The sequence below is a fragment of the Bombus terrestris genome, chromosome 11, assembly GCF_910591885.1.
Source record: "Bombus terrestris chromosome 11, iyBomTerr1.2, whole genome shotgun sequence".
NCBI classification, from domain to species: Eukaryota; Metazoa; Arthropoda; class Insecta; order Hymenoptera; family Apidae; genus Bombus; species Bombus terrestris.
Genome location: NC_063279.1, coordinates 11,183,466 through 11,244,413, shown reverse-complemented (window position 1 = coordinate 11,244,413; position 60,948 = coordinate 11,183,466). Strand labels below are relative to the sequence as shown.

Below are 60,948 nucleotides of genomic sequence, written 5' to 3'. Positions count from 1 at the left end.
TTTTCATGATTCACTGTTTTGCAAGACTTGATGGGTTGTTTAAAGAACACTTTTGTCTTTAGCTGAATGCTGACCACTCGTGAAAAGCGTCTCGTTAGTTGGTTCTAATTTAACAGACACGATTCTTCTGTAATTAAAGCTTAGAATTGATCGTTACAATACAGATTCGTTTTACTACTTAAATAGCATATTGACATATCTATCATAGTAAGCAATCCTATAAATTCTTATATATTTTAATTTCTCATTAGCACCGTTACATCTTTATTCATAAGTAATGATAGAAATCGGAAGCAGTTAAATCTAACGAATAAGATAGATGTGGCAATAAATTATATTTTAATTCGTTGATTTTTGCTATGAAAAGAATATTTTTATAAAGGAGTGTTTTATTTTGGTGAAAGATTAATCTTAGTCCTCTGTGTCGTAGTTGTTCATATGAATTACGAAAATCGTTTATAAAGTGCCACTGGATTAAGTTATAAATTGATCGTTTCGATTATGTTGATAGTTCTAGTGTTAAATGAATGATCCTAATAGCACGGTCATTCTCACACAATTATGGAACAGTCAGACGACATGCCGGACGAGCGGACCATCGGCGACGTATTCGCGAATTCCATCACTCGACGACGTTATCTGCGGCAACAGCAGCGGTTTCCGTCTACGTTGCAGACGAAACCGGTTCCTTTTTATGACGGAATATCGGACGGACGGTCGTCGTTCGGTTTCAGCTGGTCGCTCGTCCTGTCTCTTCTCTCTTTCTCTCTCTTTCTTTTCTCCTATCTGGCCACGTCTGTGTTAGCCTGTTCCATCGCTGAAACCTGTCGTTTTTTCAGAGACGCAACACCGCGAACAGGAGGAAGGAGGCGTTGAGCTCGAGCCGAAGGAAATACTATGAAAACCAAACGGTTTTTCTTGTATTTTTCGTTTGAGGTTGATCCTCTCCGAAGAATCCGGGTTAAGAGACTTGTAACATGAATCGATAATGTTGCGTCGAATGAAGGATGCGATGGAAATTAGGCGAAATATATTACTAGAAGGTTTAAGTTTCATATTAATGAAGGAAACTTCAAATAGTTTCATATTTGGCTACATATATATACCAAGTTGGTAGTTCTCGTATTTTAAGGAGACAACAATAAAAATGTTTCTTCTGTAATTATACTGTCACGTAGATACACGTACTTCCGGTTCGTGGTCAAAGGTGAGGTCTGTAACACTCGTATAGTCACAAAACTTTCACACTTCTAGTTTTTTCCCGCTTTCTATTAAGACATTATGCTTAATCTATGTAAAAGATCACGAAGAATACTACTAAATTCACTTTTTTTTTAAACACCAAATATGAGTCATACATAGCTTAAAAAAGATGATACTCTCACTATGAGAAATTTTATTTGAAGTAACAATATTTATTTGAATGCACTTGCTGTTTTGTTTCTTTCCTTAAAGGTTTCTGTTAAAAGATACAAACTTAAAAATACGATAGTTGCTTACGATAACGTCATTTAAGATCTAAACAAAATAATTGAATCGATGAGTCATATATGCCAGTGAAAGTGTTAGACACTAAAAGGGTTGACGTATCAAATGAGAAAACAAAGGATACAATGTATCTATCGTGGACACCAGTTCGACACAAGACGATTGTGCGTTGCGACAGGAAAATCCCGACCAAAAAGTTCCAGGTGGCGAATATAATGACGAACAATGCTGTGTAGAAAAGGCATCGACGTGGGGCAAAAAGACGAAGGCCGCCAGTGTCCCGTCGAATCGACTTTCCAAAGAGCGAAATAAAAAAAGAGAACCGAGACCTTCTGAAGATTGCGGAAAGCCGGATGCAACCGGTCGCTCGATTTGACTTGTGAATTCCTCTCGAATTTTTCGATGGAATCGCGCTGTACGTTTTTCAAAACAAGCCCTTTTGTGGCGACGCATTCGTGATGGAAAAATTGTAGTTAAACGACAATCGCGGTTAAAGGCGTCGCGTGACGAGAGGTAACGTGTAAATTGGTTGTTCATGCAAATGCCAGATGGTTGAGCGGATCGTTGGGCGAACAATTACGACATCTTTTTTCGTCTCGAAATATACTGAAAACGGGGGTAATGGCCCAGTGTGGACAGCCAACTTTCAATTTTGACATGAAAACGAGGTGTCTAAGGTTTTCAGGTGTTTAAGGTACTTCTAACGCTTTGATCTTGGCCACTTCCTCTCGGATAATGGACTCCTTGATAGCAGAAACTTGTTTTTTACATCTTACTTTGATTCAATACAATCGCGGAATAAGTTATTAGAGACTAGTAAATTAGCGAAATATTTACACGAAGTTATCATTCTTCACGATCCAACATTATTATCTCTTTCACGGGAACAATCATTCGATCGACAACGAACGTTCAGCATTTCCATTCCTACATCCCTGATACATTCATTTCCGTGGTGACATAACAAAACGGCAAAGAACCCAGCCGTCCGAGGCACCAATTTAAAGCGTCTGTTCTACGAAACCACATATACGTAGAAGGCTACGCCACTGTGTACCGCAGCGGAGCCGCTGTTCTCTCGTGCAGACGGTTCTCTGGAGCAGGAGCGCGGCGTGGAGCAAAGTAGTCGTGGTGCTCGAGACAAGGTCTGACCAGACAGAATTGCGGAACAGACAAGGAAAGACAGTATCGGGTTTCGTGTAGGGGTGTGGCCTGTTGTTCCACTGCCGACCTGGGAGGGGGTGCCAGTGGGCGGTTCTTCGTAGAACCGTGTCCGCCCCACCTTGTGACGTGGTGGTTTTCACGGTTCCACCGCAATGCGGCGCTGCCTCTGGCTGGAACCAGTTGCAGCTGTGCCGGTTCCCTCACTCCGCATCGCGGCTTCGGCTCGGTAGACGGGTCTGTATTTACCGTGGCGCAGCGTGCTCGCGCGAATCTCGTTTTCTGGCGTCGTTCCTCTCGACGTGTCGTCGCCGTGGCCGTGGTCGTGGTCGTTGGATCTCGTCGTTCCTTTGTACCACACGGGGCACATGCGCCATGAAACGTGTCTGACGCGTGTCCGGTCGTCCACTCGAAGGAGCACGAACTGAGATCGATCACCGAGCTGTCGATGCTCCAAGGACACCAGGACGGTGGTAGTATTCGAGTGCAGGTGCGCGGACTAACCGGGTGTTATTTCGTCGCGCGTTTCTCCGACTACCCTAGTGCTTGTGAACCATTTGGTTCGATATGGAACCAGGAATTCCGCGACAAGGTTCTAGGACTGCGCCCCGTCGCCCCAACTCGTCGCGTCGATGAACGACTGTCCGTTGCGTCTATAGTGATTGTGTATCAGTGAGGGGTGTACTTTCTTCTCCGGGGTAACGTGACTGTCTGCTCGGTGTTTCCGTACTGTTACACCGTGTCTTTGCTTTTAACAGAGCAGAATTAGCTGCTGGATTCTCGGAGTGATTCTTTTTCAGCGAAATGTGCCCGCGAGGGCGCGCGTTACCCACTCACCAGACAACGATTATCAGTTCTCTCGTGGACTTTCCTTTCATATTCAATATATATAGATATTGATACAAGTCCGGGGAAAAAAGCAACGCGGAGGTGCCAGTGACGTTTTTGAGTGCGGAAAAAATTGCCAAACCAGGGAAAGTAGAGGGTGAAGCGAGCTTGACGGTGGTGGAGAAAGAAGAAGAGGAGGCAAAAGAAGGGAAACTGCGCAGCGGACGCCATCTCCGCGTTATCGGCAAGCGGATCCCCCGGGACTCCCCCCCAAGCAGCTTCGGCGTCGCGCACCCTCGGCGGGAACTACCCCGCGACAGCAGCCACCCTGATGGGAGTGTATGAGGAGCGCGCCCCTCCTACCACCGGCATGCACTGGGTGAGTGTCATCCCTCTATTCCCTCGGTTCTTTGCTTATTGGCCGTGTACGCACCACGAAACCGTCGAGAGGGGCTCCCGGTCCTTTGTCACGCAGGCCTCGATGATCTGTGGATGATGATCCTTACCTCGACCCTTTGATCTCCACCGAGTTTGCAACTCCTGCAACTTGACACTTGCACCTGGAGCAGAGCTTTTTTTAGAATGTTACAAGAGGGGAGGGGGGTCGCAATTTGGTTCTTTGGTTGCATTCGAGCGACCTACATTCCGAAATTATTACATTTTCGGGAGTTGTAACAGACATTTTTCAATAATTCTTATTAGGTTTATCAGGTTTCTATTAAGTAGGTTTCTTTCGACTGGCTGAAATTCTGGAATTACAGTCGTATTTTCTACGAGTTGTAATGGGTGCTTTTAAATAGTTGTATCCCACAAACTTGAGAATTCTAGATTTCTATCAACGTGCCCCGATACAACGATCTTTTTCTTCAAAATATCATAGTCTACTTCCTAAGTATTTGTTAACTCCCGTATGACAATTTTTTCACGAAAAACAGATTAATCCATGTCTTAGGATCGCTCGAAACGTCCAATCTCCAAGATTCTAAATTCTCAGGCTCGACAAACTAATTAAAACCTCTCGTTGCGAGGGATAAGGGAGCCGCTCGATAGCGGCTGTCGGTGTCCAGTTGTAGCTGTTAATGGAAACAAATCCTAGCTGGATAATTCGATCCAACGATTTTATTGCCGGCGATTCCGTAATTGGAATATTGCTGGGCGAACGAGTCGCCGACGAGCTCCGACGCTTATCGGCGACGCAACGGTTGATATATTCGCCGGCCGTGGAGCGGAACGGGTTTCAGGGATTCGCGACGACGTTGTAGATCGCCGCCGACAGAAAAAACCTCGTCTCGACGACAGACCTGCGTGCGTACACGAACCACGGGTTTGACGGATCGCCACGAAGCTTGTGAATTTTTCGGGTGTCACCGGTGTAATGGATCGCGACACGCGAACCCGAGTCGCGCCCCCGATTTGTTAATTGATTCCCCTGGCTGAAAGGGGTTGCAGATTTCGATCGGTTAAAAGGTATACATTTTTCTTTCTCCTTGTCATTGTTCGAGAAGGGTTGATATTGCGTGAACTCTTTAGACAGAGATTTTTCTTTGGTCCATTGCTGAAAGCGATTACCATTTTTAGTAGATCGAAGCGAAATGTTAAACACTGATCTCGTTTCATTATACTTTTTATACGATATTATTTAATCCTGTTGTGTTCTTCGGGTTATTCTCGTTTTATTAATTTTTCATATTTTCCGTGGATTTTCATTGAATTTCTTCATAAAAGCAGATTCTTACGTTCGTATACGTTCATTTCGATTCGTTCGACGTAGTTATTTCTTGGTTGGCCATACTTTTCGAGAAAATCCTGTACGTATACTCGTGTTTTAGCAACGCAAGTTAATTTTCGAAAGAGAAATCGAAATTCCTCTGTTTCGTGATATTTACTACGAACATTTCACGAAACCGTTTTGGTCATGAAGGAAATCATGTCGGATTAAACGGCGGAACGTGGATGCTCGTGATTTTTAGCGGCGACGTTCGTTTTCCATTGCACGATGGTTCGAACAGTGTCGAGCAATGTACGATCAGCGAAACCGGCGTTCATCTTCAAGGAATGTTAATTCCGTTTTAAACGACTGTTGAATGGCTGTGCCGTTAACGGGTACACCTTGTAAACAAACGTAATTGATTGTTCGGTGTCACCACGATGGCCGCTAATTGAACCGATGCATTAACTCGTGGCTACGCCGACGAAACGAGCTGGATGTAAAACGCATGCCATCGCTTACCAATCCTTCTCTTTTCCCTTTATTTTCGCTGATTCCACCGAAATTGAGTGTTAATCGATATAAACCGTTTCAAACGAGAGTTCGAACGACTTTCATTATTTTCGTTCTCTTTCGTTCGATTAACTTGTGTTCGCGGAAACTTTTCTCGGAATTAATTTCTGATCTTTTTAAGTTACTTTGTTGTGTCGTTTCAATGTGTATACATATTTGGATATATTTTAGTAATACAAGTAAGAAAGTAATACATATAAAATAATACATTAATGTAGATCGATAATGTACAGTCGAAGAAAAAGATTGACTTCCATTTTTTATCAAATTATATCAACGCTGTAATATACGTTATATTAAGATTTATTCGCTTTTTTTGTTTGTTTCGTGATAAACATTATGTTAATTCTATATGTTAATTTTATATTCTTACTTTGTTCACAGTCCGTATAAATACTCGGAAATTCTTATTACATCAGAATGTGAATTTTTTAAATTATACGTGTCATTCCTTCTTTTCACGCCCCTATATCTACCTACAAAAAGCTACTATAAAAATCCACCAAAAATTCCACGAGAATTTTCTCAAACAAAACTATCTCTCCATTATTCACGGAATTATTCACGACGAAGTATATTTCATTATCTTGCTGATCATTCCTGTAAAACATATTTCATGGCGTCGTGTGTTGTCTTTTTTTTATTCTAAAGAACATACAAGTTTTCAAATCGTGAGATACATCATTCACAATTATTCTGTAATTTTCATTCATTTAATTTGACGGCTATTCTTCGAAATTTTTACAACGAAAACCATTGAAAGAAACACGACGTAAATAATTTGTTTACCAAAGAATCAGCGGTTGATTAAAGCGTATCATATAAGAGGCGCCGTGCGTTAAATGTCCCAGTCTCCTTATAGCGACGCGATTATTTTATCGCATGAAACGCAAAACGGGGCGCGGGAATGGCGCGCCGTTTTCGTGGCGGCGACGAGTGGCCAGCGCAATTGAATCACACAACAGTCAAACTGATCGTCTCAACCGAGGTTAATCGTTTAGCTTTTGCTGAGTTGACGCGTTTATCGTACATCGATTACACGTTTTTGCGTATTTATGAAAAATTTAATCGTATATTCCATTACCTGTCAAAATAAAAGATTGTTAAGGAAAACAGAGACGATCAGTTTGGCTTTCAACCGGCTTAATTTTCTCTGTTTCTTCGTTGCGCAACCCGAGATTTTCCTACGCTCCTTTGTGGCCGCGTGCACCATCGAATAATTCATCTCGCGACAGGGGCCGCGACTGCGGTGAAAATAAATAACAATTTCCCCGACAACTGCGTGAATTACGAGTTCGAGTCTGCGACGGATTTTTCAGACATTTCATATGCTTGACGGGAGTTATTCGTCGGGTTGAGCAGACATTCTTGATACTGCAACAATGTTGACTTCGTGGTTAGAGGTGGTTTTAAGACAGAGTTGCGTTATAACGTGATTGAATGATAGTTGAGCCGAAACTTGCAAGTTACAGAACGTTTCTTTCATACCACGATTAATGTTACTCTCTTTGGTAATCTTCGACACAAATTTTCCTACTATTAAAATATTTCTTAAATTTAAGGAGAACACGATACAATCGTTAATATGTCAAAGTTTTTTTTTTTCAAACATTTAAAAATCCTTGTATGCTGTTGAAATGGAAGTGGTGATATAAGAATCTAAAATCTGAAGCAATGTTAAGATAATTAAGATCGGAGGAATTAAAGGGGAAGCTTAATACTTTCGAATATTTCGAAGATTGCAGATTTCAAGAGTGAAATTTACATCTTCTTCCCCATCGAACTCAGTTTCTCGATGTTACCCTTCCACCTATATATTTCCTCCTACTGGCGTAATTCGACAGGAATCTTCTTCCAAAAGTTCAGAAGATATTGACGTTAATTCATTTTACATCTGCTCTGAAATTTCCTGAAAGTAACCTGCGCTTAAACTGTTCCACATTCTCTTTCTCGGCTTCGATTCCTTTCAAACCCACTCAGACTTTCTTAAATTATTCCAAACCTTCGTTCAAATCATCGAGACAACTATGTACATATATAATCCTTAAACCATTGTTCGAAGACTGATGTTCAAAGCAAAATAATCATTATGATATGACACATTGTGATATGACATAAATAGTCATTATGATAATATGATTAGTATTGTTATCAAAATATGAATATACATAAACACCCGTCGCGTACAAGTGGTGATTCAACAAACAATCTTTCATCGATTCTGACCTGTAGTCGGCCGATTGAAATCCAATCGTTGAAACTGATATTGGTGGAACGCATCTAATCAGAGTCACACGGATTTGGCGTCGTTTAGTCTCTCGACGCTTTCGATCTTTTTCTATGCACGCAGCCGGACGCGTGCGTCAGCATGGAGCCGGCCGAAGAGAGTGTGATTATTGTAACTTCGATGAGATAAGCGCGACGTGGCACGAACGTGTCTGTCCGTGATAGTGGTCCGTTTGTGTCGAGCGTAATTTATTGGCCGGGCCTGTTGAGATATATCCGCCACGAAGCGGCGGCGGTCATCGCGGGACGAACGTTTAATAAATCCGCGCCGCGCTCCATCTTTTGTCGTTTATTTAGGTATGGACTGAAGGCGATATGCTTTTGCCTATCGTGGCTCGCGAAATTGTCCTCCAGAGTGACACGTTCGTCTCTTGGCAAAAATTTGCCAGTTTTCCCGAGTTTCTTTAACTTTTCGGCGAAATTTGAGGAAACGGAGTTGCTCGTAATTCTGTTTCGTGATTGTGCTTTAAACACGAACATTTAATATTTTCGAAATAGTTTGTTTAGAATTGATTATATAGAAAAACGTTATAAAGGAATATGATTTTTTTAGTGAAATTTAGTGGAACGGAATTCCTCTTCTTCTTTTTGATTTTTATTTATACGTAAGAAATGTAACGAAATGAATTTCCTATCACGCGTTAGAAGATAAAGATTTTTATTCGTCATGCGTTTGAATTTCGGTGAATCATCGAATAAGGGATCACCAAGTAAAAGAACGAATAAGTAAACATTTATGAAGTAGAGCCTGGTTCTAGGTGGCTAATTTATTGCACAGGAACTTGTTAATATCCTAACTGCCTGTTCACTGGCGGTTCTCGGAATAAAAAACACGTTGGGTAGAATAGATCTTTTAATCGCGATTCCTAAATTAATTCGTTCCACTATGCTCTTTCCGTCGTAAGAACGTATGATTTATATTCGACGAACAGGAAATTCGTTTCCCACTGGCAGTTTTACAGCTTCTAGGAAAATTTCTCTTTGTTTTCACTTTTTGTCTATCGTCAAACGTTCCGATTTTCACTCTTGCTGACAACTCGAAAACATAGTTGTCTCATCGATCGTTCCATTTTCTTTAAATACTCGACGAAACCCTTTCAAAATTCCCGAATACATCAAAGTCACGAATAGTCGCAAGAAGATTGAATCTGTCCGTTTGTGTTTCTTCGAATGCATCATCTGTCGGTCGGACATTTCGCAAAATTTTCAAACGGTCCTCGTTGCGGTACGTCGAAACGTTTACTCATGCTTTCAGCGGGCCGATCACGGTTTTGCACGTGATTAATAGCGGTCGAATCGGGCGTCGCGTCGTTGGCAGACGAAGACGCGATCTGAATTTTCCCGGAACGCGAAGTGGCCACAGAGGGAGGGAAAGCGGTATCTCGGGGTCGGGTCGCGATTCTTGGCCTGCTCGGCGTGCCGCCGTTCTGTGTCCCCGGTATCTCGTCTCGTTTTAGTATTTAAATAACTGTTTTCTCATCTCTTACTTCAAGTACTCTTACACCTCTTTGCTTTGTCAGGCAGTTGCGAGATTCCTTCTCTTTCATATCCCTTTTTTTCCTTAGAATAATATAAAAAGAAAAATTGTCTATATGAATAAAGCTTTGTTTGGTTAATCGTAAATAATATTGAAAATATACAGAGATTATACGATTGACGAAGAATTTTAGCATACTTTTATTTATACAGTAACGTTCTCTTTTTTATTTTGTCTCGGTGGAAACGATACAAAAAAAAAAAAACAATTTTCATCTGGTCAACTTTGCGTAGTAGCACCAATGAAATATAAAAGATTAAGATTTTCTAAAAGATAAGAGTTAATTGTCTTTATTTTCTACCCATGTGTAAATGATGTGAAAAAAGAAACTTCTTTGATCGTTAGTAGTTATTAATCACGTTCATTTGGATTGACATCGGGCAAGGAAGAAATCTAGCGGAACTTTTGTTCTAAATACACACGTCGCAGGAAACATAAGATCATTGTAGACGTAACATTGAAACGAGCGATGAAATTATCCGAGCGTCGTTAAATCAAAATCTTCTCCGTAAACATCGTACCAGAAGAAGAAAACAAAACAGAACACGTAGTATGATAATACGATATTTCTACGCAGTTGAGATCACCGATTTCCTGGAACAATCGTCAAAATTCATAATTTCTCAATTATGGTTACGTATTCTTTGCCTCACTGCAAACGAGTCGCTTCCCTCGGATCTCGATAGTCCTGGCGATTGTGCAATGACGCACCGGATGTGACGCAAGGACGACAATATTCGTCTCGATATTTTTTCATTTTTTCAATCTCTTTTTTTATTTCCACAGAATATCGTAGTATCGTTCGATCAAGTAGATTTCTCGCTCTCGATCTTTTATCACTCTGATTCGGTTTTGATTCTTCGTCATTTTTGTCATTAAGAAATCGTTTAATCGCGTGGAAAGCGTCGATAGCGAGAATTGATCGGAAAAATTCGAGGTCGACGATATGCGATTTCGTTCGGTGTCGTGATTCATAAAATTTGCAAAACGCAGGTTTCGCAATCACACGCAAAAGCGCGATACGTTTAATATTCATGGCGATCAAGCTGTGCTAGAAATTCGTGAAAATTCGAGTAGATTGATAGTCGAAATTGTTTCATAATATGTACAGATTAAAAATAATTAGAAATGATAATTTTTTCTTGTTGAATGAAAACAGTGTTTCTGTACGATAACGTGGGAGGTCGAAGATTGAAGTTGGGTTGATTAAATTTCTCGAGCGGAAGAATTTACATGACATTTTATCGAACTTGAAATTAGAGTTTTTTATATTTGCATATACATGACACGCGACGTAATTGAAAGAAGCGGAACAATAATTTCAACATCGAGTCGCGAATAACTATCTCGATTTCACAAAAAAGTACGTATTTTATATCGAGTAAAAAACACTAATCTTTTTGCGTCATTTTTAATATAATTAATCCTTACATTTGCAAGTAATCTGTCATCCATTACCAACAGTTTAATGATACAATTACAAATTTCACGTGAAATTAAAAGTTAAAAGCAAAATAAGAATAAGAAAATGGAAAATAAACACTGAATAGTGGCAAAAGTACCATCGACGATTATGTACCATTTTCGATCATTCACCTTCAAAATCCTGCTCTCATCAAATCCTCGTAAAATACACCAATACTCTTTGAGACCAGTCTCTGATCCAAAGGGGTTGAATCTATATTTAGAGCTCGACTGGTGGCTTCTTCCTTCGTAAACACCTTCCTTCTTTATTCCTTTTTCTCGTTTTTTGTTTCTCTCAGTTGGCTGTCGTCGTAGCAGCCGAATAACCGAGGTGGCACAGTAGCACACGAACAGCCACGATCCAATATTTTTGTCCGGTCGCGAGTAGCTCGAGGTCCGGCCGGTTGGTAGCCGGTCGCCGCGGAGAAGTGCAGATAGCGAGCAGTTTATCGGTTCTCTGCGGTGTTAAGCGTCGCCCACGCGTTTTAAGAGAAACCACAGGCTGCAGCCCGTCCGCCGAGTGGACGAGGCTGTTTATTGTTATCACTATCATGGCTGGCCAAGGGAAGCTGATACGCGGCCAACACGGGACGCGCGTGTTTATAGAATCGACAGAGCGAGAGAGAAATGGGACAAAGAGAGATGCCAGATTCGGACTGCGAGCGAATTTCCTGGTTTGATTTTTTTGTGGTCTCGCTTTTAGTATCGATGATAGGACATGCTGAGAATTGTTGGCATTGGAGCTCGAGGATTTCGGAAATTTGGAAGTTGAAAAAATTGAGAGGATATGTTATAAAATTTATAGTTGCGATATTGGTGACAGTTTTCTGAAGATGTTCGTAATCAGTAATTTATTGCTTTTAATACTATTTCTAGTAAGTAATAATTTATTATACTTTTTAATGTAATGTAAATATGGATAACGGGAGATGCTGGGAAAGATAGAATCTGAAAAATTTGAATCATGGGTTGGAAGTATATACATTCCAGATTCGTCATTGAGTATCTCTTTTAGCATATTCGTGGCTGATAAATTTGTAGAAATAAAACTATTGTCCTTTCCACAGAGTCTAACATTGATACGTTAACTGTTCTATTTGATCATACCTTATGTATACGCTAATGTATTGATAAAAGTAAATTGGTCTATTTATAATATTTATAACATTTCAAAATCAACAAGATCAAGGATCGTGCTCTTTCTTCTACACGTCTTTACTCAGTTTTTACTCTACCTACAGTCAAAGATGAAATACACAAGTCCAGAAGCAGATATAACACAAGAGTCAACAACCACCACAACCCATTAGTCGCCCAACTACTGGACACGACGGACCAGATCCGCAGACTAAAAAGAAAATACCCTCTAGATTAAATCCTTAGTTTCTACTAGAACCAACAATATAAAACTATTATAATCCATGTCATTGTATCACGCCAAATTAAGTTACTGAAAATTCTCAACGAGAATTGATTGTAAATATTCTAATAAATAATAAAAAAAAAAGTTTTTACTCAAGTCAAACGCATTGTATATGTTTGTCGTTCAAATTGTTTTTCCTTTCAAAACAGCGATTCTATTCGTTGCTCCTAAGATTTTCTTAACGATTCGCAAGAGTGATAAAGAAATGGTGAATTTTGCGTTTCTTTTTGTCCCCAAAAATGGATGGTTAATCATCGGAGCCGTCATGGAGGCGACGCGGCGAGAGATCGTCCTCAATAAATTTTACCAGCACTCCTATTCCGACCGTATTCGGACCGTGTGGTCCTTGGAACTTTTCCCGCGCGAAACTGACTCGTTTCTCATCCTCCTTACAGAACGACTGCAGACTCCATTCGATTTGAGATCCATTTTCCCATGGTTAAGTCTCCAGTCTCCAGTTAACTTCACCGTCTGGAAACAGGCGGCTCGGCGTTTTCCAAACGAGGGGAACGATCGTAGAAAAATTCTCGGCTCGAGTCGTGTCTGATTCATACTGATGACTTCTCGTAAATCATACGAGATCGTGTCGCGCTACAAAAAGAATCACGCTCCAATTACCCCATTCCTCGTTCGCGAACAGACGGAGGAAACAGCCTCTGAGAAGAAAGTGTTTGGGAAGAAAGATTTTATAGGTTCCACGAGAACGTGGTTGTTCAATAAAAATTTCCAACTCGACCTCGTATTTTCTATCTAATGGACCAGCGTATCTCTACTTTGATAACTCGTTAACGGCTCGGCGCAAGTTACCCCGACGCGAAACAGATGAATCATCGATTACTTATCAATCTGAAAGTCACGGCGCGAACTTAATACATCGTGTTATCTTGGTGTGCACGCGGTCCACGCGTCTGTTTGCCCTAGAAAAATTAATGAAACAAAAGGGAAAAGAAAAAAGATACGAAAAGAGGAAAAGTAAAGTAACAGACGAAAGAAATAATACAAAAGTAGACGTACACAGCGACCAATGTAATCGACAGTCGATATCTTGGCAGTAGTTCGGAGAGGCTGTCGCACAATCGAACGACCGTCGAGCGGCATTTCTGGCGGCATTCTACTGGCTTTTCGTGCCGGCATCCCGACGGATTCCGCGCTCGTTATTTACTTCACGTTTCGTGAAAATGAAAAAGGCGGAGTCTTGTGCAAGTTAGAGCCACGGTGAAAGTCTGTTTTACAGTCCGAGCACCCGGCCGCCTGTGGCAGGTCCACTCTCGAGATGGATAAGGATCTCGCGAAGCCGAGTGAAGATCGATCGACCGGTCGTGCCGTTTCGTGGGAAATTTATAGGATGCCCGTATCGATCTCTCGTCTGTTCGCGCGAGCTACTCGCCGGTTGTCGCGTTCGCTCTTACGAAATCGACCATCGGGCAAATTCTGGAAATGGAACTCGTTCAGCTTCTATAACCAACCGGAATGCATTTGGCGTCGTTGAAATTTTCCAATACGAAATTTTTCAGTGAAGCATCGCTGATTGATCTCACGGCGAAAGGAGGAAAATGAAGTTACTGATCTGATATTTAGGATAACCGTGGAATTTCATGAAAGCAGAGTTCTGGGATTAGAATTGAAAAATCTCTGGTACGTGGTTTGTAGTGATAACCGATAATAATGGAATTCATTGGTTGATAGAAATTTTCCAATATGGATGGTTGACCTTTTCCATGGCGAAGGCAACGAAACGAGGATGCTCCTTTTGCATTTAGGATAATCAATGGAGTTTCTGAGAACAGAGTCATAGGATTGGGATTAGTAGACTGGCAAAGGACTAAATCTACGATACATCACAATCTGCAGTGTTAATTCTCAATTAACTCTTATGAATGGTTGCTATTAGTGTTAATCATATACTATATATCCATTCTTTGTTCCTATTCTTCATATCACACTGTGTCGAGTTCACACAATCGTTAACATACTTCATAAATCTTGCGATTGTACACTGCTTTGAAGAATGAGAACGTTGTTCTTCCTGTTCACCTATTCTTCCTATAATCCTCAATATATAATCAATCCTTTCCTATTGTCGAAACTGACGAAAGATCCGTATATTATTTATAATTCTAACTGTTGCAACGGTGGAAACGGTTCGAAATTTAGGTTAGGTTACGATCCAAGAAGATATTCCATTACGATCGCATACCAAAACGGGATTCGGCGAAAATGTTCGTGAGAAACGCGTGATGGAAAAACAGAGATTTCCAGCCGCATTCTCCCGAGGAAATATCTCTATTTGCATTCGTTGTTGGCGCTTGTTTCGCCGCGATGCCCGATACGAGGGGAAGGTTGGGAAATCTCATTGAGGCACGTCAAAAGAAAAGCGGCGACCTATGTTGGTACCAAAGAACATCTTCGCTCGCGGCTCGAGGAGTGCGACCTGGCACAATGGAGTGTTAAGAAATGCGCCTACACTGTTAAAAAAGCTGTGCATTGTTCGAGTAGAGGTTAATAATGACATTAAACGAGGAACAGTGTATGAAAACCTGGTTGATTTCTTGCATGATGCGCTGGTGTTATCGGCGAACGTAACAAACGTTGTTGAACCAATAAAGGCAAGACTGAAGGTCTTGATGATCCGTTGTTATGGATGTAACATTTAAAAGAACGTTTCATTGTGATTGCCTGATATACATATACATATAACAGATGTACAGGATGTCTTTATATGTGTATCTATGAATATGGTAGAAATATTTGAATCCATTAAATTTCAACGTGTTAGTTTTTAGTAGAATATTAAATAAGCGGAAAAAGAATAATTCTTTGTGAAAAAATATATTGAAAGTAGAGGTTTCTTTTCCGAGAAACGTAGTTTTGTATTTGTATATCGATCAGAATACAAATCGATATTTCAGTGTATGTACATATGTGTTTTGATTAAATACTGGATGAAAGAAACTGCGTTTACAAACTGACATTGAGTAGGTACAATACTATCAATGACAGGAAGTAGATGACGACATTGTCCACGTTTATAAATAAAAAACAGGAATAGGAGCGGAAGCCCGTTAAATCGAAACTTACAATTATTGAGAAATTCTTAGTAATCTTTTTCTAAAAACAAATCTTTATAAATAAGTAAAATTAAGATCTTTGTCAAATCAGTAACTTTGTGTAAGAAATAATAGAGAAAATAGAGGAAGAAAGAAATATATTACTTAAATCTATCAAGGGAATTAATAAAAAAGAGCAAAATTATAATTAACTTCATCTTCTTCCACGATATTCGGATAACGTTTGCGGTGAGCGACTCGAATCGTTTTGCTAGAAACCAGCGTATTCCCTCGGAGAATCGAGTTCACCACCGCGGGGTGTCGTTGTTACTGTTAGCGGCAAGAAAGTCGCCCAATCAAAGTTCCAATCGAAGCTTAATCAATGATCTTCGAAGGAAACGAGCCACGACTCGCGATAGGTTGCACGCCAGAAGCACCAGAGAGACACGTCGAAACGCGCGTTCCATGGATTCTTTCCGCGACCCGGTTTATTACATAAGAAACAACGGCCGCCGCGTAATCGTTACGTTGCACAGTGAAAATCCGCCGTAACAAACGAACCTGGTAATTTCTATTAGTTTTCCCTCGTCGTGAAACACGCGGCGCCGCGCATGCGCTCTTTATCCGATCGATCTCTTTTGTGCCATTTCTAGGACCATTATCGTTCGATGAATCAGTTAATGGAAAAAAGAAATAGAACAGAAAAAGATAGAAGTCGCTAGCCAACTTAGAGAATCAGAATCTATGTCGCAACTGGAACGCGAATTTAATAAGAAGATCGTCGTAGAGATATCTTTTTTCCTTCAGTATTATCCACAGATTGCTAAATCATGTTTATTTAATGAAAAAGAATAAATATACTTGTTTATTGAAGATTTTGCTTTCGTTGAAATTCACTTCGTTTACTTTTATCTAGGTAAATTAAAAAGTCGATTAACCCATTAGGGACAAGTGTTACGTTACATTTGCAATTGTTTTTCAATTAAGTTACGAAAGAGAATTTCAAGGATTCGTCTGATATATTTTTCAACTTTAAGTTCCAACAGAAACTTTCATAATTTAACTGAGAGAAAATTTAACGCAACGTTGTCTCTTAATAACTTAATGCTTAGAGTAAAGAGTTTCGACAAAAGAAAAATTCCCTCGACGCATGATTACTATTCACCGAAGGTACTAACTGTAAGTGCCATCAACTTTAGCATAGATCGTTGGAATACGAGCTTAAATTCGTCACCGTGGGGCATCACCGCTCAGAGTAGCGATCTTTACGACGTTCTATGCGCACAAGTTAACCGCCCTTCGGGCTCGATCGCAAACGCGCCGCTTCAACGGAGATGCAGTAAATACCGGTATCTGGTGTCGTAAAGTGCGGCATTGGTTTTCCACCGGAGAGAGAGCCTAAGGAAGCGTAGGGGCTCTATGACCTGAGTGAGAAGGAAATGGGGAAGAAAGGGTTCCCGGGTAAAGAAGAAGGGAAGGAGAAGTTGAAAAGTATTAGAAAGAGCGAGAAAGAGGGGTAGAGGAAAAAAGGGAGGCGGAAAGAGAGAGGGACAAGAAGGAGAGGACCAGGGCAGCTCGCCACGTAATTTATGTCTGGAGCGCACCGCGGTACGCCGCAACCGCGTTGACAGTTGAAACACGGCGGCGACTCGGATTGGTCGGCTCCGGGCGCCTTATAGGGTCGCGCGCATGCGCACACCGCCTTACGACATCCATCAGAGGCGACCGGCTACTGCCGTCAGCATGCCACTCTTTATCTTTCTCCTTTTCTCTAGACCCCTTGCCCTTTGCCGATGTCAACCGAGCCGTAATCCGCTGTCACTTTGGATACTGTCCCCGTCGCCGTCTTGCTCTTCGTGCCTGTTAGGTTGTTGTCCTATTTCGCCTATTCCAGTTGTCGGTCCGACAACGACGACCAGGAGTACCTATCCTACGCGGTTGCGACGTCTTCCGACCATGTCCTTTACGGTGCCTCCTCTTTGACTTCGGTGGAAAGTGTCTTCTCCATCTTCGGCTCTGCCTCAGATCGGTTACTTTTACCGGCGAGCTTTTTTCCTCCCTTCGTCGTTGGGAATTATATAGGTTTTTGAGCTGGGACTGGTCTATGGCGCGTCCACGTTGACGCGGCGTTTTTCGACGTGTCTTGTCCCTTCGACTTAGAATCGATTCGATCCTATCCGAACTATTAATGAAAGGAAGCCTCCTTTGATTACTTTCACCCTGTCTCTATCCTTCCTCTGTTTTTCTCTGATTGGTGATTTCTCGCGATTGACTTCTTGTTTATGGTGACACTGTTTGTGACGATTTTTGTGAACATTGCACAATGTAGGTGTGAGAATTTCGCTCGAGCAAATCGACTATGCTTTGTTTCGACGCAATTGCGGTTAGATCGGAAGGATTAGGTTCTTTCCACTCGGTTTTTCGATGCGACTACTGAACCGTGAACGGTGAAATACCGTCGATGCTCGTTCGGGTGTCGCGTGAGACCGCGTTGCAAAATACACGCGCGTAAAACAATCGTTTAACACCGCCACATTACAGTTCAATTAACGTATTAGGCTCCATTCGCGCGGAGAACTTTGCATTCCCTTTGTCATCGAGCCTTTCAGCCATTCCTATCGTACAATAAAATTAACGCCATCGAACTAATGTTATTTCCCTGCCTTATGATCTTTTTAATTGCTACTTAAGCTAGCGTTAGTTAATCGCTGTTTTTACACCGTGTCAGCCGTGAAACATGGAGATATTATTCTTAATTTGTAACTATATAATTCTCTAGCAGTAAACTAAAGTTATACTCTGTTACAATCTGCTTTTGTTAAAAATATCGGATCGTAAAGAAATAAATACAAAATACATTTTTCGCTCTTTGGCCGTGAGCTCTCCATTTCCAGTACATAAAACAAATTTATGTTTAGCTCCTATATCTTTAATCGCGATCACAGGTATATAAATTTTGTATAAATATTCTTAATTCAGACATACATAAATGTTATAAGATATTGGTTGTAAATTTTGAAAATTTCTGAAGTGTATGATTGGATGTTTGTTTCAGCAGCCGGCCAGCTCGCAGGAGCGTGGCAGCGGCTTGGCTGTGGGGCGTCAAGGGGGGCCCGGCAGTGCGGGGGGGCCCGGAGCAGTGGACCAGGCGAGGGACCTAAGTCCCTGCCTCCCTGCGTCTATGGGCGACGCTGCACGACCTACCACCTTACCGTGCAGTCCTCCTGCCGCCCACCATCACGGGCCCCATCATACACCCCTGCATCAGACCCACTGTGGAACAAACAACAACTGCTACGACGGACCTACCACCCCCTACGACTCTAGGGATTATGATTCTCCTGGAGGTACGTGTTTGTATTATCTTTAACAATATTGAATTCTTTATCACACCGAAATGTTTCAAGTATTTCCAACTTTCTTTCATATCGTACAATTTTAAAGTATTTAATGCGAAAATTAATTCGATGCATTTAGATTTACTTGTTTCTAACAAGAATCTTAAACTGAAATATTTTAATGTTTCACGTCAATTTAAAAACAACCTGACGTGTGTTCGTATTGGCAACTTCACGTGAATTGATCGAATAAGGAAAATTATTTTATTTGGTACTCGAATTTACATTCCACATACCACGAACAAATTGGTAATTTTGTTTAAAGACACATCGGATTAATTTGCACCCGTAATAACATTTAACGATTCAAGTAAAAATTGTTTTCGATGATCCTTAATTTTCTTTCATTTTTAAATCAACAATCTAATTTGTAAATTAAACGTCATAATCCATTGAAACGCTTGTCAGGTGGCCAAGAATACAGGAATAGCAACAGTAATTTCGAGAACCCCAGCGACTTGACCATGCCTCCGCATACGACGCATCATCATCACCATCATCACCATTCGCATCTGCACCCGCAGACTCATTCACAGGAGCAACAGACCACGGACCACTTGCACGCTATCCCAAAGCTGGAGCCACCACCCACTCCTCCCGCACAGTCTGAGGATGTTCCGGGGGTGGTTTGCGCCGGATGCGGTCTACGGATATCCGACAGGTTTTACTTGCAGGCGGTGGACAGGCGGTGGCACGCGGCCTGTCTTCAATGCTCCCACTGCCGTCAAGGACTCGATGGCGAAGTCACCTGCTTCAGCAGAGACGGAAACATTTACTGCAAGAAGGATTACTATCGGTGAGTCGATGCAGACATTTGTTACGGTGATTAACCCTCGACTGGTGGCCCGACGAAGAACGTTACGTAAGCGGTCGAGGTCGATTTGACAGAGTTTTCTTATAAGAGATTGTAATAGGCAGATTGTAGATATTTATGCAAATTCATATTTTTGTGAATAGCTCTTATCTTTTCATTGATCATGTGTGATCATGTTGATTATACTTACCAGTCTTGGCTTGGGATTTACCAATCTTTAATATTTATCAATCAAATATTAATACGAGCCATGCGCTGTTCGTTGTCAGTCATTAAAAGCTTTAAATTGCTGACAATAACCGATTATAAAATAATATACAAAGAATTTTATATTATAAAGGCGAGTTTTAGAAATTGCTCGTTTAAAACTTTATGCTCGTAGATGGAAAACAAGTTTTAGAAAAAAACGCAATTAAAATAGGGATCTATATTAGTAAGCAGTTGGCTTTTTATCATGAAGATAAAGTCACTACCTCTCATTAAAGATTCGTAACGATCGCCAATGAGTATCGTCGAGGCGAGTCATAAAAGCGAAGTTTCGAACGTTTGTCGACCTTACCGTTAACGAGTCTTCTAATGATTTTGTCTAGTGAAACATCTTGGGATTGTACGCATTAAATAAATTAGGTACATGTCCTATATCGATCCATTCCTCTCATCCACCCATTCTAATAGCTTCGGCCATGGTTTACAACTATATTTATATCTACACGAATCTTCATGTGGTCGACTGATAATCTTCCCCGCTAAGCAATTAAAATGAAACCACAAAGTATAGTGTCTTTGGTTTTTATCGACAATGTTGCCCGAGGAAATCCGTAGTGGTCGACTTCCTATCGTTACAGTGAAACAACGATATTTGCGTAGCTATGACCAAATTTTATGCTTCACAGATCTCAGTCATTTGTTATTATTCGGTACAAGTAATATCAATCAAAGATTAGTAATGTATCGATATCTTAAATTCTACTCTTTATTCCCTCAAATTTAAAATCAATTTAATAAACATAATTAAGAAGCTTAAAGGCAATTTTTATCGAAGAAAATATAAAATGTAATGTATCACAGAAAATACACTTGTATCATTATTCCACTGACATTTAATTAATCAATTACACTCAATCACATAATTTCAACGAATACTTAAAATTTTTCTAACATATTAAATTTTCGATGTTGTCAAAAATTAAGTTCGTCCGATTCCCCTATATTTTTCTTAAATTACGTTATATTTTCGTTTTGAATTTTTCTTCACGTCAATAGGGCATGTTATACGGTGCAAAGAAAATGCTGGGTCGCTCGTCACAGGAGTAAGTCAACCGCGAAGCGGCAATTTCTGTAATTCCACAGATCATTCGAGGAGACCATCCGCGATTTCAGAGAGCGCGCGTGATTTCAAAGTGGGCGAACGCGTTTGCGCAACGAAGGTCTTGAATCTCCTCGGCCACGATGATAAGGGCTCGTTCTATCGACGTGCACGCGATTGACAGTGAATTACCATTGCACCGAGTAGCTGGCCATCGAGGCGAATCACGCATGGAATAACAAAAAATTATCGTTACAGAGAGCGACTCGCGGAAAACAATAAGATACCACGCGTTTATATAAGTCGGCTTGCTTTTCCTCTGAAATGCACGTTATTCCGAGAACGTGCATTCTCTTTCAAGAAAAACTTTGTATTTCGTGTTGAAATTTTACAAAAAACATGATCAGGCATCATCGATGTACAGTGGTTACGAAAAGTATCTGCATATCGTTGTACCTGTGGTAGCATTTGCATACTAATTAATTAGATTCAAGTATATTAAATTTCATATCATATAATAGTACTTTCATACGACTATAAAAATTTCGTACTATGGAAATTAAATCTAAAATCTCATAAGAAAACGTTTCATTGGAAAATGAAGGTGTGTGGAAATTATTCCTAGCCTCTTGTTAATGTAGCTTTCTAATTTTTATATTCTGAATTTTTCTATTCTTATATTTTATATTCCGATACGATAAAATCATATTAACCCAACATATAAGAATTGCAAGGTTTTTGATAGTTTTACGATTATTTGACATTATGCGTTGACTACGTATTATTTACCGACTTGACATTACATTCATCCATTAATTTTTGCTTATGTAAAGTGAAGTAATTTGAAAGAAGATCGATTCCGTATAAAGCGATTTAGAATTTTATTAGAAACTATTAGAAGATGAAAGGATAAAATTTATTACTTTGGAAGTAAAAATGATAATTTCTATTCACGACAACGTTCGCTATTCATAGAAAATTGACCCATTAAGCAATATACGAGCGTAAGAGCTTCACGTAGTATAAGGATAATAAAGCGCACAAGCGTATTCGTCTTACCTAATCTACCTAATACTCCGAAACAACGTTAGAACTAGGAAAAAAAACTTATCGATGCGATCGTCCTCTTTTGCAGATGCGCGAGACCTTTCCCCAGATTTCTACTCAAGCGGTTCCTCAATTAGTCAACTTTCCCTATCGGGATTATAAACGATAAACGCAAATCCGTAATAAGTTACATAATCCGTGGTGATTTCCGTATTGTTAGGGATACGGCGACAAGCGTATCACCTTAAAAATTGCGTGATTTTTATGAGAAACACAATGAAATTCTCATAATCATATAGTCATAATAAGAGAGACGAATCTGATGGGTAATTTCCAGAAACTTAAAATTTCTCCCTATTTATATTTTATTTAACTATTTTGAAAGTTAATACTTTAATACTTAAGACTCTGATTAATGAACTATTTTTTCTTCAATCTGTAATTTCCTAAATCTATGAGAAGCATAAAAAATATTTCCATAGATAGCTATGAAAATAAGTAGAAGAAAATTGTAAGTTTTAATTTATGCTATCACTGTTATTACTGATAAAATGGATTATTTTAACAAAAATTACATTGTTTTATTAAATCGTTTCATTAAACTTGTTGAAAGATTTCTATTATAGTTGGCAAATTATAGCGTAGAAAATTATTCTTTCAGTTTTTATCAGTAGTATTTCCGACGAAATTTTATAGAAACGAATTTAAAGATGCAGCGGCACTGATGCGCCGTGTACTTGTCAAATAAATTTGCGCAATACTTGGTCCATCTCTACCTAAAGTATCCTAAACCGTTACTCGTGCGCCAGAAGCGAACTTGGCATAGCTCCGTAAGAATTCCCTCACGTTTAGCCGGCACTGGTGATTCCCATTCCGAGAAACAATTGCGCCCTCGACGTTCGCGCTCCAGTACGCGGAAATCACCTGTCTTGCCATATTTCGTGCCACGGTTTCAGACACTAATCCTTGTCTAGCAGGGAGTCAGAAGTCAATCGTTCCTCCTGGTGAACGATCTTTTAGAATAAAAATGCTTTAAAAGTGCTTTCGGATGAAACTTTCGCGCCGTATTTGCGATTCGTTTGGAAAAATGTCGATTTCCCGATGTCAAGACTTTGTAGGGAGATAGAAGAGTAAAAAATGCTTTGCTTCGATCAAAAACTTCACATATTGTCAGATTCTTTACCGGGAAAGTTATGATTCGAAGTAATATTGACCAATTCCGTCAAGGAATAACGTCAAATTGTATTTCTGTTGGTCTTTCATCAATTTCATTCAATTTCATCCAATTTCAAAGAAAACTGGAACGTATGATTTCCGGCTATTTAAATTTACCTAACTCGCTAAAGTTATTCTGAAGTATACATTACAACTATTCAAATCAACAACCACTAAACTTCCAAAATGCTCAAAGTACTTCGATTATCTTCTCCAGCTCCATACAACCACCAATTCAACCACGTATCAACAAATTCATAAATCTTCCTTTACAACCCACATCAGAAATGAAAATATCAAAGTTGCCCACTCGTATCACGATGCCTCATTCCACATGCTTCGATCGTTCTTGTTCGATCGACGAGCGAAATAATTTAAAGGTTCATGAGAGAATATCGTTGCGGGCACCATGGTCGAGAGGGACAGGGAACATCGTGTTGGGCCGTGGAGTAGGCCTCACACGGCGCGGATATTAGCGTACTCCCTCGCTCTGCTCGATTCGCACACACGGCTGTTCGCCGTACGTACGGACTGGCCAGTCCATCGACTAATGGTCACGACTCGACCATTTACCTCCGGCGAAGCGTCGATTCTTGATAAGTAAATCACCGTCGATCTACATTTCACGAGCGACGGACGATATACACGTGCACCGAGCTGCACGTCATCGCGGATGGTGCACCAGCGCCGTCAACCCCCGGATGTCCCTTCGATGCACTTGCCTTTCTCTATTTTTTCCTTTCATTCTCAGTCTCCTTGACTCTTGAATCGACCTTCGACCTTTCGTACTTTGTTTCCCACTCGAATTTTAATATTTTTTTTCTCTGTTATCGTTCGCTTTCTTAATTGAATGACGGATGAGAGTTGTTGGAGGAAGTTTAAGTAGGCTGCTTGGTATTCACGAATTTTTAAAGAGGCTTTTATTAGCGGTTGGATTGTATTCTAGGCTCTCCTATACAGTGACTTACTAATTAATAAAATTAGCGGATAGATAAATAAGTTGCGGTTTACAGATTCCTGTTGCTTAATTTTATTATTTCACATCAAAGAGGACAATTGATGGCTTATTTGTTTTATTATCAAATTTGTTACTGGTATGTAAGAAAACTTCGTAGCGTTGTTTTTCGAGTTTTAATTTAAAGTCAAATTTCGGCCACTGTCGGAGAAAAGTGGAATCGCGCTTGGTCGGATTGGTTAAATATTCTAAAACGCTCAAGCGTTCCATGAATATAGTAATTTTACAGTTATTCGTGATTCAACATATGGTCACGGAGATCGTAGATAGCCGTGATTCATTATTACATAAATCATTAAACGCGTGACAGAAGCTGAAGTCGCTCGACTCGAAGCCGCGTTGCAATTTCGGTAGCCAGACACCCAACAGAGGTTCCTTTTGCTCGTCTTCCGTCCTCCGCTTCGTCTGCACGCTTTCTGCTCGCTCGTGGACGCGGTGGTATGCCTCGAAAATCACTCCAGCCGATCTCAGAGGCCACGGTCGAGATCCCCCTGGATAAGGAGCTGGTTTTATCGCGCAAAGCAGGACGCGCGAGTGAAGACACCCTGTGACAGCGACGAGATTAGAACTCGCGAAGGGAGAACGTCGTTTAGACGTTCTTGCACACGCGTTTCGGTGATCCGTGTGCCGTGTGAGATTTTACAGATTAAAATTAACGGAATATTACATTGGTCTAGTCGATTAATTTTTAGATTAAATTTGAAATTTAGTGGAATCAATCAAAATTTGGAATTTCCACAATTGAGCAATTATGATGATCGTCGTGGATTGGTTAACGTTTGTCTTTTTATCATTGTTGATTTACACAAATATTTCTTTCGCTGAATCAAATGGGAAGCACCCAAGATGATTTTTTTTAAATGAATAATTTATAAAAATATAAGGAGCAACTCTGCTGGATAATCGGGATAATTGAGATATAAAGATGAAATTAATAAAACTGAAAATCATCCTAATAAATTTATAACATCGTCCTATTCTCACCAGCGTGATACCGCGACTGTCTGACTTCGGTATTCCTCCGGCTCATACTACTGTGCTCGCTTTAAACAGGTATATGTGCATAAAACTAAACAAAATAGAGTTGAAAATGCCTCGAAAGATTCAGTAAGGCTAATAGTAATATGGCACCTTTAATACGTATATAAAATTCATGTATTTTTTTTAATCAATTATATCAAAGAATCTAAATAAAAGTAAAAATATCTCGATGAAAATATCACGGACGAAAATTCATCTTGTGCAATGATACTTTGATCGAAGTACAAAATGGCATAGTGTCTAGTCAGGTTTTCGGGATTTCCGGCAGGAAAGTTGGACGCGTTTCCTATTGTCGCCCAGGTAGAGGAACTTCATTCGTGGCCGGATAGTGTGTCGGCGTTACGCGATATCTACTAGGAAAAGGAATAAATTTGTCGCTGCTGCGATGCGCGCTGCGATTCCTCGTGATTTACTCGTGCGGCACTCGTAAATTAAGCCTTGAAATTTGAGAACGTAGATTTCCCGTTGATGCGATTGTGTAAGACGAGCCCCCCCGGTTTTTTGCACGCGCACGGATCACGTGGATTCGTCGTTTCGTGCCTGAGATGCAAATGCCGTGGTCGCCGATTACGCGAGTACTCGCGACTTGTTCTTTCTGTCTCTTTGTTTGAACCAGCGCGGGAGGATCGACGAACCTTCTGATAACGTTCGTTTACCAGATAGCGGGCTTTTTTTCAGTCGACGGGACCTTTGAGATCAGCGACTCTTCCTCAGAACGAGTAAAGAAAACACGATGATAAAATACAAGGAAGACATGGAAATTTTTGGAGCGATATATATTTTACATTTGGGAATCGTAAGAATTTAGAAAAGAAGAATTACGATACTTCGTTACAAACGACAATGTGTTCCTTTAAATAATCTTCCATGTAACGTACCTATTCGATGTATCGAAACTGGTGTTCCAGATTACATACTTCGATACTACTGCACGCAACTTCTATTCTTTAATTCACAATTCAGTAATTTGAAATTCACATCAAAGCTAAAATTCTGATACAATCGCCATCTGCCTTTAATCCATAACACATGCAGCGAATTTGACTCGATATGACAATCCAAAGTCCACATCACACCCTCTAACGAAGCAACATACACCGAAACCGTCCAACAACTCGACTCGTTCTCAGTTAACCGTTTAAAATTCAGAGAGCAAGTCGTCGAAACCAGTGACAACGGAGACCAAGAGTGTCGAAGCAGAAGGTGTGGCGGGGCCGTGTTCTCTCTGCAAGCGGCACTTGCACGCGAGCGGACAACTTTGGACGCGTTTCCTCGTGGTGTGTCCTCGCGAACCGGTACACTGTACACGCGTGTACACGGTTGCATACACAGTTGCTTACCGCGTCATACAAGAGTGACAGCCAAGATGGAATAGCACAGACATCCCGTCACGACACGGCTTTGGGCCCGAAACTCTTATCTCGGTGGCTCGCATGTGCGATCTGTGCCGTCGTTGCCGCATAGCCGGCGTGTCGTTGGCTGCTGGCTGTCGCCGCGACCGGTGTTATTAGGCGACGCGCGTTCGCGTGTCCGTCCAGTGAACTCGGTTTTACGCGCGTGACACCCTTTCGTAACTCCCGCGTCGCGGCTCTAGATCGGAAGGAATTATTTCCAGCAGCGGGCCCGAACTCGTTCGTCTAGCTCGCGGACCCAACGATCGATTGATCTAACGCGACCAACCGTTCACGTGGCTATGAGGTTTGTAGGATCGAGTTACGTGGATGGACTCTTGGATGGATGGTCGATTTCTGGGTTTGAGGCGTTGACGTTAAACGAAGATGATGGCGAGAAGCGGAAGAATTACTTTAGGGAATTTAGGACAGTTTCGTGTATATTATAATATTGGGTAGCGTTTGAGTAGTGGCTATGTACTATTTGCTTGTTAGGATAGGTTAGGTATCTTTGGTAAGTTAAAGTGGATGTTAGGTTTTTTGGGAGTTTTAACATGTTAGATGTTTACGACATATGTGTTGCATCGATTAAATAATGCTGCTAACGTAACTGTTGCATTTTAGATATCGCGCCTGTTGGAGAAGTTTGATGGAATGTTGAATAGTGTTCGGATAGTGGATATTTGGATGTTAGAACAGCTTAGGATTTTCTAATAGTTTGATGTATATTAGATGATACTGAAAACGTAGATTCGAGGCAAACGAACTATGTAGCGAACAGTGTGTTGGAATATGATATTTCAGAGATGAATAGCCATATTTTTAATAGCAAGAAATACACAAATTCAATTTGCTTCTTGTGTAATATTTTTCCAGGCCAAATAACCGTATTTCGAATCGATGTAATCATTGGTACACAGTGTCGCTTTCTCAGTAATCTCTTCTTATCACACGCCTTCAGAAAGAACTCGGCCGAGCACGAGGAGTTACAAAGAGCGCCCCTTATCCGGTGGCTAACCAGATCTTGATATTTTGACATCGAACAGGATGCAATTAGCGAAAAAGAAAGACGAAGCGAAAGAGTAGCTACAATTTAGCGATGGATCGCCACAGGTGCTTTTCAAGTTATCCGGCTCATCCATTTCGTTTTCGGACGAGAATGTCAAGCAGCTTTGAATGTTTTAACGAGCCACTTTCCAAGCGAAATATGAACGTCTGGCTGGCAGACGGTAGAACGTCGAAAGTGGCTGGTCACCTCGCGTGTTAGCTCGGCCCGGCCCGGTGGCTTCGTCGTAAAAATTGCTTGCGCGTAAAGAGATCGTTGCTCGCCGTGCTCTAAGAGCTTCCTGGATCGTTCAAGTTTTTTTCTCCTCTTCTTTCCTCCTCTTTTCCTCCGGAATCGCCTCTGTGTGTTCCACGGGCTGAAATTACTTCGCGGTGCTAGCCCGTTGGTCTTCGGCCTCCGTCTTTGTCAGACGCGTTTGTTCGAGCTTTAGTATCGCCGTTAATATGAGCAGCGTCGGCAATCGAAGCGTGTCCAGCCCCCTGATCGCTGATAAATTGCTCTAATGCGACTAATGAACTACCCGCTACAAGAGTTAGCCGTGCGCACGTTCGCGGATGTTTTCGAGGCGAGCATGCTCGATGATGCCTCCTTCGCGCGCGCAAGTATTCAGTATTCACACACGGCCAAGTTCAATGCCGGCTGGTAATTAATTCGGGGCTCCGTCTCGCTTCGGGGACCGTTTGGAATTTCTTGCCCACACCGCGCCACGGCAAATTCGTCCGCGAACCATGCAGATTCGTTACGTGGGCGATGGAAGAAACCGGATGCCCGGATTAAGGGTGCAAAATGAATGGAACGAGGATCGTTTAGGTCTTTCTCGGAAATTCTTCGTGAATACTGGAACAAGGTCTTTGAAACTAAGGGGCTTTCTGAAAGGAGGGGCTTTTAAGTATGTGATAAATATATAGACGCTTTTTTTTTAAAGAAATAATTTTATAAAATATCATTTTACGAAATGTTCATTTATTTTGTAAATATAGAAGAATAGTGCTTTTTGAGGACTATTATAAAAACTAGAACTAAACCTTCCCATGTAATTTACACACTTGACTCTCTTATCTTCCGAGCTCTTTTTTCAGAAAACTTTCCAATCTGTTTCTTTTTTTTTCTTTAATTGTGGATATTGACGTAGATGGAGGTCATAGGATAGTAACTTCGTGATGGCTGGTTTCTTGGCTAAATCCGATTAGGAAGTAAACTGCTGATTCAGCGACACAAATTAGTAGAAACTTGGAATATTTTATTCTATTCAATTCTGTTGATTTTCAATCATTCGATGATCAAAGCCATTGGTGAAACTCACTGTTCCATTCTCTTCCACTTTTGATGAATTTTTCTAAAATATAAAGCGGTGTTAGATAAGATGTCCGCACCGAGCTACTCATTATTTATCGAGTAAACCCGTAGCACAGCCACGTGGGACGCTGGGCACGCATAATTTATCACCAGCGTTTTTGCATACAGCGAAATGTATGAACTTCGACGAGCAACCACGCGAACGTGTTTCGTGAATTGGATGTTTTCGAGGTACGTTGAAATTGCTCGACAATCATGGAACGTGATTTATAAAAACGCGTGATAATATTCACTCGAGAATTTTGAAATTTATAATAATTTGTTTCGGGGAGGTGAGGTCGAGTGGTTCATTAATTATAAACTCGCATGTTTACTGAAATGCAATATTTGTGGTTTGCCACGGGGAATTCGATGAATGTGTTTCGTAGATGAGTTAGTAAGTCACGTTCGATGACCGATTCGAAGATTTTTCTGTTATTAATAAACCAATATTTATATTACGATATTCATTAAAATGTTTGATGCGTCGTTATATTTTCACGATGGAAGATACACGAGCGCATAAAATTCACTTATTCCTTGTGCAACCAGAGATACGTTTGAACCGGTTCGCCGGAATATCCTGCGACCACTTGGTAGCCGATGGCTCTGTTTCCTCAGGACTCGAACGACTTAATGTCGCTACCTCTTAGCCTTCATTTTATCTTCTTCGGATTCCGGTTACCTTCGAGTCTTACAAACCCTATAATTTCAATCTTCCGCTTAAAACGCCCCTGTTTCTATATTTTAATATTTCAATTTTCTGCTCTTCATATTGTTAATTTCCTGTATAAAAGAGTAGCATCTACAGAATCGTTAACTGTAAGACATTAAACGGCATATATTTTCCTAAATGTCGGAGTGTCGTTATTTTATCTGATAAAATTATATTACATATTCATATTACTTCTGTTTAATGCCAAACCACATAAGCAACATTATATTCGAAAAAAAAAAAAAAAATACAAAACAAGACAAAAACTTGCTTTCTCTACGAATCTTCTATATACATTCAAGATCATCTAAAATTCATGCAAAATCGTATATCTTTTAAACGACGTTATTCGAGATTGGCGCGGATAACGAGCGTGTAGGAGGACGTTCTTAATTACGTATGAAAAAGAAGGGATCGGGGGAAAGAAGAGAGAAGAGAGAGAACACTAAGGAAATGATCGTGGATCGGGCTTGGTGAGCTCGACTTCCTGGATTTTCTGGAGGCTGGCTCTCTGGCTGGTGGCAGCGGTCATGCATCGTGGCCACGACTTGCATGTACGTCAGGATTCACGTTCGCGCGATTCACCGGCGTTCAAAGCGCATCTCCTCGCGCGGCCCGTGCGTGTCTCGTTGCGCACGGGTATATTAGCGGCAAAGCGTGCGTGTTCATAAACCACGGGGTCGCGTGCGTACCACCACCTGCTGAATTTTGTCTTCACGATCCTGTCCTCGCGTATATACTGTCTCTCTTCAGAGGACTAATTAGTGGACAGAAATTTCCTCGGTTTACTTCTTCCTTTCTGGATCATTTAGCTTTTTTCTTCGTACAACCAGAAGACGGTGGGAACGCGTTTGAAAAATGTATTTTGCGGCTCTTTCAATTTGTTCAGGATGAGGATGCTGGGGTGGAAGTTATGCATATAATTTTGCTAAACCAATCGGTAGTTTTTTGAGATAAGAGTATTTGGCGTATCGTATGGCGGGTTGTATTGGAACATAATGAAATATACCAATATACATACAAATACGTACGACATGTACGAAAATTTAGGTAAACCTGTAAGTGAAGTCATTAGGAAATTATTAAAACCTTCTAGAATTACATATTAGATATCTCATTTGAAATCTTATATAGTTATAAAGAATTTATATATTTGACATTGCAATAATTTCATAAATTATATATAATTAAATGAAATTTAATTTCCATTATATAGACATGTATAATACGTCTCACGATGGGCAAAGACAAGATCGCAGGGTATAGATTACGATACTAGGAAGACGGTGCGTGCAGCTCGACACCGAGCAACTATGTTTTACGATTTCCTCTCGATGAGACTACCGAAGTGGTCTGACTGCAATTAGTCCTTATCTGATCGCATTAAATTTTGATTACGATCTCACATTTAACGTCTCAATCCTCCGATGATGCGCTCGCGTGAAGTCGCCGTTGCAATTCGGCTGTTGCACTCGAAAAAGCAACGATTATCCCTTCATCCGTTCCATCCACTCGTCTCACGTAACGTTGTATATTGTTAATAATCGCTTAGCCAATGTCGCTAAATTTCATTCCAAGAATAGAATAGAGTGGAATATAATATAAGACACGCGCACAATGATTATGTTTTTAATCGAGTTTCCATTTGCGAAGACGTAGATTCATGCACTGATTAATTAGATTTATTAATAACATGCATTCACATTTCAGATTTTTCCCCATCCACGATTCTTTCAGATCAATATTTCATCCAATTAATAGTTTATGAATTTTTCATTGAATTTTACAAACTTTTTTATAGAAAATAGATGAAACGAGGATACTGGCGTTCTTTTCGATACTTCAGCTCCATCGAATGAGAGACAATATTTATACGTAATTTGTTTATAATATATGTACGTGTATGTTATGGCTCTTTTATGTTATCTAAATTATATGACCGAATAAAAGAGTCCAAGTTCATTGTTTAAAGCTAAATGATTTAAAAATGCTTGGAAAGTGAAACATTGAGGCGTCAGGAATGAAATCGAGATGACCAAGGACCTCATATCGAGAATGCTCAAGCGATGGTCTGCCGTTGAAAAGCGACAAGAGTATTTCTCGTGGTTTCAACTGGTCGAAACGATCGCGGAGGATGTCCTTTCGGGCGCAGGAAGTGGTCGCCTTAAATCAACGGCTCGCAAAGGAAATAGCCAGTGGTAATTGAGCCATAACCCTCGGCCGGCGAACACACAAATATTTCAGCGCCGGGAGCTCGCTCATAATTTAGCCCTCATAATTAAGATGCGCCGCGCAGACTCCGGACCCGCTGGAACCCCCTGCTCGCGTCGTACGCGCGAGAATCCTTGCTCGAAAAAGGACGAGCACGAGGCCACAACCAGTCGTCCCGAAACATCCTCACGAAAACAGATACGACTCAGTCCGGAATGAATTCTTCCGAATCACTTTCGCAAACCGACACGATACTCTGACGGGAATCGTTTATCTCTACGCGATGATGGTTTCTCATATGTATCATTTTGTTCTTCTTGCTTTGCAAATCCCAACACTTTCATGGATATAACGAAAACGATACGTAGAACCTGACTAGGAATTTCCTTCATCTTCTAAATATTTTAAAGAGTATTTTAGATACTTTGTACGCTGTATTGTATATATATATGTCTATGTTGTCTATTTAAATTTTTCCTAAATGCACAAGCATTCGCAATCCAGTCATCAGGCACCTACTTCGATATACAATAATAAATAAACAAATAATTAAATAAATACCTCGTGTAAAATTGAGAAGCATGCATTGAATTCCAAACAAGAATATCGATTCCCTAGATATTTAACCTTCCAGTCTAAACACTCTCAACGCCCGAAGATTGCACTTACCCTCGAAAAATAACCGTAAACGCTATTCCTTGTGTCTCAGCGAACCGATCTAAACCACCGTAACACTCTTCCCGCCTAGTTACGTGTAGTATAGCAGCAACAAGCGGAAGAGGAACCCGGTTTCGCGAAGTGATGGCAAAAAGTGTTGCATTAATCAGGACGCAGGCTAGCACGTAGGGGGCGGCGTGGTGGTCGGAGCCGCGGTGCAACGATAACGAGGCACGGGGACATAACTCGGTGCGTCCACCGTGTTACGATCTAAGAAAGGGGCCGAGAAATACTGCGACACCGGGACGGCTACCGATGATGCATGTCCCAGAAGTGGCCGAGAGAGGCTGTGCACGCGTATTATGTTACCCGGTGCGACGCACCACCACTCCGTACCGTACGTGCGTCCCGACACACCAGGTCGTGACTCTATCATATTTATGTCCCTGGTCGGCTGTTTTCTCTAGAGGGAACGTCGAAATTCCGGGGGAACGCGGTTTAGATGCGGGACCAGATAAGGAGAGGATCTTCGATGGACGTTCGGTTATCTCCGCCACGGTGTCTAATCAGTCCTCAGTATGTAGGAAAACGAACGGAGGAGAACGATATTAGGGAGAGAAAGGAACAAGTCGCTGTTTCGACGTACTTTAAGGGCCGATTTCGAAGATACCCTCGCATTCCAACAGTGTAATAGCAGCTGGCCGACTCTACTCGCTGGGTTATCGCCCCGGTTGCCTCGTTAAGCGTCGCTTTTTTTTCTGGTAGCCGAGGGAATGGATCGTCGCGCGATCGATTTTCAGCTACTTGAAGAGGAGAAGATCGTAGAACGATCGATGGGAGAGGATTGATGCTCGTGGAGGTCTTTGTGCGACCTCTATTCATGCGTCCACGGTGTACACGGGTGCTGCTGGAACGAGTGCTTGTTGCCGATGGCTGGTTTAATGACAACGAAAAGAGTGACAGATTGAATGACGCTCATTAGAGGTATTATTCGCGCCTCTGATGGCGGAGGAGCAAGTATTCGCGGGATAGAACGGTGTGAAGAGTACGGTGACGATCGAACGTTGAGTCACGGTGGGAGTGTTAATCCTCTTGGATGATCTCTTAAGATTTACAGTGTAATTCTTCTCGTAAATATTAAAATACTTGATGGAATTGTATAAAATGATAATCGATTCGAATCCAATCGTCATCGATCGTAAAAAAATACACGAAGAGTTTGTAAAAGTTAGAATTATAGGAAAATAACAAATGGAATAAAATAAACCATGAAAGATAAAAGTACCTACCTGTTAATTGGTATTTTATCCAGTAAACGAAACGAATCTAGATAACGATAACGATTCAATGATACGCGAAACGAAGTGAGCATACGTATGGTACAAATAGTTTATTCGTTCATTCGGAGGTCGAAAAAAAGAGACCGCCAGGATATCTCGATGTCGTAGATCCTATGTGAGATACCACGACCAGCCCGTATTTGTCTCGCGACACCTGCACGTAGGACACTTCATGTATCAGCCGCAGGATGCGAACGGACGCAGCGAGAACACGAATGATAGCTCCTCCGAGCGGCGATATACCTTCTCGCCATTATCAGATTCGCCAGCAATGGCGCCCCGCTAAGAGTCACTTGTCCGTTCGCGTTACAACTACCGTCACATCGACTTTTTTCACCTGTTGGTGTTGGTCGCTATTAATTTTTAATAATCCTCGAACTGCGATGACGATCATTTTCCATGTCCCCTTTAAATTTGCCCGCGTAGTCTCGTAATATTCTTCAATAATACTTCTTCTCCTTTATTACAACATATCTCTTATCTTTTTACCAGATTATTTTTCATTTATTTTCGAATTTTTATTTGTTAAGATATCTATTGAAGATTAAAACTTAATTAATGCGTTGAGATATCAAAAGCACTCGTGATACTTGATAAATATAAAATTATATATAGTTACACTTGATAAGTATCACAAAAAGGAGCAATAGTGACGAATGAAAATATTAATTGGATTCACTTGCAAGCTCTCGGTGTAAAAATATGCCAAAAATGATTTTCAAGAACCTGATAGGAAATTTTCACCGAAAGGTTTAGATCAAAATTAATTAGCAATGAAAAGCCAGAAGCAACATGTTGATGATTGTATTCATTATGCAAACATTTCGTCCCAGAAAGAGAACGACAAAACTTATGAAACAGCCGCACAATTTTATATTGTTTTTGTGAATCCTCCATCATTATCGCGAATTTCACTCAACATTTCTTCGAGTATTCTCCGTTATCAAACCCTACCACCGTTACAGTGTACAATTTCAGAGACAGTCGAAATGGTTGAAAGGGTCGCCTGTTCGATACCCTGAGGCGGCAGTCGAAGCTCAGTGGCCCTTAATTCGTACGCATGCCAGCGACGCGTTCGCGTGTGTAAACCTGGTTCTGCATATGCCTCGTATTCGTACGGAGTTTTTACGAGTGGCTCGGCCGTTGGTCATCGTTACTTCATAAGAGGATTCGGCGTACCCCGGCAGGGGGTCCATCTCGGAGGGACCCGCAAGGTCACGATGAGTCGTGTGTCTACCACAGAATTGCGAGTGTCACCACATAAACCATCCCCGCAAAAGTATCGGGTTACTGCGATTCTCGACCCTCGACTACCCTCTTTCTTCTTCCTGTTCTCCGTGTGCCGTCTCCAGCGATCCTTGGACATGTGCAGATGAACGACTAGATAGATTGTCTCTCTGCGCTTGCTCGTCGAGGTGTTCCTCCACCAGTAACGATTCAGCGTTTCTGTTTTGGTATATGGAGAGTTTGTTGGTGGTTTAGAGACTTGGATATGTCTCGAGGTTTTAAATGGATTTTTCGTCTCTTTAAAGGGAATCATGGAAGGAATGTTAGAAGTTTGAGTATTATAAACTAAATTATTGAGATCGACGAGGATTTTGATGGAAGTTTTGAAAAATATTTTGTGTCTTTATTGTCATTATTGGGCTAGTAGGATTTTGGATATTAAATTATTGAAAGACTTTAATTTAGGCTTAGAAAGACTTTAATTTAACTAAATTTAATTAAGACTTATTATTTTTAATTTAGGATTCAGAGCTTAATGCTGCTTGGATAAGTTTCGGAGGTTTACATGGAATTTCTGATGATTGATAACTTTGGATGTAATCACGATATTTCACTTACGAATGATTTTATACAAAACAACTTCTAATCTCGATCTATGTTTAGACGATAGCATACGAATCTTAAATCATTCAATCTCATGTAAATACTAATCCAAGCAATACGAATACAGAGGTATCGAGGTACCAAAAGATGCTACCAAATTGCAGTGGAAGATTATATTTTGAGTGTCTTAATGCTTGAAGATTCGATACAACTAGAAATGGTCGAATCAAGTTCGTCGTAAATTGCTGAGCGCAGTGCTAGGCGCAGCGAAGGCGCGGCTGAGTTACAGCCGCGTAACATTGTAATCGTACGTATTTATTGCACCGACGGAGATGAGCTACGTACCCTCTGGCTAGATACCCCACATATCACAGGACGCAGCGTGTCTTCCCGGCGAGTTTATATTTCCTCGGGCCCGCCTCTTTTTTCCCTTTTTCCTACGTTCTTCGTAGATCAATATTCAGATTAGACTGTTCGGGAGATAAGCACCGGTTCGCGAGGTAATCCCGTGATTATTACTATATATCGTGGGGAAGAAAGGGTTTTATGACCGATGGTTAGGGCTCGGGCGAGTTACTATTTGAGAAAGAGGAGAAAAAATAATCCGAGTCTTTTTGGATTGAATTTTTAATGGGATACAATTTTTCTGGAATTGATACCTCATGGATAACGAGTGAATATTATTGTCTTCTTTGTGTATTTTCTTTTGAAATTTGTAAAATGTAAAATATTTCTGCTTTGAGCTTGAAAATTATTATAATTCCAAGTTAAGTAACGTGCTTTTTATACAACAGTTATTTCATTGACATTTTTCAGTCGTTAATCAGATTTTAGCAGTCTTAATTTGGCAATTGTATTATTCATACTCTAATCATTCATCACAATAACGTGTTATGATACTTCAACCATTTTATTAAAATGGATTGTCTATCGTGAATGCTTGCGAAGACTCGTGATTTCTTTCGTTTTATTCTGTGGAGTGATCTTGTTAATAGGTTAACATTGATACCATTCATCTCCCTACTTTCAGTTGCAAAAGAATCATCAATCTATAGTCAAACGTGCACACCAAAAACAAACGATAACCGGAAATCGGCTTCGAGGGCCACTAGATAAATCATTTCTCTAGCTTCCCTTTCGCAACCCGAACAAACACGACCGTGATCCAACGTGTGTCCATTCGATGATGGATGTCAGGACGTTAATCGAGGCTGCTTGCTTCAAAGACTAATCGTTTGGTCGGAAAATCAAGCGTAGCCCTCGCGCCAAACTGCGAAGCTAATAATTCCTAAAGCGAAAAGAAACCGGGGACATAAATTTTCCCCATCTGGCGAGTGGGTGCTCGTAAATGGATATCTCTGGCCATTTTCAGGCCGGATCAATTCGTAATCCGCTCTTGTTCCACTTGTACCCTTAGAAACCAATAGTCGTGTATCGAGTCGGTTCTCGCGTTCGATTCTCGTTCGTTAACCGAATAAAATGAAACAGTAGCCGCGGAAGGCTGCGAAACGACAATCCGGATACAAATTCTGCATCGATAAAGACTGTCCCCTTCTTCCTCGCTGTCTCTGTCTGTTTCGTCGTATTCGACACGATGATATTGTAATCATTTAGCTACGCAATCAAACACAGTGATAATTATATAGATCGTGATACATAGTAAACGACAAAAACAATATCGAATAAGATCTGTCAAATAAATATTTTGTCTTTACAGATAAATATAAATATATCTGAGATTATTTTAAGTCTGTCAACACGTATTAATCCGACCGTGTCGTTTCGATTATTTTTAACATGATTGTTTTTCTATCGCTACAAATTCTTTTAAAATTTGAAATTGAAACATCGAAGTTGACATATGAACTTGTTTTGTCCTCTCCACAACAAACGTTCTCCCGTTAATTTTTCGATAATCTCAATTCTTACCATTTACTTACCATTTACATAACTAAAACATCTAATGATTTCCAGATAATTGTGTATGGAAATGTTTCTTAAAAATAAGATTGTTACTATTAAGAGATCGCCATGGTAGATGGGCCAAGACTTTTGCACGGCTCTGTATATTATATTACGCAACTATCGACGCAACTGCGCACCGTTTTCTCAACGATTGTTCCATGGCACCGTAGGTGCTTGATTAACGTTGCCAACGCGTTTTATCGATACATCAGCCGCGAAGTTTTCACGGTATGCGATTCCAGAGACGTTTCCCTTTTTGGTTTCTTTGTTGCCCGCTGGCTGCCCCTGTGGAGAGGCGATCGGAAGCAGCGATATCGTGGCGACTTGTTCGCTTTGCAACGTTATTGGCGTTGATATCGCCGGTATGACATGTTTATGTCTAATCCAGCCAGGGGATCTTCGCCATCGCGACACGTTTGCCCTTGGGGATACTTCTTCCATGTTGGAAATTTTCGTTTCCAAGAGCTTGGTTCCGCTACGCAACCGATGCTAACTTTACCTGGATAGCCTACGTGTTTCCTGTAACCAGAAGGTCGACCAAGCTCTTTTATCTACCGAGAACATTGCGTGTTTCCTCGTTCTCACAATATCATGCTCTGGATTTCCATATGTACCTCTGCAACATTGTTCTTCGTATGCTTCTCGACTCAGGGAATCTCCAGTTACTAAGAGTCTCACTGATGCGATCTCAACACTCTTAGTTTTCCACGATTGAGAATTAGAATATGCATCTCTCGAGGTAGTGTGATTTTGCTCTTAATTATTGGGTGTCGTTGGATGATGAATTATAAGTTTGTCTAAGAGACGTAATGAGAGTTACGTAATGAAGTGTTGTAACAGAGGTTGACTGAGATCATTTGGTGGAATTTGAACTGTAGATTCGTCGATAGTATCATTCTGTTATAATTACCGAAAGAAAGTGCGTGTGTATAATTTTAAAATATTAACTCTACAAAATTTCGCTACGAGCTTAGTCCAATATCATTCTTTAAACTATAACCCCTTTATCAACGTTCCAACATTCGATAACCATTCATGATTTAATCTCCAACTTTTACCAATCACAAATCTCAATACGCGTAATTCTTCTTCGACAAATCTGTAAAAAAGAAAAAACGAAATTTCATTTTAGAAAGTGCCTCGTCAGCGGAAGTTCGACAGTGTATATCATTTTATTACAGACGGTCCGCGAGCGGAAGTAGCGGCTAGGTTTACTGAATGATTCGCTGAATAATCTTTTCGTAACAGCGGCTGGGCTTGTCTCGGCCCGCTGCATTTTCTTGTTGATTTTCTCGCGTCGTCTGCGCTCAGACTAACCAATGGTTGCGCGTTTTATTTTATGAATAATGTGGCTACGGGCTACCGGGCGGATACACCGCGGATCTCCCCCGACGGCGGAGGACACGCACACGCGTGGGTCGCCGGCGGCGACGTGGCGCGGTGTTCGAGCATTAATCTGGATCACGGTATTCTTGCATTATCGTTCATCTTCCTTGATGGTTGGATACCGGACAGGCCTATCCCGACAAGATTTTCACCGCGTTCCTGTCACCGCGACTTTCATTGCCGCGCGTCTCGCTTCACTTGCTGCCACTCCGGTCTGTAACGATCTCTATTTGAGTAGAAATGAAGCGTAGAATGGTATATATGGAAAATGGTAAATGTATGGTATGATGGGAAACTGGTTCTGCTATTCGAAGGGTGGTTTTGTTTTTATGTAAAGAGCTAGAGAGCTGTAGGACACAGTAAGATACGATATCCATTGGTACAAAATTTTAACAGAATAATCGCAATAGCTTTGGTTAAGTTATTTATCGTACGGATACGTCACGCACTCGATAAACAAATGAAAACCATTATGAAGAAATATCAGTTTGTAATATGCATATATTCGTCCTGTTTTCTCTATTTATGTAATAAATATAGAAACAAGGGGAACTTATGTTACTACATTACCCAGTACTAAATTAGATACATTAATTAAAATTACAGTGTAAGAAACATCGAAGTAAGTTGCGTTTCGTACCTGGCGTGTCTCAAAATCTTTCTTTCTACTACTTTTCTCTTTCAACAATCCAGTCACGTTTCCAACGAGGACGGTAGCCACGATCGTCGAATCTTGTCGATTAGATTCGCGGCCGTAGGAAGGACAGAAGCAGATCGTTTATCGGTGGATGCATTAATTACACCCGGGATTCCAGTCGAGGTGGACATGCCTTTATCGTGAAAATAATAATTTACAGCATCGTGAGGCCTGTCCTCTTAATCCCTGCGCGGCTTGTCAACGGCCTCCGCTTTAACATACGATGCTGCTGAACGAATAGAAGCGGGACTGGATCTTTTTGAATGTCCGCACGCGGCCTGACAAATGCCACGAGAACACGACACAATATCGAAGAAAACGTCTTCCACGATTCCGAAAAATTTTACACGAAAACACACTCTTTTCGAGAAGTCAATATTTCAATGATAACGTCACATTGATATTTGTTTAGAAATATCCTTGGCACATTCCATCCAGTCAGTATTCTTATCGTATTTAGGTTTTTCAAACCAACATAGAGAATATGATAATAATATAGGACATTTATTTTGTCTTTTGACAAAGAAAGTTTCATGATAGTTAAAAAAAGGAAAAATGCAGAAAAATTGACATCGTATGAAAAATAATCTGATTCTGATTGCGATGTGTAAAGTTGGACGTGAATTCTAGTAATACAATTTGGGGAAAATGATCACTCTTTTCATCTTCTACTTCCGATGACAGGTCATTGTTCATAGCGAAAGCATTCTCTCGATAAAACGTCAATTACTTTCACAATTACCATTTCGTTTTAACATTTCTGCAAGAGTCTTAACGATGTGGTTGTGAGTGGCTGGCTAGAGTTTGCGAATACATTACAAAGAAATTACTGGAATGTTTAATCGAGCGAAGAACTTTGAATTTCTTACAATTTTTGGATTGCAGGTTGCAGCCTGAGAAATCTTAACGACGTTTCGTTTGCACGCTTCTTCGTTTAATGGCGAATCTTCATTAAAGATATGTTAAGTGTTTCGTACAGTAGTTTGGAATATTCCTACTCGTATCACAAGTGTAAGCGATGCAATTGCCTGTAAGCAAAATTTACATAATACAAAACGCTTAAAAAGTTTTAGCATAACAACCAAGTACAGAGAAAACTGTTTAAGAGTAAAAACCTGGACAAGACCATAACTTTTACGAACTATTTCTTTAGAGAAATGTTAAGATAATGGTTAATATAATCCAAATAAGCAACAATCCTATAAAAACTATTCAAGCTTGACTCCATTTCTACTAAATCTCTATCAAAAGTTATTTGGCAAAGTAATCATAATCAAACCTTCAGAAACATCTCTCCAACTGTTCCAAACTCAACACGATCTCCTCCTCGCGCCTACCAACAATCGTACAAAGAGAAACAGGAACCAAAATGAAAAAAAAGAAGAGAAAAAGAAAAAAGAGAAAATACCCAACATTGTATAGTGTATAAAAAAATCATCCCCAGAAGCGTGCGAGAAGAACGAGAACCGCGGGGTGCAACGGTCGAAGGATGAAGACGTGTGGAGTCTTACATCTTTCTCGAGACGGCACGTGAGAAATCGCGGCCTCTGCGGGGCTCGTGTCCTCGCGGGCATCTCTCGAGGGCCAAAGAAAGCGAACCGAAAAGAAAGCGGTCGCAACGAGGCTACGAACCAAAAGAAGCTGGATAAGGAAGGAAGAAAGAAAGAGAGAAAGAAAGAAAGAAAAGGATATGGAAACGGAGGGAGAGAGTATCCACGTGGTCGACGGATGCAACGAGTGTGCGAACGCGCGGCAAGTGGTCCCAGCGCCGCGCGAGTAGTTCGCGTATTATAAAAGATTTCCGACTCTTTGTGGCGGACTGGGTACGATCCGTTTAGGAGCCGGGCGAAAAAGCAAGGCTCTGGCCGCGCTTAGAATACCGCGGCAACTCGCATTGTATAATAATGTATCGCATATGGTGCATCTTGTAAAACTCTGCGGGCGTCCCCCCACCGTGCCTTGTGGAACCAGGATGAGCGTGGAAGGACGGATGGAAGCGCGTGAATGAGGTTATTCCCGGTCGTGGAGCTCGTTCATTCATCCATCGGCGGGACAGCCCTCGTGGGGAGGCTGAAGACAGCGTCGACCAACGGCAAGGAATAGCCAAAACCAACTCTACCCTACTCACCTTCACGGATTTTTCTCTTTGCTGTAAATACCTTGCGGGTTTCTGACGGTTTCGTGAGGTGTTTGGGCTTGAAGAGAATGTACGAGTCTTATGGAGGAAGACTGATGGATTAATGAAGTGGAAAGTTTGGGTTTCTGATCAGTTGGAGAGATTGATGGCAGCACAGAATCATTCGAGTTCATAATAATTGAATAATTGATAATATTTATTTATAATACGCGTAATATATTGATGGAAATTTTCTATAAGTGCTGTAACAATTTCTATAATTTCTCTATGTCAAATCGATCTACTCCTCAACCTTTACGAAACACCATCAACTTCAAACTACACCGCACTTCAAACTAAATTAATCCTCTTCCTCAATTTCACATTCAACTGAACAGGCTCCTCCAATCGAGTTAGAAAAATATTCGGTCCCCAAGCGAGTCCGACAAGTAGACTCGATTCAAAGTTCCATTCAAGCGTCGACGGGAGTTAGCGTCAAGCCGTGTCAACACCTCTTCACAGGGACACGGCCGAAACGACTTGAACGCCAACGATGAAAGTAGCCAGTCATTCGGCACCCTGTCTTCAATGATGGGTGCCAAAGGTTTCGACGAATAACGTTGCACAGTAGAACATAGTCTTTGAGTCGAAGGGATTTAACCTGGTCCCTGGTAAAACCTAAACCTAATCTAATGGATTAGGCACGGAGAATCTACTAGTCGTCGAGGGTCTCTTGACTCGAGACACATTGTTATCGTTGTTCTGATCCTATTGACAGCCCTAATCCTGTCACACATATAGAATACAATGGTTGCGGTAGTCTGGTTTGCGCTCAGCAGGATAACTCCGCGTATTTTTGCCTAATCGGATCCATTCGAGCATATTGGGTAACCGATTGGCCCTCTTTCGAGTTTATATAACAACAGTTTCATCTTTGCTATTCTTCTGAGGATTGTTGAAGATGTTTGTTAGGGGAAAAGAATCTTTTGTTATCGTTCGTTGCTTTGCTGCAAAATTTAGGTATGTAATAAAACTAATATGTTAAAATTTTTATTAACTCATTCAGAATTATGCAGCGAGATAACGTGTAGAGGTTGCGTACATGCAACGTTATGACAATTAGATTACATTCATCCCCCTTTTCCTTCTTTTTCTTTTTCGTTTTATTTTGAATGTAAATATTTGTTTGGAGAAAATTGAATGTATAATATTAACTAATTTGATTTGTTATTCATTTATTGTTATTAATAGAATGTAGTGTATATTAATTAAGAAGAAACTTTATTTATTAAAATGCTTGGTGGAGTAAAGACAGTTTAAACAAGCTTTATGTAGATTTAATGCACTATGCAGACAGTGTTAATGGAGATACTAGATGAATGGTTTTTTTAAATCTTGTTTGCATTTCATTGTGTTATCGAACAGGGTATGCATCGAACGTGTTCCCTTTTCGAGACGAGAATACCGAGCAAACCGAGTCGTTGTTCCATCGAGAAACAACGAAACTCGTTACGCGGAGTCTGGCTTGCTTTTCCGTTACGCGATATCTGATCGTTATTCCCCATTTTCTCGTTTTCCAATTGCTGAGATCGTTGCTCCGCAGTGCGTGCACGATTTCTCGTAGCCACATCCTCCTTTTGTTTTCCCGCATTTCCCTATTCATTCCATCAATATCGCGTCGATCTCAGAAAAATCATTGTCTGGCTACGCGTGTTGACATGATTCGAGGGAGATCAAAAGGAAAACCGTCTCTTCTATAAAATAGTCTCTGCTTCAACCTCACGCTTTTACACAATTCGCGTTTCTTTGAATCATAGCTTAAAACATATTGTAAGAAAATTTAGTAATCTGTAATGTCACTTAAATTTATTTGCATATACTCGATTTTCTCTGCGATATTTTTCAAAGCGATACAATTTTCCCTTTATTTAGGTCCCAAGTAATAGAGAGATGTTTCTCTTTATTTCAGATACAAATAAAAATATCTAAACGATATACACGAACAATAATCTCAGTGACAGTTGTGTACAACATTACGACCGAGCCATTTTTCTCATTATTCGTGAAACATTCGTCTCAGAACACCTCAAAGACTAACCACCTCAATGACCCAGGTTCGAGGATCGTTCTACATACGTCTGAAACACCATGATTATGCCTACCATATATTTCTATATGGTGCGGAGCAACTTAACGGAGACTGGATCCGACGTAGCATCAGGGTTATAAGATCGGGCACGTCTCTATCTAGGTTCTTTAGTACGGCTGCGAGGCGACGTAATATATTTGGGAGAAGGTGGAGAGTGAGATAGGTGGTTAGGTAGGTAGCCGTGGTGGATGTCGGGTAGATAGTCGACCGGCTTCGGTAATGGAGACTGCAGGGTGCCGCTAATGCAGTAGCGATGTCACGGTGCCCGTTGCATCGGCATATTCCTTCCCTTTCCGCCCTTTTGCTTCACCGCGGTTTACCATACGTGTCCCTTCCCTACCTTCGCGATATCACTGAGTTTCTATGTGTCGTCTCTGTCTCTGTTCCACTTGGATCCACGTTCGTGCCACGGACACTTCTCTGGCGGTGGCTGTTTATCTGCTTGCCGGTTGCCTTTTTCCTCTCTTTCATTTTTTTCTCCTTTTTTTCTCTCGATTTAACGGAACCCTATCTGTGGGACACGGTGGATATCTCAGACGATGAGAAACATTCCCCATGCGGATGTGTTTGTATCGTTTAAAGTGAATGGAAAAATGGGCGCCGCCTGCATCCCGCAGTTACGATAATTTCTTGGTTATTTTTGTTATGGCCGCCGGTTCGATCTGTTTGTATGTATCCCGGTGTCGGCGGGCGTTGTACTAACGTCGCCCGATTTCTTGCCCTGTTAATTGGCCGGTTTAGTTCCAAAGATATGCCCCACGGACCAAAAGCGGCGTAACTTTGCTAGAACGTTTAGTTACCCTGACTTTTTAACCGGGCTGTGTGATCGTCTTGCAAATTGGGAGCTTAAGGATCGGGCTACTTTAGGCCAAGTTATTGCCCCTTGAAACATCATATTATTTTAGAGATATATTATATGCGTGTAAAACAACATTTATGTCGTTATTATCATATATATTTAAAACTGTCATTTACGTTATGGGGATTATTCGATAATTACAAAAGAATTCTTTTAAACCATCCCAATATGAGTGAGATATTTTATTGCACAGTCGTTCATATGGCGCTTTCAACAAGATACTTCATATCTACCTTAATATGTTATCCATAGCTAATTAGAACTAAAGCAATACAACAAAAATAAGCAAATGTATAGGTATAATCACGATTTTGTCTTAATAAAAGAACACGTTGGTATTGCTGAAAAATATGAACGTTTTTATGATAGTGATTGAAAAAAAAAAGACGAACTTAAAATTACCTACATTTTAAGGAATGAAATGTCTCATTCATAGATTCAAGTATAAAAATCAGTTAAAATACCTCACTTTTAAGTACTAGAAAATTAATCTTCCTTGCTTAATGAATATTCTCAAAAGAAAACACATGTATAACTTTAGATCCAAATTTTTTTCAGAATGTTTGGCAGTATGAAACGATGTGCCCGATGCCACGCAGCGATCCTGGCCTCGGAGCTGGTGATGCGAGCCAGAGACTTGGTGTTCCATGTCCGTTGCTTCTCATGTGCCGCCTGCGCGGTTCCGCTGACCAAGGGTGATCACTTCGGGATGAGGGATGGCGCAGTGCTCTGTCGATTGCATTACGAGATGGGCGCGGAGCTGCACCCGTCCCAGAGTCCTCCGGTTCCGGTTTATCCGCCCGGTCCGCACTATCCCGGTCAACCGTTCCCCTCGCCGGAATTCCTTCACCACCATCATCATCATCCCTCCCATCCATCTCACCCGCATCACTCGATGCATCCTCAGCATCCCCACAGCCACGTAAGCCCGGTACCGCTTCAACCTTCGACGCCATCCATACCCGACGCAGGCTCACCACCCAAGGTACCGTACTTCAATGGCGCCGCCGTCGTGCCGCCGCCAAGACAGAAGGGTAGGCCTAGGAAGAGGAAACCCAAGGATCTCGAAGCTATGACCGCCAACATAGGTGAGTGTCGTTACCCGTATCTGATCAAAAGTTTTGGGGAAAAACGAAGATGTGCTTGATGGAAGAAACGACCTACAGAGTAATTTGTTTTATCGTAAAGCCGTAATTTTTTGATTCTTTAATTTCTAAGTCATAATTCTCTTATAAGTTCGTGTTTAAACGCTACACTTAATCTGCTATTAATCTTATGATTAATTTCTTTAAATTTTTGGCTAAACAATCTTCCGAGGTAACACAATTTTAAATTAACTGTTTCTTTATGTTTTTAGCTTCCATGTAACACGTATCAGCAAAATATATTTATACAGTAATAGCTATATTTCTCGATCACTCATCACTTTCATCGAGTTATGTGACTTAGAAAGAAGAATTTGTGTCTACGAATTATCCGGATCGTTTCTTCCATCGAGCATAATCCAGTGTTTTAGAATATTAGAAGGTAACTTGGTCGCATTGTTTTTCGTTATTCTTCCGAAGCGTATTATTTTGTTTTGTATCGCATGCTGTTGGACGATTTTGCGGGCATCCTAACAGCTGCAAAGTGATTCATCGCTTTCTCGGTTGCACCACGTACCAGATTTATAAAAAGCTTTGCACATTGTCCCTCGAGGAATGCAAAAGTTATTTTAGAGAAATTCTTCACGCGCGAATTAACATTCTGGCAGCGAATAGTATACGTATGTGTAGACACGTTTCAGAGATTCGATCGCAAATGAAGGTGAAACGTACCCGATAGAACAGATGCAAATTGGAATAGAAACACGTTGTACGAGCATTGTGCTGGAATGTATCACGCAATAATCATGGTTTGCAATTAGAAAGCACGAGACGTGTAACTCCGCAAAATTGCTGTACGATTTTTTGGACCGTGAAGTGGTCGAATGTTTGCTTAACAAGAAAATATCGCAAACCGCGTCAGTAGCTTTGAAAAACGAGGCGCTCAGTGTTGTTGAACTTCTCATCTTGAAAAATTAATAGCACGAAAACTGCGTGCCTATCGTAATTCAATTAAGCTGTGCTAAAACATTGTAATTCGTCAATGAGTCATTATTTTTGCTCCATTAAATTAACGTTTATTACTTTTAACGTTGTTATACCGAAACACGCCAGAAAATTCTCTCTATCGTTGTGTTAACCTTTAAACCACTTTTATCTATACAAACTAGGCAATCTAACTTTATTAACAATCAATAACGCTAATCTTATTTATCAAAATTTGAGTCGTTCCTGATACAAGATCAATTAATATTCATATATTCTCTGTATTTAATTAATGTAAGATAAGAAAGAACGCGTTCCGTTTAACCGCAGCACAAAACGAATTGTTAATGATGAATATGGAAAAACTCGATAAGACAATGACACAATTCCTGTATTACAAACAAGTAATGATATTTAAAAGATATACCTCGATTTTTAATATTATCAACGATCTTCTTAATTATCAGAAGGTTGCCTCATATTACATTCGACTTAACTAAATGACTTTAATCAAATCAACGTGGAAGACTCCGCCTGGAATAAAGTAGATATCACATAAAATTACGAGCAACTCCTATTTCTTCATCAAACAATCAATGTTACCTAAGACTTAGAAGATACTTCGTTTTGATTTCATCTACGTTCTTCTTAACTACGTAGCAATCCAAATTGTCCACATAACGTTCCTTGTAACTGTAACCTAACCGCTTCGAATCACCATATAGAGACTTCATGCCAACTCGCATTTAACCATTCCTCTGCATCCATGTTTTAAGAACAGTTCCAAAGTGTACCTAGATCAGGTCCGAGGATTTTCAATCGTCGGTGTCGGGGCACGATCGCGATCGCGTGCACGAAAATTCTTACACGAGCTGCAGGGTCCCGGATCGGTGGACGTTGGTACGAGGGCCTCGGCCACGCGGTCAGAGATCGCGCGGTACGCGCACGTAACACGACGAATCCCCGAGAGGTGTGTGCTCCGCCGGTGATTTACGGGCGCGCGTGGGCGCGTGGTGTTTGCCACCGAACCCTGATAAAATTTGTCGCCGCGACATAAATTCACGAATCCAATCCCAACAAAGCGTGTACGTGTCGCGCGTGGGCAGCGCGCCGCGGCAGCTTCCTTCTCCGCCTTCGAGAACTTAATTTCGATTGTTGACCGACCGTGGGAACAGAGGAGGGACCAGAGACGAGTCGCCTCAACGAACCACCGGCCGTGCGCCGTTCTCTACCCCGGGACCAGTTCCTCTGCTTTTCTTTTTGTTCCTTCATTTTCTTCCTCTTTCTTTCATCTCTGGGTCCTTTTCTTTTGGCTGTTTCCTGTGAAAAAGATCTCGTGGTTCGTGTCCGCGAACGATGATGTCTCGACACGGGACCCACGGATGACTGGAAATTATTTGTTCTGTTTGCTGGCTGGATAGCCTCGCGCGAGAATTTATCGTTTGAAATAAAATAATTTGATAGGGAGGGGGGGGGGGCTTCGTCGATTGGACCTTCTTCGCTGGCAAGGTCGTCGGGCCCCTTCGACTAGAATTTCTTCCAGTTTTTCCTTTTATCTCAAGGTGTGCTTGGTTTTAGAACGTGTGGTGGTCGTTTGACAATGTTTTAGATCGAGAAGACGAGGTTGTGTTGAATTTTTTTGTGAGATATTTCCAACTCGTTTAACCTTGGAATTAATACAATTTATAAGATATGCTAGCTCTTCCTACTTCAGCTATTTATACTTTTTACTATCTGATGCGATGATTTAAAAGATTGAATGTATTCAGTAACAAATTTGATCTTATCAGAAGTGCTTGTTACAGAAATGAAAATAAGTCGTTCAACAATCTGAACTCCATTTTTTACAAAATACATCACGAAGCATGATTGTATAGTATAGAGTCTTTAATAGTATAAAAATAGGAAAGGGAATATCGATACTCTCTCACGGTTCCAAATAATCGTCTAACGCGGTAATTAGAAATTCTCATAAGATCTCCGTGAGATCTAAAAGTTCATCAACTGAGCGGCAGAAGTTCGCAGGATCCAGTTCAGATAGCGAACGGTAGCGAATGAACGGGCAAAGAAAAAAAAGGAAAAAAATATGTAAGAACGGTCGTTCATCGTGAACGAGTCAGCGGTTTCGTAGATTTCCACGCGATAGAAGATCGATCTCGATCTTATCGATCCGGCATCTGGCTGGACGGCTGTCGGAGCGTCGCTTTATTCTCCGGTGGACTGGCGAAGTCTCGGGGACAGGATAGATATACCGGAATGAGGTATCGTGCCTGCAAACTATTTGCTGCATAGAGTTGTAATTGGCCGTGTATCCACTGGTCTTTCGCATACGCTATCACCCTTCTTGTTTGCACTCGAGGAGCTAATGAGCTGTGATACACATCAAACAGCGCTAGAGTCGCGACCAGCCGCATTGCCGCTTCCGACGGTTCTTCGCATTGCCTCGAGAGCCCGCAATTGTTGCCACGATAACTTTATTTCCGATCGAGATGCGTGATCGTCGGCTACCAACGTCGCCCCCTATCGCTTTTGAATTTCGATGAGATTTTTCGGTAGCGTGTTTGCTATGAAGCAGTGAAATTGATAGGTGATGATAATACGAAGAGACGTTAAGAATTTGGGAGGAAAAATATGTTCCAGTTTCCTTGAATTTCATTCTTAGCAGGTCCTAAAGGAAGGAAGTTTCATTCCATGCGTATTTATTTTTAACATTATATCATTTGTAAGCATTGGAAATAATAACTTTTCACCTGATATTGAATGCACTAATACAAAAATTGCATTCGTTCGATTTTATTGATTTCTAAAAACAATAGAACAAATGACAGAATCAGATCAAAAGGATTGCCAAATATTGCACAGTATATCTAGAAAATCCACGACTGACAAACTTCCAAATAATCCAACCGAAAGAAAATATAACCAAGTAAACACAAATCTTCCCTATCAAACCTCCATATCATTAACCCTTTCATTTAAACAATTAGACGGTAAACGATAAACGACGGTAAATAAAGTCGCGGCGATATTGACGTTCCGTGGTATCGGCGAGACGAACTGCGTGGAAGGCGAGACATAAATCCAAAGCCGGGTCCAACCCTTAGCGCGCGAAGAGAGGTTCGGTCCACCGCCGCCGGGAAAAGATCCCCCTAACTGATACAGGCGATACGGGCGGCTTCAAAAATAGCCCGCGACACCGGTGTTTAATTAAGACGCATAATCCGGATGTTGGGAATTTATGTTGCAGATTTGAACGCGGACTACATAGATATGCCCTTCGGTAGAGGAGGACCGGCGACTCCCGGCATACCTGGTTCCAATAGCAGAACAAAACGAATGAGAACGAGTTTCAAGCATCACCAGTTAAGGACGATGAAGAGTTACTTCGCGATCAATCACAATCCGGATGCGAAGGATCTCAAGCAACTTTCCCAGAAAACTGGCTTGCCAAAAAGGGTGTTACAGGTAAGCTTTCGATCTGGTGACGAAGCCATAGCCATAGTCTTCGTTTCGTGCTACATTTACTCCAGTTTAATCGTGGAATCGAGTTCTGCGACGTTTGATGATTCGCGGGATGTGTTATCGTTACTTGGACGTGTGTCCGCTTTTGTCTTGGGAAGATTTGTTATTTGTTATTGATTGACAGTGCTCTGGATGAAGGTTCGATGCACATTGATATTGTGGAATATATAATCGGTTTCCTGGCCTAAGAGTAGCTTTCTTCGGAGTTAATTAATTGGTACTATGCTCTTCCTGAAACGTATAGACGTATTGGCAAGACATTGGATACTTTTCAATTTCATAGTATGATTTTTAACAACATGGGTTTAAAATTAGATTTTTGAAAATTAATATAATTTAGTTGCTCTTATATTATTCGTTATAATATATACCATGTTCCTTATAGCAATCAGTAATTATCAACTTCCTTATTTGAATTGAACCATAGAAAAACTTACCATAGGAAGATGATAGTAAGTGCTACTTTTAATTACCTATTCATCACGAGTTTTTTTAAATCAAACTCCATGTGTTCATCGTTACTATAAATCGATCAAAATTACACGACGATTTAATTCATTTGAACAAGGACAGTCCCCTTATGGAACATACAAAAATTCTTACGAATGACTATACTTATGTATAAAGCACATCATATTCTGTCAAATTCAATCTTCTGAATCGTCTACACATTGAACGTTCCACCGTATTTCCACGCTAGACAAAATATTTAGAGGCGTGGAATCGTCTTGATGCGCAATTAAAAGGAAATTTACAGGGTCGGTTCGCGGGAAAAGTATTCGCGTCGGGTGTGCACCGGCCTCCTCCAATTAGTGCACGCCGTCAATGACGCATGACGCCCTTCATAGGCCAGCTAAAACTGTCCCCGGGACCTTTTCGGCTACGTCGTTTCGGACAGATTGTATCGTTGCGTTCCCTCTTCGTGTTGTTCGATCCAGCCGCGGTGTCTTTGGAATTTATGCGACCGTGTTACGTTTATTTCGGCGGCACTTGAAAACGTGGAACACGCGGCGGTAGGTTAAAGATAGAAGAGATTGTTAGTACGCGAAAAGAGAAGGTCCCGGGGAAAATCGTCGTCCTACCGTTTCCCTGAGATCCTACGTTTCGATCTAGGCCAGACGGTGGTTCATTTTTGCGTGAAAGATAAATAGGCTGATTGTTTTCTCAGTATCGATCATCCTCCTACTTTGGTGAAATGTCTGTAGCTTTCTCCATTTATCTTCGTTTGGACCTGCATAAGTTCATTAATCAAACATATTTTTGAACATATTTTTGGGCATTTAATACGCTCGACAATTTACTAGCTTCTTGATAAATTCGTACTCTCTTCATTCTTGTAAAATAATTGCTTCCATACGTTGATGGCGATTTTATTTAATTATCGATTGGTATCGTTGGATCATAGGCAAGCAGCGATTACATATTATATAAGAATTGAAAAATGAAATAATCCAAATTCTATTACGATCCTAAAATGATTCAAAGAACACAGCAGTATTAAGAGTCGAAAATTGACTAAAAAAACTTTCACTTTTCAATTCCCCCCATTTCCAATACAAACTCTTTTTTCCCTTAACATTACTTTCTTAAAAAACGAAGCAGCGCAAGCAAAACGAAAAACGGAGTAAAAAAATCGTCGCCACGGAAAGATGTTGTTTCGAATAGATAACTATCGGTGTCCGTAGACGAGGAGGGAAGAGGCCGGGCCTGCGGTTTCGGGAGGGTCGCGGAGGTTTCCAGAGGCGGGTAAAAAAGGTGCAGACAAAAATCGCGGTTGGAAGATGGATAGCCGGTGGTTCGATCGTTTTTCCTCTTTTTTCACTGTCTCTCCCTGCACCCCTTGTGCGTGGCGTTCGGTCGTCGCCACGCTTGCCAGGGACTCCTATAAAAATATTCACGTGGCGGGTGAACCGCGCGCGGTGGAGACGTACGCGCGCGCTTCTCCCAATTAGTGCGTGCTGCCGGCGGCGCGTTGAGGTAAAAGAACCGCATGGGCCACGGTGATATTTCCGTCGACGAGCCTCTGTGGCCTTTCCCCGTAATTATGGCCCTCCGTCAATCCGCCGCTACTCAAAATCTCCGGCCGGGCAAGTTTTGTCGTAACGAGCGCCGCGCTCTGCCCTCGTTAACCCACTACTGTTAAATTACACGGGCCAGGAATCTATTTCGTGAACCGGGACGGGTGTAACGTGCGAACACACACGTCTCAACGCGTTAAGACCAACCTCCGAAACCTCAGTCGATCGATCCGCCAAATCGAAGATCGTCGTGAACGAGCATTTGTCTGAGCGTAAATCGTTGCCACTGGACCGACTAGACCCGACTGACTTCTGGACATTCGGACCTAAACGTGTGATTATGGGCGAAATCATTTCCGGTTATTTTGTGGTTGCTTCGCAGTTTTTATGGCGAATTAATCGGATTTGTTTTCTGGTTAGGAGGCTCTTAAGAAGGATGGTTTATGGAGCTTGGTATTGTTCCAGGAAGATTTGAAGGGTTTATGGGTTTTAGTGGTATGGAAACATTTTATCGCGATAGGATTTTGAAATTAGCTGGTTCTTTATTCGTAGAAAATTCGATTTACGCTGCAGTATATTTCGATCCTCTTGAATTATAACCGACAAATTGAATTGACAAATGATGGAGCCATAGACTGCACACGAATTGGACAATGAATTGATTTCCTTAATTTCCGTAAAATTCGCTTCCAAATCTTTATTTGATCTTTGTTTCATTTACGATCTTATTATTGCAACAAGATGTAATTTATCACACGCCACGTTCCATTGAAGATTATTTTCCTTCGTTGCAAAGAAAGGAATCGATCGCCAAAACGTGAATGACATCGTCAATGCAAACAAAGGTTGAAGATTAAAGAACTCTTTCCATCCTTTAAAATTAGCGCTCTTCGAAAATAATCAGAGAAATCAACATGAAAGTTCAAACTACTTTTACATAGTCCATAAAATCTGCATTATAATCGCTCTCAATCTACGACAAAAACGATTTCCAGTTCCTCTTAGAAACATTCCTGTGCACGCACCAAAACCACGTCCCACCCCACCATCCCCGATCTTCACCCAATAAAGTTAACCCGTTTCTGTGGAAGCGACTCCTTCTATTCTAGCGAAAGAACGAGATCCTCGAAATCCTTGTGCGGCTCTGTGCACCCGTGAAGCACAGCCTCTTCACGTGGATCCAGGCAGACATAGAGAAGCGCGCGGTGACTCGATGGCGCCGGCAGCAACCGGCAGAAGATCTAGAGAAAGAGAAAAGGCTTGGGGGTCGTCGGGTTGGCCAGGGGAGGAGGCGCGAGAGCCGGCCTATTGTATTCGGTGCGGCGTAGGGTTCTTGGTCGCCATCTTGCTTGATATTGATCGCGAAACGCACGAATACTCGCTCATTCGCCGCGGCTGCGTTCGTCGCCGCTCTCCTCTCGTCTCTCTACGTACTTCGTTCTATGTATACATGTGCGAATACACGAGAACGCGCGTACCTAACCCACCGACACTTTCAAACTCCGTACAAACATACATACACATGTACAAACGTGCACACAACCTACACAGTGGTAACCACGTTATAAGTATGTATAATACAAACATGCGCGCGCGAGAGAGTTTGCGAGTTCGCCACAGGGAGAAACACTCGTACACGCTTCGACCACGAAGGGGAGACCCAGGTTGTGTCGGTTGGAAGTCTCTGCTGGTTTTCAGCTAGCGGGGGAGGAGACTCTCTTGAAAATGGCGACGCCGGATCCGTGTATCGAGGCCGTCTTTTATCTATCGGGAACAGAGGGTAGAGTGGCGAGAGGGAGAGACTCGAGGCTGTGTATCGTGGCATTATATATTGTTGCATTGTGTGGACGATGTAGCTATCCTAGCCAGGGCCTGGCCCGTTGACGTGCCACTGCGCGTGTGGTTGCATTTAAATTGCACGCTCTTTCTCCCTCTGTATTCCGAGTGCGCCCCCTCGATGAAGATATATTGGTGGCGCGCGAGCTTTTTGGTCCTCCTCGACCATTCTCTTCACTGCGACTGTCCTCCATCTCCTTTTGTCCCGCGTTTCTTTTCGTCGTCAGGTGCAACGAGGCGTGGTAAAGGCACGGGAGAAATTGGGGTGTGCTTCTTTTTAGGCGATGTTCTTTCGAGGATGGCGAACTTACGAGTCCAGAGGAAAATGGAGGAAAGGAGGTTTTAAAGTGTAGAGAGTTAAAAACATGCCTTCCAACTTTGCAATTTGCAAATCTAAATACACGGGGTAAATGGAGGAAGCAATCACTAATCCGGTGTTAATGTCCGATTTTTAAAGAAACATAGTCGATTAAATCCCCAAAAAGAAGCGTTTTCTGTCAGCTAAAATCTGAAAAAACTATGATTATACATGAAAAGGGTAATTCTTACATTTAAATCAATCTAGGAAATATAATGTACAAAGAGTAAAAATATTTCCTAAGAACTGAAATCGTTACTAAATTGATACTCCAAAACCAAACACTCCATGCTACAGTCTAATACATCTAAAATATGCCAGTTGCAAGCTCTCCATAATCTATTATATCATTTCATTGACTTTCTAACGAGGCTCGGAGCAAACACTCGAAAGTATCCGCGAACAAATATATCAACAACACTAGAAAAATGTACTCGAAATCGTAGAAGAATAGTAACATCCATCGGATATCCGGTGCACGAGTCTCTCCGCGCACTCTCTCTTCGATCAGCACTCGCGGCTGAAGCATCGAATACGCGAAGGTACGCGATACGTATATACATTCAACGGTGTGGTTTCGATGTGTTCGCAGGTCTGGTTCCAGAACGCCCGCGCAAAATGGCGGCGCATGGTGCTGAAGCAGGAGGGGAAGTCGGACAAATGCGACGGCAGCGTGGACGGCGGTTCCCTTGGCGACCTTGAGCTTTATGGGAACAGCACCGGAAGCGGTGGACCGCCGATGAGTCCTCCATTCATGCTGGGCGGACCGCACAGTCCAGCGTCCTTGGCGTCCTTGGACTGCGCGTGATCTCCGAAATTCCATTTCCGGGACAGGCCAACCGAACGATTCGTAAAACGCCCGTCGTTAACGTGGTCGAGAATTCGCGGGTTCGACGCCACGCAACGAAACGAGGAACTGTTTTATTCGATTACGTGAATCCACGACTTTCTTTGTCCTTAAGAACGCGCGAACAACGACACTGTGAATAATTTATTCGTCGAAACGAGTGGTATCTCGCGTTTTAAGGGTTCGGTAGGAAGCTGTGTAAAGAAAAAGAAGTTGTTTCGTTTTTGACGAACCATTTCTTACGAGATTTTCCCGTAACTACGTGGATCTATTGATCCAATACAATGTAGCTCGCTACGCCTACACGGAACACGGTAACAATAATAAGAAACGTGAGACGAGTGAAAGGATGAAAATAAGATTTTCCTAGCAAGGATGTTCTCCATGTGGACCGAGCGGCATTCGATCTGGGGGAAAATGGAGATTGTACAATAAAGAAGAATCGATTAATTGAATGGTATAGAAGATGTATTTATTGTAAGCGAGGCATAAGCGAAGAGAGCTTGATCTACTACAGTTTTCTGTCACATTATGGTGAATTTCGCGACACATGTGCACGAACGATTACACGGAAATACGTACACGCGAAGGGTAAACGTTTCGATGGGACACGTCGATGTAGTACACCCGGCTCGGAAGCGTTTGTAATTAGTTGTCGATGTCTATTTATTGGTTATAAGCGTTTTGAGGTAAGCCTAGTTAAAGGTTACAAACCTTACCAGTGCTGTGTGAAAATCCAACGTTTCCACGGGGTTAGTAGAAGGAGGATGAACGTAATACTTTTCTATTGGTATTACGTGTTTAAATAAACGAATGCATTAAACAATTATATGTACGTACACAATAACATTTCGTAATCGTTATCGTTATGTGAATCAAGGTGATGAAGGGTTGCGATTGAGGGATTCCGTATCGTTACGATTAACTCGATCCAACGCGTCTCGATCAATATCAATGACGAACCATTGACTCATGTGTTGAAACGCGTGAACGAAGAGTTATCGAAATTGATAATTAAACAGAGAACTCCAGTGTGTTTCGTGTCGCGCGAAACGTTGGGTTTTAACGTCGAGTATATATAAATACGAATATATAAATATATAAATATATATATTATTTATAAATAAATTCGGGCGCGTCGAGCGTGAATTTAACGAGTGTGACTGTAATTATTGCTCAAGTAAAGAATGAGAAGAGGAAGGAATAAATCGAAGAAGAATGAGGGATAGAATGAATTGCCGCTCGCGTCGCGCCCGATCGCGAATCCTTGGCGTAAATTTCACGATAATTGTTGTAAATAAAGGACGTTCCTCAAGTTTCTTAAGGCACCGCTATAGGTTGTAGGGATTCTAATTGCATTCGGTAGCGGTTCTGTTAGGCAAGGTAATAATGATGACGTCGATTATTATTATTATCACTCCTATTATTAATACCCTTGTAACGAATGGAACGATTGTCTAATTTTACAAGATGATTTTTTCATTGAATATATTTTGACAATATACTCGCTGCCTCTCTCGACTTTTTCTTTGTAAACCCTCTGCCACCGTTTCACATCCCTTGCCTTGTCTATCCTTAACATCGAATTCACAGTTATTAATACGATTACGTATTAAAATTCCAATTCTCAGATTTTTAGAGGAAGAAAGAAAATAAAATATTAAATTGATTCCTTCGCAAAGAGATAAGAAAATATATCTCTGTGGCTGACAAGATAGCTGACAAAAAAATTTCTTTACGTATCTCAAGAAAGGGCGGAAGGGTTAAGGTATCTAAATACTTGGATAATAACTAAAGGAAATATTTATTTTAAACAAATTATTTATTTAGCTAGCAAATGTAAGATCTAAGATCCTCTGTAAAAACAAAAATTTCGCTCGATAGAAAGTAACTTCTTCATAAAATCTTATCTACAAAACTGATCTCTATAAAAGAAAAAACGAAGCATATTTAAAAAGTACACGATTTCACGAAACGTTCGTGCGGAATATATGCATATGCGCATATGGAGGGAAACGAGGGAAAAGTAGGAAACATTCGAATCAACGGCACAGGTGTTTTCTGCGCTTGAAATTTACTGGCGGGGTGAGGGCGAGGTTTTATAAGGCTGGCAACCGATTTAACGACCCTGTTACGCGTAACTAGAGGAGCAGTGCGCATCCCGTGAGTGGCGAACATTAAAATTAAAATTACACGTTGCACGTCAATCCGAATTACGCAAGGCTGATTCCGTGCAAATTATCTTCGACTCTTGTACGCGCGGGAAAAGAAATTTCTCGTTAACTTTGCCTGCGTCGAGGGCCGCCTCTTTTTACCATTTTTTTTCCACATCTTCAACGCCGCAATCTTTCTAATGGGGCTTAATAGCATCCGTGCTACTCGCTCGCGATATTCCAAACGATGATATGGTGCGGCCTGAACGCGCGCGTCGTCGTTTTGCTTGTTCCAATTTGATAACGAGGCGTGTCAAACGGTGTGTTCGTTTGAAATGGATGAATTCGTGAGATTCGTTGGTTTTTTTGAAACGTTTTTAGTATTCTTCAAAGAAGCTTGGAAATAAAAGATTAAGGTGCTACCATTTTGAAGATTTTTATTCGACAACAAGAAGCGTGGAGTAAAGTACTTATTCGTAATGAATAATTTTTTACTATGAATAATGCTTCTGTTGAGGGTGGAAGAAATTAATATCGAGGTCTATGTTAAAGGCTGGTAATTTTATATAATTTAACTTTCCAGTTGCTCATGACGACGACGACGATTAATTTTTGAAACGTTCTTAGGGAAAATTAGTGAATTCTGGAATCGATCCTGGAGCGAATTCGTCAATTAAGATCACGGAGACTCCGTTTTAGGGTCTTGATTGTTCTCTGACTATGTTCTGCTATAAGTATTATATACATTATGTCAAATACATCAAATTACTCGCGAAAGATGGTTACGAAACCATAAATCAGGCAGTGAAACGGAATAAAAACGAATGGAATTATATTAATTGAGTCATCCAGATCGTCGTCGTCTGATATTATAAATGGCTACAGTCTACGCCATTGTTATTAAAATATCTATAGGTACGTCAAACAAATCGATTCTATAAATAAATATAAATATAAATTCATGTACCTACTTAAGAAAATATTTCCACGTAGATTATGAATTAATAAAAATCTATAAAAATATTCACTGTCATAAATCAATGTTTAATTTCCTGAGAGTAGTAACGTTTAGAGCTTAACAGCTTTGGCGTACATGCTTGATAGGTGTATAATTTAGTTTTTCGACACTGAGAGAATATTAACTGTTTGCGGTAGGAAGCTGCAACACAGAGAAGGATAACGGAAATGCAAAAAACTAACATGCAAGATAGGAAGGTGCATACAATATGCATTCAGTTGCATTATAGTTGCTGAGTAAGCGGCTGACGCACGGACCTCTGCGATTTCGAAAGGAGATTATTCATTGCACGTATTTCTGATTGGATAAAAATCGTGGACCAACGAGAAACAAAAGAATCGAAAGCAAAAGCCAAATATCAACGTCAACCGAAACTTGGAAATATTTTTGTGAAACTTTTTCAACGACTAATCCTCTAATTACTACGGTGAAAAGAAAACATCTCATTTGAAATTCATCGTCCACATGCATAATTAATGTTCAATTAAAAAAAAAAAAGATTAAATAATTTGCTGCTATGAATTTATTCATGGTAAGAAGATACATTGGGCTGTTCCAGAATCCCAAAAGTACTAGTTAAGGATTAACGAAATTTCCCTCAAATATATTCAAGATTCTTCATCAAACAGATTCAGTCCTGCCATATTCCAGAACCGCCTATCAGACATCAAAATTCCAAAAGAACATCAATTCCCCGTCCACCGAAAATACTCGTCAGTGGGGATGGGAAGGTTTCGAGAATATCCAAAAATACCGGAAAGCGAGTGCTCGTTTAACAAACGATCCACAGAGTCGAGGACACGTTGGACGTTTGCCCGGCGTGACGTGTACGAACGAAGAAGACAGGTCGGTGGAGGACGGGGGATCGGCTGCACGAAGAAGTCGTGATGCGTTTAACGAAGTAAATGAGACGTAGCCTAGGATCGACACCGGTGGAACACTGTCAATGGGCGTACAGTCGTTTCCTCGGTGTCGTTGGTTACCTGGCATCGATCATTCGCGTTATCGACATCTCGATCCTTCGAACCGGTCAGAGGACACGGTAGACGCCAGGCACGGACATCGGGCCGGAGGATCTAGGAATCTCTCGTTCGTCCCTCGATCATGCCTGATCGAACAGGAGAATGAACGGTCCCCGAATGCGAACGGAATGGCGCACGTTCGTCGTTGTTGCGTGTGTTTTCGTTTTATCGTCCGACGAAACCACCACGGTTCCACGAGCATTGTTTCCAACGTGAGAAGAAAATGTGAGAACCCTTGCTCCTCCTCGGGTGCCACGCCGCCTCTCCGCCTCCATTCGCTGCTTAACCTTGGCCCATCAATGGGTCGCGCTGCAACGAACGTCGGAGCCTTGTAATTCCGACGTCGGCCATTTCGATGGTTTTTAATTAATACAGCCGCGAGGATGGTTAAGTTGGGAACGTTCTGACGGTTACACGACTCGTTTCTGATGTTTGTCGCCGATGACGGTGGTGTACTGTATTTCGCGAAATAAGCGATCGTGCTGGGTGTTATAGTATGAAAAATAATTGTTGGAATAAGAGCGAACAGGCAAGAAGAGGATACATTCAAGACAGAAGTCCATACTTAAATTACAAAACAGAGAAAGTTCGTTCACTCTTAAATAGTCAAGTTTTTGATAGTTTTCTATTTCAAACATTTTGTTTCAAACTGCTTCACTGAGAAATCTACTCTTTGTTAGTTGTAGCTGTTGTCTTTTGTAGCAGAAGAAGGAATGTCGTAATAAACAATCTTTTATAACCTGGTATGTTGCACTTTCTTCTAACATACTTCACGGTTATTGAAATATTCACTAATGTACAAAATGATGATTTTTAATTCGATCGAGGATTTCGTTTCGCTTTCCAATCAATCTGCTAAAAGTAGAAATTAGAGCAGGTTTCTGTTTGATAAAAAGGAGAAGATCGTTTTTACGATTTTGGAAAATATGAGTTCAACCGAGGAATTTATGGAAACGTTCAAGAAGAAACGTGTTATATCGATAGGGTGATAATGGGGCAAAAATTAAATGACAGATATTTACATTCTTCGTGCTGTC

General features: G+C 41.1%; 1 protein-coding gene across 2 annotated transcripts; it reads left to right on the top strand.

Moving 5' to 3' along the window:
• The first annotated feature begins 2,827 nt into the window (after positions 1 to 2,827).
• On the top strand, positions 2,828 to 57,222 carry LOC100643210 (protein apterous). 2 transcript variants are annotated; one of them, XM_048409859.1, is made up of 6 exons: positions 2,828 to 3,856; positions 18,574 to 18,862; positions 19,322 to 19,709; positions 45,627 to 46,156; positions 50,385 to 50,602; positions 55,464 to 57,222. In XM_048409859.1, the coding sequence occupies exons 1-6, from the start codon at positions 3,809 to 3,811 to the stop codon at positions 55,677 to 55,679; spliced, it is 1,689 nt and encodes a 562-aa protein (XP_048265816.1). In that variant the 5' UTR covers positions 2,828 to 3,808; the 3' UTR covers positions 55,680 to 57,222. The 2 variants fall into 2 exon arrangements, with proteins under 2 accessions (XP_048265816.1, XP_012169031.3); XM_012313641.3 differs by having other exon boundaries at positions 18,571 to 18,862.
• The last annotated feature ends 3,726 nt before the right edge of the window (positions 57,223 to 60,948 follow it).

Coding starts and splice junctions, on each gene's coding strand:
- LOC100643210 (XM_012313641.3), top strand. CDS start 3,809: ATGGGAGTGTATGAGGAGCGCGCCCCTCCTACCACCGGCATGCACTGG. Junction 3,857..18,570: donor CTACCACCGGCATGCACTGG/GTGAGTGTCATC, acceptor TGTTTGTTTCAG/CAGCCGGCCAGCTCGCAGGA. Junction 50,603..55,463: donor TGCCAAAAAGGGTGTTACAG/GTAAGCTTTCGA, acceptor ATGTGTTCGCAG/GTCTGGTTCCAGAACGCCCG.